The following is a 68,463-nucleotide window of genomic DNA, read 5'->3' as shown; positions in this document are numbered from 1 at the left end:
TCTATATCTTCTAGAATAAAAGCTATAGCTTGGCACTCCATGAAGTGGAAACTAAACTCATTGATTTGGTTGCATTGATCCTTAGTTAATTAATCTATATGTTAATAGTGTTAATTAATAAGATTGGATTATCAATGTTATTGAGCCATCTAGGTTATTAACTAGACTGATACATGGGCCTAATGGGTCACACGCATAATATCTATGGACATTGGTGTATACACATGAATTATAAGGGTTTCATGAAAAATCACACAGTAAGTGTAAATAAAGGGGGAACCCGTCTTAAGTTACACACAAAGCGAGAGTGGAATAAGTTGCGCACGAGGTGATATGATCTTCTACAGTTTCATCATTTAGTCCAACTTCGTTTTAAGTATTTCAATTTTTTATCCTGATTTTAGATTATCAATCAATCCTAGAAAATCCAGCATCATATTGGAGAAAAGACTTTCTTATAGCTTGCCTCTCTTTATTTTGTCATTTTATCATCTTGTTTAGTACCTTTGTTGACTAATATAAGCTAAAGCTTCTCAATTTATTACATTGAGAATTTTAAACAATAAAAGGTATTGTCATGACTGGTTTGATTCATTCTATGAATACTCACTTAAGCAAAGTGATTTAAAAAAATTTCGCCGATGATAAAATATACTAAGAACTCATAAAATCGTGGATCGTAAAAAAATCCAGCACATTTAGATCAATGAAATTATCTAATTTTGATATCAAGTTACAAATTTATGTATAATGATCAGCTTTTACCGACTGGCCAACATTTTAAGCTAATGAATTATTTTAAAATTTTATCATATTAAGTGAATGAAAGTCTATTAATGCAACATTAATTTTTTTGAGAGAAATTATGAATATGATTAGCATCTTAACAGAGAGATGATTACATATGGTTCGTATTTAAATTATATAAAGTGACAAGATCATTATTTGTTAACACTTATTTGTTTATCTTTATTTGCATTTGGGATTTATCCCAAAATTTGAAGGCTTAAATTTGAGGAGAAATTAATTTGGATAATTTATTTAATTGAAATAAACCCATAGATTAACATTTCTATCTTATCTAGTCATTAAAGGGAAACTGCATATTTCAAAAAAGGAATGAAAGAAAGGACAGTTTTGCACGTTCAATTCTTTTCTTTGCCACATATCTCGAAGCCATACTAGAAAACATATATATTATGAAGCACACTCAGTGTTTTTTTTAAATATATTTCGGTCATTTTTACTTCTTATTGTAGTTTGTAAAATATCTTGGTAATTTTTTATCTATTAATCAATCTATCTTTCAGAGCTTGCTCTGTGAATGTGTGTTTTATTATAATATAGATAAAATGTACACAAACACTCACAATCATTTCAAATAAAGAGGAATTTCATGAAGACATATGGAATATATGCATATCATTCCATTGGATTTTTAAAATAAATTTTGGATGTTTTTTTACCGTAAGATTCTAATACATGAGTTTTTGAATTTCTATTTTTTTTAGTTTAAAGTGATATCAAAGGGGAAAGAGGAGGAGATGAGAAAATATAAGGAGGGGAGAAGAAAACTGGCTATCAACTCCAAAAGTGAATACCCAAAAAAATGGCATTTGAGGCTTATTTGTATAATATGTTTATACAAGTAAATAAATGTATTAGTCGAATTGAAAAAAAAATCATGGAGAAAATTCAAGTCAACAAGGACAATTCGATTAGAGAAATTCTAACTCAGATTATTACAGCTGTTTTAAAACTATTAATTCCATAATTATTGTGGAATTTAAGGTAATATTTTCATACAATTAGTATGATTTTATTATTACAATAATTACTTTATTTCCATAAAATTTAAATAATACAAATGAATATAGAAGAAAAAAATGAGAAAAATGGAGGACATCAAAATTCTGGTAGAAATTTAATCATGTATCTGAATTTATGTTTATATAGTATTTATTGATAGAATATGAGTAAAAGGGAAAATATAAAATAATATATGTGGTGTAAAGTAAAGGGAAGAAACATGAAGGGATGCACTTGCATCAAACCTGTAGAGTGTTGTAATCTTCACCTCAAGGGCTCTTTGGAATTCAAGTGACCTGGATGAGTTTTACCTTACTGGTCAACATTCGAACTGGTGGCCTGAGCTCAAAGGCCTAAAGGCTTGATCATTTAGTAGGTAATACTATGAGAAACTATGTTAGGAAGAGAGTGCCCTAAAACAAAAAAAAAGTGTGAACTGTAAAAGATTAATCATGCATTCCTTCACTTATGCCCTCTTCATTTAGGTTTATTCTTTGTAGCTTAGTACTTACATACTCTGCTACTTGAGACTTAGCAAAAATATTTCACACTATTAATATCTATGAATCTGTGAATGTTATTATACCAAACTGTTAATCACGGTTGATTCACATCACCATTGTATAAGTGGTCCTTAGACTTGAGACATCAATATCACCCTTGGTATATGAGGAGACATCTCAAGGACGATGATGCGATGAATTCCTTACCAAAGGTAGTGGAATATCATAGAATATTTATATGATGATTTATAATGCATTTGTTATAACTTGCATGGCCGATTAGGGTTTTTTACTTGACCATACTTAAAGTCATCCTAGGAGCATTAAGCGGATGAGGGACCATATGTACACTGTGATCTATGATAGTCAATACACTCATTTGTATATTTTAGAGCACAAGGTATAACTTCACAACTAATGGGCTGGAGGCTCCACATGTCGATTGAGTTAAATCAATCTGTCATTAATTAATCTATCTGATGATATGGATAATTAATTTGGAAGGACAATAAAGGTTACTGCTGATGGAAATATATGTGGTTGGCAACCCAACCTAACGTTCCAATTCTCGTTCATATTCATTACTATAATGTAATCATTATAGTGCCCATGTGATACTTATAGTAAAGTCCATGAATACTCGAGAACATAGTGAATTATGATGACATCGCAGTATGGATACTCGAGAAGGAGATCAAAGTATTTGGATAGAATAGCACTATCTAGCCTCACTCATATGATGAGTATGGACATTCCTATAACCATTAGTGTGGTGACACTAAGGATAGATAGTGAGTGCAATTTAGTAGAAAGAGTTCACTGAATTCAGATGTATAAATCCTTGAATGGTATTATACCAAAATATTAATCAGGTTGATTCACATCAGGGTTGTGTAAGTGGTTCTTAGACTTGGGACACCAAAGATGTCTTGTGGATGAACAACTTTACTTTGACTATGACCTATAAGCTCCTAATCATGGGATTCTAAAGTCTTAGTTTGAGTGCATCAACAAGTTCATGCAGATGATTGAGAGGTCAAGATGGGATCGTCTGCCCTCGGTATAAGAGGAGATAGCTGAAAGAAGATAACGTGATGAAGTCCTTGGCCAAGGTAGTGAAATATCATAAAAGAGTTCTCTGATGATTTCCAAATGTGTCATTACTAGCATACCCGATTAGGGTTTGACAGTTGACCATACCCTAAGTCATCCTGTGAGCGTCAAGTGGATGAGGACATATGATTATAATTTACATTCAGGAATTGATTAGATGATATATTATACATTTCTCAATACTTTTCTCTACGAATGTATCAAAATTGATAATTGTATTTTTCTGTGGTTAGATACAAGATAGCTCTCAATATTTTTTCAATATCTTTTATCCTACTATCTAACTTTTAAAATAAATTGAAAAGAGGTTAAGCTAAATTCATACAACTCAGCCAATACTTCTCCCAACTAAAATTAAATTCTATCTCATTTTAGTAAAAATAATCTCATCTAAAATTTAAGTAAACTAATGTCAGCTAAGCCCAATTTATTCAAATATAGATCCAATTCAATATAAATAAAACATGCATTAATTAATCTGAATACAAACAAACAAATATTAAATAGTAGCTCAAAAATATTAATTGAGCTCAAGACAATCAAATAAGGCTCCCATTCTATCTCAAACTCCCAAATTAAATTACTCACCCGTCCCATGATTTTTATCTCTCTCTGTTCAGAGTTGAATAAGCTTCAAATTCATTAAATATTATAGATATTTTTAACTTTATAAATCTACCAAATAAATAACAAATACTCTCAATCCAATTTGATCTTAATATTTTCAACCCAATTTTTTTCCAATCTTTGATATTGAGACATGTTCTTTTGACTTCACTGATATTTATCTCTAACTTTTCTTTCTCAAGTCAAATAGTTCCAACTCAATAGTCATATTCGATAGAGATTGAGATCAACCTCGACAAAATGATGTCACAAGACCAATTGCATATCATGAATATAGAGATAATGTCAGCTAAGCCCAATTTATTCAAATATAGATCCAATTCAATATAAATAAAACATGCATTAATTAATCTGAATACAAACAAACAAATATTAAATAGTAGCTCAAAAATATTAATTGAGCTCAAGACAATCAAATAAGGCTCCCATTCTATCTCAAACTCCCAAATTAAATTACTCACCCGTCCCATGATTTTTATCTCTCTCTGTTCAGAGTTGAATAAGCTTCAAATTCATTAAATATTATAGATATTTTTAACTTTATAAATCTACCAAATAAATAACAAATACTCTCAATCCAATTTGATCTTAATATTTTCAACCCAATTTTTTTCCAATCTTTGATATTGAGACATGTTCTTTTGACTTCACTGATATTTATCTCTAACTTTTCTTTCTCAAGTCAAATAGTTCCAACTCAATAGTCATATTCGATAGAGATTGAGATCAACCTCGACAAAATGATGTCACAAGACCAATTGCATATCATGAATATAGAGATAATGTCAGCTAAGCCCAATTTATTCAAATATAGATCCAATTCAATATAAATAAAACATGCATTAATTAATCTGAATACAAACAAACAAATATTAAATAGTAGCTCAAAAATATTAATTGAGCTCAAGACAATCAAATAAGGCTCCCATTCTATCTCAAACTCCCAAATTAAATTACTCACCCGTCCCATGATTTTTATCTCTCTCTGTTCAGAGTTGAATAAGCTTCAAATTCATTAAATATTATAGATATTTTTAACTTTATAAATCTACCAAATAAATAACAAATACTCTCAATCCAATTTGATCTTAATATTTTCAACCCAATTTTTTTCCAATCTTTGATATTGAGACATGTTCTTTTGACTTCACTGATATTTATCTCTAACTTTTCTTTCTCAAGTCAAATAGTTCCAACTCAATAGTCATATTCGATAGAGATTGAGATCAACCTCGACAAAATGATGTCACAAGACCAATTGCATATCATGAATATAGAGATAATGTCAGCTAAGCCCAATTTATTCAAATATAGATCCAATTCAATATAAATAAAACATGCATTAATTAATCTGAATACAAACAAACAAATATTAAATAGTAGCTCAAAAATAATTGAGCTCAAGACAATCAAATAAGGCTCCCATTCTATCTCAAACTCCCAAATTAAATTACTCACCCGTCCCATGATTTTTATCTCTCTCTGTTCAGAGTTGAATAAGCTTCAAATTCATTAAATATTATAGATATTTTTAACTTTATAAATCTACCAAATAAATAACAAATACTCTCAATCCAATTTGATCTTAATATTTTCAACCCAATTTTTTTCCAATCTTTGATATTGAGACATGTTCTTTTGACTTCACTGATATTTATCTCTAACTTTTCTTTCTCAAGTCAAATAGTTCCAACTCAATAATCATATTCGATAGAGATTGAGATCAACCTCGATAAAAGGATGTCACAAGACCAATTGCATATCATGAATATAGAGATAATGTCAGCTAAGCCCAATTTATTCAAATATAGATCCAATTCAATATAAATAAAACATGCATTAATTAATCTGAATACAAACAAACAAATATTAAATAGTAGCTCAAAATATTAATTGAGCTCAAGACAATCAAATAAGGCTCCCATTCTATCTCAAACTCCCAAATTAAATTACTCACCCGTCCCATGATTTTTATCTCTCTCTGTTCAGAGTTGAATAAGCTTCAAATTCATTAAATATTATAGATATTTTTAACTTTATAAATCTACCAAATAAATAACAAATACTCTCAATCCAATTTGATCTTAATATTTTCAACCCAATTTTTTTCCAATCTTTGATATTGAGCCATGTTCTTTTGACTTCACTGATATTTATCTCTAACTTTTCTTTCTCAAGTCAAATAGTTCCAACTCAATAATCATATTCGATAGAGATTGAGATCAACCTCGACAAAATGATGTCACAAGACCAATTGCATATCATGAATATAGAGATAATGTCAGCTAAGCCCAATTTATTCAAATATAGATCCAATTCAATATAAATAAAACATGCATTAATTAATCTGAATACAAACAAACAAATATTAAATAGTAGCTCAAAAATATTAATTGAGCTCAAGACAATCAAATAAGGCTCCCATTCTATCTCAAACTCCCAAATTAAATTACTCACCGTCCATGATTTTTATCTCTCTCTGTTCAGAGTTGAATAAGCTTCAAATTCATTAAATATTATAGATATTTTTAACTTTATAAATCTACCAAATAAATAACAAATACTCTCAATCCAATTTGATCTTAATATTTTCAACCCAATTTCTTTCCAATCTTTGATATTGAGACATGTTCTTTTGACTTCACTGATATTTATCTCTAACTTTTCTTTCTCAAGTCAAATAGTTCCAACTCAATAGTCATATTCGATAGAGATTGAGATCAACCTCGACAAAATGATGTCACAAGACCAATTGCATATCATGAATATAGAGATAATGTCAGCTAAGCCCAATTTATTCAAATATAGATCCAATTCAATATAAATAAAACATGCATTAATTAATCTGAATACAAACAAACAAATATTAAATAGTAGCTCAAAAATATTAATTGAGCTCAAGACAATCAAATAAGGCTCCCATTCTATCTCAAACTCCCAAATTAAATTACTCACCCGTCCATGATTTTTATCTCTCTCTGTTCAGAGTTGAATAAGCTTCAAATTCATTAAATATTATAGATATTTTTAACTTTATAAATCTACCAAATAAATAACAAATACTCTCAATCCAATTTGATCTTAATATTTTCAACCCAATTTTTTTCCAATCTTTGATATTGAGACATGTTCTTTTGACTTCACTGATATTTATCTCTAACTTTTCTTTCTCAAGTCAAATAGTTCCAACTCAATAATCATATTCGATAGAGATTGAGATCAACCTCGATAAAAGGATGTCACAAGACCAATTGCATATCATGAATATAGAGATAATGTCAGCTAAGCCCAATTTATTCAAATATAGATCCAATTCAATATAAATAAAACATGCATTAATTAATCTGAATACAAACAAACAAATATTAAATAGTAGCTCAAAAATATTAATTGAGCTCAAGACAATCAAATAAGGCTCCCATTCTATCTCAAACTCCCAAATTAAATTACTCACCCGTCCCATGATTTTTATCTCTCTCTGTTCAGAGTTGAATAAGCTTCAAATTCATTAAATATTATAGATATTTTTAACTTTATAAATCTACCAAATAAATAACAAATACTCTCAATCCAATTTGATCTTAATATTTTCAACCCAATTTCTTTCCAATCTTTGATATTGAGACATGTTCTTTTGACTTCACTGATATTTATCTCTAACTTTTCTTTCTCAAGTCAAATAGTTCCAACTCAATAGTCATATTCGATAGAGATTGAGATCAACCTCGACAAAATGATGTCACAAGACCAATTGCATATCATGAATATAGAGATAATGTCAGCTAAGCCCAATTTATTCAAATATAGATCCAATTCAATATAAATAAAACATGCATTAATTAATCTGAATACAAACAAACAAATATTAAATAGTAGCTCAAAAATATTAATTGAGCTCAAGACAATCAAATAAGGCTCCCATTCTATCTCAAACTCCCAAATTAAATTACTCACCGTCCCATGATTTTTATCTCTCTCTGTTCAGAGTTGAATAAGCTTCAAATTCATTAAATATTATAGATATTTTTAACTTTATAAATCTACCAAATAAATAACAAATACTCTCAATCCAATTTGATCTTAATATTTTCAACCCAATTTTTTTCCAATCTTTGATATTGAGACATGTTCTTTTGACTTCACTGATATTTATCTCTAACTTTTCTTTCTCAAGTCAAATAGTTCCAACTCAATAATCATATTCGATAGAGATTGAGATCAACCTCGATAAAAGGATGTCACAAGACCAATTGCATATCATGAATATAGAGATAATGTCAGCTAAGCCCAATTTATTCAAATATAGATCCAATTCAATATAAATAAAACATGCATTAATTAATCTGAATACAAACAAACAAATATTAAATAGTAGCTCAAAAATATTAATTGAGCTCAAGACAATCAAATAAGGCTCCCATTCTATCTCAAACTCCCAAATTAAATTACTCACCCGTCCCATGATTTTTATCTCTCTCTGTTCAGAGTTGAATAAGCTTCAAATTCATTAAATATTATAGATATTTTTAACTTTATAAATCTACCAAATAAATAACAAATACTCTCAATCCAATTTGATCTTAATATTTTCAACCCAATTTTTTTCCAATCTTTGATATTGAGACATGTTCTTTTGACTTCACTGATATTTATCTCTAACTTTTCTTTCTCAAGTCAAATAGTTCCAACTCAATAGTCATATTCGATAGAGATTGAGATCAACCTCGACAAAATGATGTCACAAGACCAATTGCATATCATGAATATAGAGATAATGTCAGCTAAGCCCAATTTATTCAAATATAGATCTAATTCAATATAAATAAAACATGCATTAATTAATCTGAATACAAACAAACAAATATTAAATAGTAGCTCAAAAATATTAATTGAGCTCAAGACAATCAAATAAGGCTCCCATTCTATCTCAAACTCCCAAATTAAATTACTCACCCGTCCCATGATTTTTATCTCTCTCTGTTCAGAGTTGAATAAGCTTCAAATTCATTAAATATTATAGATATTTTTAACTTTATAAATCTACCAAATAAATAACAAATACTCTCAATCCAATTTGATCTTAATATTTTCAACCCAATTTTTTTCCAATCTTTGATATTGAGACATGTTCTTTTGACTTCACTGATATTTATCTCTAACTTTTCTTTCTCAAGTCAAATAGTTCCAACTCAATAGTCATATTCGATAGAGATTGAGATCAACCTCGATAAAAGGATGTCACAAGACCAATTGCATATCATGAATATAGAGATAATGTCAGCTAAGCCCAATTTATTCAAATATAGATCCAATTCAATATAAATAAAACATGCATTAATTAATCTGAATACAAACAAACAAATATTAAATAGTAGCTCAAAAATATTAATTGAGCTCAAGACAATCAAATAAGGCTCCCATTCTATCTCAAACTCCCAAATTAAATTACTCACCCGTCCCATGATTTTTATCTCTCTCTGTTCAGAGTTGAATAAGCTTCAAATTCATTAAATATTATAGATATTTTTAACTTTATAAATCTACCAAATAAATAACAAATACTCTCAATCCAATTTGATCTTAATATTTTCAACCCAATTTTTTTCCAATCTTTGATATTGAGCCATGTTCTTTTGACTTCACTGATATTTATCTCTAACTTTTCTTTCTCAAGTCAAATAGTTCCAACTCAATAATCATATTCGATAGAGATTGAGATCAACCTCGACAAAATGATGTCACAAGACCAATTGCATATCATGAATATAGAGATAATGTCAGCTAAGCCCAATTTATTCAAATATAGATCCAATTCAATATAAATAAAACATGCATTAATTAATCTGAATACAAACAAACAAATATTAAATAGTAGCTCAAAAATATTAATTGAGCTCAAGACAATCAAATAAGGCTCCCATTCTATCTCAAACTCCCAAATTAAATTACTCACCCGTCCCATGATTTTTATCTCTCTCTGTTCAGAGTTGAATAAGCTTCAAATTCATTAAATATTATAGATATTTTTAACTTTATAAATCTACCAAATAAATAACAAATACTCTCAATCCAATTTGATCTTAATATTTTCAACCCAATTTTTTTCCAATCTTTGATATTGAGACATGTTCTTTTGACTTCACTGATATTTATCTCTAACTTTTCTTTCTCAAGTCAAATAGTTCCAACTCAATAGTCATATTCGATAGAGATTGAGATCAACCTCGACAAAATGATGTCACAAGACCAATTGCATATCATGAATATAGAGATAATGTCAGCTAAGCCCAATTTATTCAAATATAGATCCAATTCAATATAAATAAAACATGCATTAATTAATCTGAATACAAACAAACAAATATTAAATAGTAGCTCAAAAATATTAATTGAGCTCAAGACAATCAAATAAGGCTCCCATTCTATCTCAAACTCCCAAATTAAATTACTCACCCGTCCCATGATTTTTATCTCTCTCTGTTCAGAGTTGAATAAGCTTCAAATTCATTAAATATTATAGATATTTTTAACTTTATAAATCTACCAAATAAATAACAAATACTCTCAATCCAATTTGATCTTAATATTTTCAACCCAATTTTTTTCCAATCTTTGATATTGAGACATGTTCTTTTGACTTCACTGATATTTATCTCTAACTTTTCTTTCTCAAGTCAAATAGTTCCAACTCAATAATCATATTCGATAGAGATTGAGATCAACCTCGATAAAAGGATGTCACAAGACCAATTGCATATCATGAATATAGAGATAATGTCAGCTAAGCCCAATTTATTCAAATATAGATCCAATTCAATATAAATAAAACATGCATTAATTAATCTGAATACAAACAAACAAATATTAAATAGTAGCTCAAAAATATTAATTGAGCTCAAGACAATCAAATAAGGCTCCATTCTATCTCAAACTCCCAAATTAAATTACTCACCCGTCCCATGATTTTTATCTCTCTCTGTTCAGAGTTGAATAAGCTTCAAATTCATTAAATATTATAGATATTTTTAACTTTATAAATCTACCAAATAAATAACAAATACTCTCAATCCAATTTGATCTTAATATTTTCAACCCAATTTTTTTCCAATCTTTGATATTGAGACATGTTCTTTTGACTTCACTGATATTTATCTCTAACTTTTCTTTCTCAAGTCAAATAGTTCCAACTCAATAGTCATATTCGATAGAGATTGAGATCAACCTCGACAAAATGATGTCACAAGACCAATTGCATATCATGAATATAGAGATAATGTCAGCTAAGCCCAATTTATTCAAATATAGATCTAATTCAATATAAATAAAACATGCATTAATTAATCTGAATACAAACAAACAAATATTAAATAGTAGCTCAAAAATATTAATTGAGCTCAAGACAATCAAATAAGGCTCCCATTCTATCTCAAACTCCCAAATTAAATTACTCACCCGTCCCATGATTTTTATCTCTCTCTGTTCAGAGTTGAATAAGCTTCAAATTCATTAAATATTATAGATATTTTTAACTTTATAAATCTACCAAATAAATAACAAATACTCTCAATCCAATTTGATCTTAATATTTTCAACCCAATTTTTTTCCAATCTTTGATATTGAGACATGTTCTTTTGACTTCACTGATATTTATCTCTAACTTTTCTTTCTCAAGTCAAATAGTTCCAACTCAATAATCATATTCGATAGAGATTGAGATCAACCTCGATAAAAGGATGTCACAAGACCAATTGCATATCATGAATATAGAGATAATGTCAGCTAAGCCCAATTTATTCAAATATAGATCCAATTCAATATAAATAAAACATGCATTAATTAATCTGAATACAAACAAACAAATATTAAATAGTAGCTCAAAAATATTAATTGAGCTCAAGACAATCAAATAAGGCTCCCATTCTATCTCAAACTCCCAAATTAAATTACTCACCCGTCCCATGATTTTTATCTCTCTCTGTTCAGAGTTGAATAAGCTTCAAATTCATTAAATATTATAGATATTTTTAACTTTATAAATCTACCAAATAAATAACAAATACTCTCAATCCAATTTGATCTTAATATTTTCAACCCAATTTTTTTCCAATCTTTGATATTGAGACATGTTCTTTTGACTTCACTGATATTTATCTCTAACTTTTCTTTCTCAAGTCAAATAGTTCCAACTCAATAGTCATATTCGATAGAGATTGAGATCAACCTCGACAAAATGATGTCACAAGACCAATTGCATATCATGAATATAGAGATAATGTCAGCTAAGCCCAATTTATTCAAATATAGATCCAATTCAATATAAATAAAACATGCATTAATTAATCTGAATACAAACAAACAAATATTAAATAGTAGCTCAAAAATATTAATTGAGCTCAAGACAATCAAATAAGGCTCCCATTCTATCTCAAACTCCCAAATTAAATTACTCACCCGTCCATGCTTTTTATCTCTCTCTGTTCAGAGTTGAATAAGCTTCAAATTCATTAAATATTATAGATATTTTTAACTTTATAAATCTACCAAATAAATAACAAATACTCTCAATCCAATTTGATCTTAATATTTTCAACCCAATTTTTTTCCAATCTTTGATATTGAGACATGTTCTTTTGACTTCACTGATATTTATCTCTAACTTTTCTTTCTCAAGTCAAATAGTTCCAACTCAATAATCATATTCGATAGAGATTGAGATCAACCTCGATAAAAGGATGTCACAAGACCAATTGCATATCATGAATATAGAGATAATGTCAGCTAAGCCCAATTTATTCAAATATAGATCCAATTCAATATAAATAAAACATGCATTAATTAATCTGAATACAAACAAACAAATATTAAATAGTAGCTCAAAAATATTAATTGAGCTCAAGACAATCAAATAAGGCTCCCATTCTATCTCAAACTCCCAAATTAAATTACTCACCCGTCCATGATTTTTATCTCTCTCTGTTCAGAGTTGAATAAGCTTCAAATTCATTAAATATTATAGATATTTTTAACTTTATAAATCTACCAAATAAATAACAAATACTCTCAATCCAATTTGATCTTAATATTTTCAACCCAATTTTTTTCCAATCTTTGATATTGAGACATGTTCTTTTGACTTCACTGATATTTATCTCTAACTTTTCTTTCTCAAGTCAAATAGTTCCAACTCAATAGTCATATTCGATAGAGATTGAGATCAACCTCGACAAAATGATGTCACAAGACCAATTGCATATCATGAATATAGAGATAATGTCAGCTAAGCCCAATTTATTCAAATATAGATCTAATTCAATATAAATAAAACATGCATTAATTAATCTGAATACAAACAAACAAATATTAAATAGTAGCTCAAAAATATTAATTGAGCTCAAGACAATCAAATAAGGCTCCCATTCTATCTCAAACTCCCAAATTAAATTACTCACCCGTCCCATGATTTTTATCTCTCTCTGTTCAGAGTTGAATAAGCTTCAAATTCATTAAATATTATAGATATTTTTAACTTTATAAATCTACCAAATAAATAACAAATACTCTCAATCCAATTTGATCTTAATATTTTCAACCCAATTTTTTTCCAATCTTTGATATTGAGACATGTTCTTTTGACTTCACTGATATTTATCTCTAACTTTTCTTTCTCAAGTCAAATAGTTCCAACTCAATAGTCATATTCGATAGAGATTGAGATCAACCTCGATAAAAGGATGTCACAAGACCAATTGCATATCATGAATATAGAGATAATGTCAGCTAAGCCCAATTTATTCAAATATAGATCCAATTCAATATAAATAAAACATGCATTAATTAATCTGAATACAAACAAACAAATATTAAATAGTAGCTCAAAAATATTAATTGAGCTCAAGACAATCAAATAAGGCTCCCATTCTATCTCAAACTCCCAAATTAAATTACTCACCCGTCCCATGATTTTTATCTCTCTCTGTTCAGAGTTGAATAAGCTTCAAATTCATTAAATATTATAGATATTTTTAACTTTATAAATCTACCAAATAAATAACAAATACTCTCAATCCAATTTGATCTTAATATTTTCAACCCAATTTTTTTCCAATCTTTGATATTGAGACATGTTCTTTTGACTTCACTGATATTTATCTCTAACTTTTCTTTCTCAAGTCAAATAGTTCCAACTCAATAGTCATATTCGATAGAGATTGAGATCAACCTCGACAAAATGATGTCACAAGACCAATTGCATATCATGAATATAGAGATAATGTCAGCTAAGCCCAATTTATTCAAATATAGATCCAATTCAATATAAATAAAACATGCATTAATTAATCTGAATACAAACAAACAAATATTAAATAGTAGCTCAAAAATATTAATTGAGCTCAAGACAATCAAATAAGGCTCCCATTCTATCTCAAACTCCCAAATTAAATTACTCACCCGTCCCATGATTTTTATCTCTCTCTGTTCAGAGTTGAATAAGCTTCAAATTCATTAAATATTATAGATATTTTTAACTTTATAAATCTACCAAATAAATAACAAATACTCTCAATCCAATTTGATCTTAATATTTTCAACCCAATTTTTTTCCAATCTTTGATATTGAGACATGTTCTTTTGACTTCACTGATATTTATCTCTAACTTTTCTTTCTCAAGTCAAATAGTTCCAACTCAATAATCATATTCGATAGAGATTGAGATCAACCTCGATAAAAGGATGTCACAAGACCAATTGCATATCATGAATATAGAGATAATGTCAGCTAAGCCCAATTTATTCAAATATAGATCCAATTCAATATAAATAAAACATGCATTAATTAATCTGAATACAAACAAACAAATATTAAATAGTAGCTCAAAAATATTAATTGAGCTCAAGACAATCAAATAAGGCTCCCATTCTATCTCAAACTCCCAAATTAAATTACTCACCCGTCCCATGATTTTTATCTCTCTCTGTTCAGAGTTGAATAAGCTTCAAATTCATTAAATATTATAGATATTTTTAACTTTATAAATCTACCAAATAAATAACAAATACTCTCAATCCAATTTGATCTTAATATTTTCAACCCAATTTTTTTCCAATCTTTGATATTGAGACATGTTCTTTTGACTTCACTGATATTTATCTCTAACTTTTCTTTCTCAAGTCAAATAGTTCCAACTCAATAATCATATTCGATAGAGATTGAGATCAACCTCGATAAAATGATGTCACAAGACCAATTGCATATCATGAATATAGAGATATATAGATATAATCATAGATAGTGGATTATTGGGTAATGAATACAAAAATGCCATTTTATTATTATTTATTGACAGGAGGATATGCATTCTAAATAGCTAGTGAGAGGGATAAAGAGACAGAAATAAAGAGAGAGAGAAGATTTAAATAACTAAAAAATTTAGAGATGAACGAGAATGTGATATGAGAGAGATTTTAGAAAAACGTTAATGTGTGTATGGAAGAAAATAAAAACAAGATAGAGATTGTGCGTATATCAAAATGGAAAATAAAATAACTAGTAGAAACTGAGAATAGAAATATAGGAAAAGTATTATCTAAAAATATAAATACTGGCGTATAGATATTGGAAACAAGATATACAGTATAAACATAAAGAGAGATATACCTTAATGAAAATTTAAAACATATAATAATAATAAATCATAATATATATACTGTAATAACCCAGAAGCCCTCTAAAAATCCATCACAATTATGTGCAAAAGAGCACTCGATTCACAAATGAGAGGTAAATTGAAGTGAGCTTCACACTTAAAACGTTTTGAACAAGAGGATGATATTAAATCCACCCAGCGGTAATATAAGGTTAAATATATTCAATAATTAATTTCCAAGATTCCAATTTAAACGTCAATGAATACAATTCAACTCCACATCATCACCACACACGTCTCATCAAGTGAACAAATCAATGCAGTAAATATCTTATAAAGCTGAAATCATGTGAAGTAGAAAATTTAAAAGTAGCATCATCTCAAATCCAATGATTAATAAACATATCAAATTTAATTTATTAAGTTGTATGAAAATTCAAATTTTAATTGGGTATAAGGAAATCTACTAATAATATCATCCCAAGTCTCATTAGGATACCAAGTTAATACATTTTTAACAAATATGAAGTCACGAATGGAGGGAGAGTATGAAAAACACATTTTTCCCAGAACTTTGAAAATAATAATAATGTGATGAAAATCAGATTCATTAATGATTTGATTATTCTGAAGCCTAGATGATGAACCAGATCCCTGTTAGAATTGGATATTTATGTTGTTTATCTTTTTACATATATACCCCTGTAATATCTATTAAATATGACCATTTTAAGAGACATGATTTGGACCTCAACATCCAAACCACATCTGCACTATATACTGCGAATTTTCCATAAGAAATAACAAGGGGGAATTTTTTTCTTCTGTCTTGTGGTTCTCCTTATCCATTTCAATCACCTGCTCTAACCGCTGACATCACATGAGCGTCTCTTGACGAAGCTGCTCAGTCGTAAGAGTTCCAACAATCTGAAGTCACTTTAGAAGCCAACAGGCAGATATATGAATTTAGATGCATCAGTAACCCATATAGCTGAAGTGTTGAACACTCATTTGTTTTGAATTAATGTAAATATAATAAATTAAACGGATAGTTATCTTCATTTTATTATGGATAAGGATAAGTTGTGTCATGAAAATATATCCCGGCTATTACTAATTGAAGTAAGTTAATAAACTTTATCAAAACGTTTCAATGGTTTGGAAAACAAGAAAAATCAATTATCATTAAACTTCCATTAATAACAGCCGGGATATATTTGAATATTTGTTGAATGTTTTTGAAACTTTACTTCATGTCATATCCATATTTCCGATGACCTTGAATTAAACTGGTTTTCTCTTGAAACATTTTTCCCTTATGAGTATTCACATTTTTTTCCAAAACAATAAAATCTTCAAATAGATGGTGGATTTATGTCTACAGTTTCAATTTCCCAGAGATATACGTTGATAATGTTTCTTGACACATACTCCTTTTTTTTTTAGAGAGGTGTAGTAATCAGTATTCATTGATTCTGGAAGTAATATTAGAAATGATATAAATATCAATCAATATTTAATGTTAACATTTCTTTGTACTTCTCAAATCACATTTCAATTACGGGGCTAGTATCTTACACTTGAAAAAGAAATGCCAAAACATCTGATTCACCGTATAAACCATAATACAAACTCATGATAAATAAAATACTCTAAAAATTACTTTTCAATATTCCTATAACAGAGCCTTTCAATAATTATCTAAAGCACTCAAAAACTCACAAATACCAATCAACTCAACCGTCTTAAAACTTCCACTTAGCTCGTTATAAATATAAGATGATCCAAAAATTCACTTAGTCAAATCTTACCAATCCCTTCCCCTCAGTTGCCAAAAATAAAAATATTTAAGATCCCACACTTATGACTGACATCCAGTCACATATACTATATATGATATAATGATATTTAAGATAGGCTGATATTTAGATTCCAGTGATTACAACCTATTTGATAATACAAACTCATAATGCAGGGATTGCTAGATGGAAGACGCTCCTCAAATATAATTTTCTTATATTTTGCCCAATTTCCTATTTTCCTCTCGGGCATCGTACAAGGTCAATGACCAAAAAATTATAGCACAAGCACAAATACAAAGATATCAGATAACATAAATAAATCCCCTAACAATATTTTTTTTGCCGTCCTCGTGTAGATTGGATTACTTTATGATGTTTCGAATTGATGAGAGAGCAATGGAGGCATGACACCAAGCTGTCAGTAGTTATTATAGTCATTTAGATAGTGACAACTATTTGAATGAGAGAAAAGCCATTGAACACATTGATTCTCTGTTCCTAAAGGCAAGTATATATATCCTGTCATCAGGAGAAAAGAATAAGTAAATACCTTGAACATAAAATTTACAAAACTCAATGCTAAGGTGTAACCCCCATTCTTTGTCACGGCAAAGCCCATACAAATGAATAGAACAGCTTGCCAAAAGAGCATTCTGCCCTGTGTGATCAGATATTCGGGATACTAAACAGAAAAACTGCCATTTAGGCAAAAAAACTCACCTTTTCTACGAAGACTGGAAATCAGATGAATTGAAGTTCTTCAGCCATCTAAACTATGGTACATAATCCTGGAAGAAGAAAATTCCCCAATTGAAGATTTAATTGGGTGGAAAAAAAAAAAAGGAGACCAAGTCAATGAAACCAGATTAAAGAGGAAATGAGGGAAATATACCTGAACAGATGGGCCATTGTATCTTCCCTGACGAATATAGAGATCTTCAGGGGATTGAATCCTGGCGATCCATGCATGATCCTCTTCTGCAGGTTCTTGGGCCCCATCCGGCATTGTACTTGAAGCAGCTGTCACGAAGCCTCCGTTTGTTTTAAAGAAACATTAAAAATTTCTAATAAAGAGACCTAATGCCCCAAGAGAAGAGTTAGACAATCCAATTTAAATGTTCCGACTGATATCAGATATCTTCGACTAATATTCTGATCAGGGGCCAAACACTTTTCCTGAGCTTTTGCCATGTCACCTAATTTTTGGTCCTATTCTACAGATTTTTGACAAAAAATTATCAGGCAACTCAATAAATAAGGATCGATAAATCTAAAGATTGTTTGTTCGATTGAATAACAATTGTTTTGATCAGATCAATCTTTTAATCCAATAAAGATTGCGCCGAGCCATGAGACACGAAAGCCCAATTGTATCTTCAGTCTACATGGTTTTCTGTGTGGTACACGACATGATATGAATAGTATGGTTGCCCATCCTGTGAAGTGGGCTAGACCCATTTATACAGAGAGAAATAACATACAACCAATATTAATAGGGCAGTTATTGAGAATAACTGCTGGTGGTTGCTAGTGATCAATTTTACCAAACCCAATTGTCAAGAGTTTTAAACAATGAATTCCACTCTGAGCACCCAAACTCTATGGCTACGAAGATCTAGACCATAAAAATGGAAACAAAATCACCTATAGATTTTGCCAAGAATTTTGGAACAAGAGTCTGTGTTAGTTCATCCGTAAAATTTTTCACTAGCTCGTAAGGTTCGGAGACGATGACCAACTTTTCATCATCATCATCATCATCTGTTTTTGGTATGAGACAATGACCAGAGGATGATTCAGAATTGTAATGATGACGATGATGAATTTTCATCATCTTCGTCTGCTTGTCATTGTCATCCCATATGCCAAACCCTAATAGTTTTACATTAAAATACGCTTTAAAACCATATCTCTAAGTTGAATAGAAGATCAAATCATCAATTAACTTACCAAAATAAGAAAGAGGATAGTCATGGTAATATGTGCAAAATCGCCCAGCAGATGGAGAATACGGCGGCGCCAGGACATCTAGAACAGCACAAGATGTGATTGCGGTGAAGCAGTGTAAGTTACCACCAGTTTTTGGATGGAGAACAGAAGTGGGAGAAGACGCTGTTAGAACTGTGTCCTTCTCCAACCTTGCAAGTCTAACTGCACATTGATGGGTGAAATTGTCGGATGGAAAGTCACACAAGAGAATGTTGAAAGAAAAGACAAATAAGAACGAGCTGCTTGTTTCCAGAAAAGAAAATAAGATGAATTTTCACACGTTAAGAGAGTGTTCGACATCCTCGATGACAGTAATGAGTTGCCATCGTCCTTCTCATTCGTCCATGCCAGGATGATGATGACGCTGATGAAATCATCTTCCCAGAAGCCATCCATCTCGCTTCATTACACTTGTAAGAAACTGAAGTCACATTGATACCACTGGCCAATAAATGAAGGTGGAAACTGAAATTAGGGCTAGTGATTTTTGTCAAAGAAGACTCTCGCTGAGGGATGCTCCCCTTGCGTTCGCGAGGTTGTTGACTGAACTGGGGCCAGTGGGCTATTTGAGAGATTTTTTGGTTCGTTGTCTGCTTCTCACTTGTCATATTCCCTGGTCTTCCTCTGATCTCTTACTGGAGTCTATTATCATCATCGTAATTGTTTCTTTCCATGACTAGGATTATGATGACAAAATCATCGTTTTCATTGCAATCTTATAGGTAGGTAATGTAGATGGTGATTAGGATAATCTTATTAGAACATGATGATTAGGATGATGTCGATGATGATGGATGCATGAATTCCCTCCGCTTTCCCCTAAAAGAAACTCATCCTTGTTCAAGATGATGAGATGATGACGATGAATCATCATCTTCATTAGTCTGAGCCAGGATGATGATGACCAGATCATCATTGTCATTGTTACTCCACAAAAAGGATGACAATGACAGAATCATCATACATATTACCACACTTGGTTGTGACGACGATGATCATGACTTTATCTTCAGAGAGCAAACATTACTAATAGCGTAATATCTTAACATCATCACATGCTCTAAATGGTATTAATACCTTGACCATTGCTATGCAAGCAAGCAGGTTCAGTCCAGTCATAGGCTTTGACATGCAAGGAACCATAAAGGATTTTGCTGTAGACAGTCATCCCAGGATGATCATGGAGAGGGATGACAGAGGACGTTGGTAAGCAAAATATTCCTATCTGTATTAAAAAATGTGAATCATTGGCGGAGATTGGTAAAACTTCAATCGCACCGCATCAAAAAATAAATAAATTAATTAAAAAAAATTCGCACAGCATCAATAAACTAATACCCAAATGATTGCAGAGAAGACCTCTCTTCAGTAATCCGCGAACTATATAAGGTTAGCTAAAGAAGTAAAGAATTATAGCCTTAGACAGTAAACGGTCAAAAACATTATTATTCAAACACTTGTGTAAACAGACGGTAAATGATTGAAATACCCTTAGAGGGTAAAATGGCGCAAATTGCCACCAAAGGGAAAAACATATAAATGCAGGAAATAATATAATGCCCCAAGTGGAAGTGTAGGTTTGTATCACAAGTTAGACGAGTTGGGTGCAACATAATCTAGGGAAAAGAATTGGAAACCTCGGGCAGCATTGTTTTCAATTTTTTTCGAGGATAAACTTTTTAAAAAATATTAAAGCACCACAAAGACCAAAGTTTTTTCTAGGAACACATCATACAATTAGTAAAAACCAACATCGGAATTCGAAGGCGGAGAAATAGAGCTTTATTTAATTTTTTAGACTCCAAAAGAAGAACGAGTGGAAAAGAGGATGTCTCCGAATCAACTTAGCTAAGAACTGAAATGCACGTGGAATTATCCGAGGAATATCTTACAGTAAAGTTTTCGCACTCGTGGATGTGCAAGTATGTGATAGGCGGAGACCATCTGCCAGTCCTGGAGGAAGAAAAGTTCCTGAACAAATCTCTTCCGAAAAACCCAAGCCCTCTCTCATCGTCATCCTCACCATCCAAGTCAGGGTTTCCAAGCCCAACATCCTCTGGACGAATCGAATCTGCACCCGAAAAAATCGCATTCAAACATATGAAAAAACTCTACTCAATCCACTACTGTTCTCTCCATAAGAAATAAAAAACTATGATTTATCCACAAAAAAAACAAGATTAATCAGATAACACTTCACAACAGTCAGGTAAAGGCGAAATGCCGGAACTGAACTTCGAATTAAACGTCAAGATCAAACCGGAAGCACAGTAAAGAGGCTAAATCGTTCATTCTAGTTCGAGATTCCACCGTTCCCATCCGAAACCGAGAGCAAGGCCAAGCAAAGAGAGAAAATGCGCAGAATTTTACCCAAGAATCTTTCTAAAAAGAGCGAAAACAGCAGACGTTTACTCCAAAGGATTAACGGATCAGCTCATCTCCACGATGCGACAGGAAGAGTATGACGCACAGAGAGAGAGAAGTATATATAGAAAGTACCCAAGAGAGAGACAATCTTCCGAGCTTCCAGCGGACTAGCGGCGGCGCACGACGGCGAAAACGTCCGCCGGCAGAGCTCGTACAGCGCCTGAACCGGCGACCCCTTCGCCATCCTCTCTCCTCCTCCCTCGTCTCTCGCCTCATACTGTATAGTGCATTGACGCAGACGGGACGATTTTTTCGTCCCGGGACGAAAAATCGTCCCGTCCAAGAGTTTGGACGAATTTCGGGATGGAAATTCGTCTCGGGGACCAGCTGACGGGACGGTTTTCGTCCTGTGCGACCGGACGATTGATCACATCTGACAGTTGAGTCCTTGTATTTTTACAAACTGACGCCGCTCAGAAGTAATTGCACATATGTCCCTTGCAAACTGACGCCGCTCAGAAGTAATTGTACATATATCCCTTCGTATTCTATCTCGTCCATATTTCTCTAAAAAACTTAGAAAAATATATATTAATATATTAAAAATATAAATGGCTTTTGTTTTCGTCCCATCCCTCCATCATCCACATCCTGGATGATCCGGAACTAAGTCATACTTCAATATATATATATAGACGAAACTGATTTTATGGATTTATTTGAGCGATCAGGAGCGAAAATATAAAGAAAAGAAAGGTCAATGGTCAACGGAGATATTTCGAAAGGGTCTCCCGGACAAGACAGTAGCGGCGAAAAGAATGTCATCTCTCTCTCTCCTCGGGGAGGTATGTATGTCTATGTCTCTCTCTAGGGGCGGGAGTCGAGGCGCTGGAAGAAGTAGAGGTAGCCCATGTCCTTGGGGGGGTCGACGGACGCGCCTACCTTGGTGTCGTTGAAGATGACCCATCTCCCATCCTTGTGCACGTGCGCCACGTAGTGCCCGCAGTGGGTGGAACTGCCGATGTGGCTCACCAGACCCATCAGCTTGTACCCTGTGCCCGCAATCCCGTTATCAGCCGACTTCATCGGACAGCGACATAGATAGGTAGGTAGCTGGGTAGATTCATAGATAGAGAGGGAGTGATAGATAGGTAGGGTGAGAGATAGGTAGAGAGAGAGGGAGAAATATATATATAGAGAGAGATAGAAAGAAAGATCGATGCAGAGATATATATATATAGATAGAGGGAGAGATCGATCGAGGTAGAGAGGGGGGAGTACATATATAGAGAGGAACGGAGAGAGAGGGAGATATATAGATAGATAGATAAGATAGATAGTTAGATAGAGAGTTAGAGAGAGAATATACGTAGAGAGAGTGACAGATAGAGAGAGAAATAGATGTAGAGAGAGTGACAAATAGCGAGAGAGGAGAGAGAAATATACATAGAGAGAGAGGGAGAAATATATATATATATATAGAGAGAGAGAGAGAAAGAAAGATAGGAGCAGAGATATGTAGATTAGAGGGAAAGAGGGAGAGATAGATCGAGAAAGAGAGGGAGAAATATATATCGAGAGGGAGATATATAGATAGATAGAGAGAGAGAGAGATGGATTAGATAGATAGATAGAGAGAGATTAGATAGATAGATAGATAGAAAGTGAGAGAGAATATGCGTAGAGAGGGGGACAAATAGAGAGAGAGAGGAGAGATAGAGAGAGAAATATACGTAGAGAGAGTGACAGAAAGAGAGAGGAGAAAATAGAGAAAGCAATAGATGAAGTGAGAAATAAATAGAGAGAAAGGGAGGGATAGATTAGATAGATAGAGAGAGAGAGAAAGGGAGAGAAAGAAAGAAAGATAGAAAGAGAGGGAGAGACAGACACATAGATGGATAAAAAGAGGGAGAGATGGATAGAGAGAGGAGAGGTTTTTTTTTGAAGATTGAGATCGATAAATAGAGAGCGAGGGAGAGACAGACACAGACAGATAGATAGAAATAGGGAGTGATGGATAGAGAAAAACGGAAAGATAGATAAGTAGAGAGAGAGAGGGATTTATTTTTTTTTGAAGAGAAAAAGAAATAGATATGTAGTAAAAACACTGATAGAGAGATAGACGAAGAGAAAGATAGGAAGACTAACTTCCGCCGCCATCAGGAAGCTCTGCCTCGAGTGGTGGCTCGTTGCCGCCACCACTCGACTCCGCTTCCACATCACCCGGGCTTGAAGCCTGAGGATTGTTGAAGATCCAGTCTGTCGCTTTCTCAATGTCTCCTCCCTGTCAGATCAAAACATCAGTGTTAAGATTTCAGGGTTAAAATGTCACTCCCAACATTATTACGCGGTATGTCTCTATCCATCAATTTAAGGCAGACAGAGTGAAGTAAAGATGAGCTATTCTACTTATTGACATTGAAGCCGTCTCATTACTCAGTTCAAATGTAAACCCCTAAAACTCATAAAAATGGGAATTTTACCGAAGCTCTCAGAGCTTTCCGGGCAATCTCCTCTGGAAATCCAAAGGAGATTAAAGTGTCGAGGCCGGCCGGGTCAACCCCGGGAGTTGCATCAGGGATAGGGTCGTCGATGTCTGCAGAAAAGAAGAGATGACATCATCATAAATTCTTCTGTGAGAGGAGGGTGACAGCAGACCTGGGTCATCCAAGTGCGAGAGCAGCCACGTCATGGCTTCCTCTACTCCGGCGTTTGAAGTGTTGATGGCGGCTTTCTGACAGTGGAAGTAGCTAAATCCCATGTCGGCGAGCTTAGAGACGATAGTTTCGTCTGCATCGGCCCTAGCAGCTACGGGTTCATTCTCTCCACCACCAGATACTGATCCAGATTGAGGAAATTAGAAATTATTTTAAGAAATATAACTCGAGGGAAGAGTGATGATCAGGCACCTGATTCGGGGAGTAATTCTTCTCCCGGTTGAATGCCCTTGCTGCGCATGTGGGTAATGTCGATCGTGTCCGGCACATCTATGTACACGTCTGAGAAAAAAAAGAGTAAAAGAAAAAATAAATTCAAAATGATGGACTTTTTTCTAAATGGGCTCGGGGTAGATCAACGGCCAAAAATGAAGTACCGAGTTTTTTTGGCACCCAGCCTTCCTCCATCACGAATTTTCGCATGTGCAGCACTAGATAATCAGGGAATGTCCGAAAACCTGCAGTTCTGCATACATGTATATCTGGATGATGATCGGAACAATGATAATCCTTCTTCAATCGATCTTTCTAGATTGGTCATTCTTGATCAATGATAAAATACATCCAATCCCTAGATTTGATCGATAAACAATAAAAACTAAAAATAAAATGACGAGGCAAAAAGGAGAAAAGACTTGCCAAAATGCTAAGACGAAAAGGACCTAAAAGTCACAGGCTTAAACAAATTTACAAGATCGCCCTGTCAACATATCGATGACCGATCATGATGCAATCGATCTAAACGATTAGATTGATCAGAAATAATTGATCAATTGAATTGGTCTGAACCCGAATGTTTTGGTAAGATGACTTACTTGATCGCGGTTGTCCTCGCATTCAGTGCAGTGCTGAAGAAATCGAGAATCTCCTCGGGGGCTGAAAAGGTTTCGAGGCAGGCTTCCAAAGGGACCCTCGGACGAACAATTTCTTCAGACTTTCTGTTGAGTTCAATTATAAATGTAGTCACTGTCTGGTGAAAAAGAGGTATAAGAAAACCAAACTGAACTCACATTTCTTTTCCCTCCAACTTCCTTTCTTCCTTCATGATGCGGAATGCTTCAAGTTCCTCTGAATGCAGTAGAGGATTGAGATCAAAGAATAAATGAAGATCAGTTCTAGCAGAAATAAGTGAGAAGGAGTGATAAACATACGTTTGTTGGTCGCCAAATGCACAGGTATGCTGAGGGAGAGAATGTAGTCAGTTCTTTTATTGTATGCAATCTTTCCAGACGGGCATTGAAGACGCTCCTCGATGCAAAACTTGAAACTCCGAGAAGGATCAGATTCAGGTTTCCCCGAATTGGATCGTTCCACTTGATCAAGAAGATGAAGGAAAAATTCCAGCGCGTCCTAAAATGAAAATAAATAGATTAAACTTCAGATAAAGATACGTCAAAAAAGAAAGTAAATCATTTCGTCAAGAAAGCTCAACGCTCACCTGCTGCCGCATAGTGGAGAATTCAGGGTGGTTCGCAGCAATGACTGCTTTGAACATTCGAGGTGGTATTCCATCCTGCCTCTAGAATGTGAATGTAATCAGATTACATAGAAGTAAACCTTTGCCATTTTGACTTGTGATTTATAAATAGAAAAAATAAAGCCCAAAAGGTGAAAACAATGTTAAAATTCAACATCAGCTTCCAACAAAGCAGAAAACTCTACTTACATCATCTGCATCAGTGCCTACTCCGTTTCCACCGTCATCTGTCTGGTTATATAAGATATGTCATGCCAAGGTCATCCGTCTGGTTACATAAGCAAATGTAGATGGAGTACCTGTAATGCAGGACGTGAATATCTTCCCGACAACATGCCATGGGCCAGCTTAGTCCTACAAGGAAACATGTGAAGTTAAAACTAAAAAGCTACCTTTTAAAAGAAATATGGACTTGGCGTTCATGCTCAAGCAGTATGAACCATATCCAATAGTTCAAAAAAAAAAGTATGAACCATATCCAACAATTATTGGCTTATGGTTCGTGTGAATAGTAATGTGGCATCACAACAAAGTAATTGAACTCAAACCGAAACTGTGGTACACAATTCATGACGAGAACTTCTCACTTACGCAAGCAAACCTCTAAATCATCGGTAAAATAAGGGAATAAGGACAGGATGGGTGATTCGTCTCAGGATAAAAAGATAATCCCATTCCAGACCCCAGACAATAGACAGGACAATACGCAAAGTATACCAAAATTATACGCAAATTCAGCAGTTTCAGCTCAACATACCGTCCAACGTATGGATGGTAACTTTGTGATTTATAACGTCTCGTTGGGGATTGGTGTCAGGATGGGATGAAAAAATTCTGGATAAGGCCAAAGCCTGTCCCAAACCATCTTGTCGACCCATCCAGCACAATCACACACATTATCATGGTGCAACAGATATTCCGATGTATTAAAAGATCTGAAAAGTGGACACAACATTGGATATGTTTGAAGAAACCTTAAAAGACTGTCTGCAAGTATCCATGAACAACAAAGAGACGCAATGAGAACAGCAGATTAATTCCACACTCCAAGTTTTGATGAAAGAGTGTCATAACTTACAGTTGTGTATTTAAATCTACGGTGGGATCTGATGGAGCTGTCCTAAAAGCCAACTCCAAGCTCTGATTTTCAAAATATCTGAAATCAACCCAGTGCTAAATAAATAAACAAGTTCAAATCATAATTTAATAGGATCAACTATGTGAATATAACCAGAGAGAAACTAACCGTGCACAGAAGGATCGCGTTGAGAATATTACTTGCATAATTGACGCCAAGTAGCAACTACATGGAGAAAATAATTTTTTTACGAGGAGAAAATAGTAGAACATTATTACACCATAGGGAAGGTCACAGGAATAAACTTTAATCAAGGCAAGAGAGTCTAATCAAGGTACCTATTTCCGAGATTGACCAGGCCAGTATACCCAGGTCCAAATAAGGGTTCGACTTCTTGTCCACTTTCTTGTATCCGGTTCCAATCAAAATTGGTGTTCTGATCTAGCTCTCTCTCAGCGGTAGTCATTTCAGTCTGAAGGAATACGTAAATGCGTTCATTGATAACCAAATTTTCAAGGACAGTATCGTATCCAGCATTAAAAAAACATGAAGGGTCTATGTAACTCGATAAATAAAAATACTTAATATAGTAATGAAAAATGTCGGATAATCCTCCAATGCACAGACTCAGGAAAATTCAAATAAAAACGACAGAAATTATGTTTGTTCTACAAGTTGGAGGCTACATAATGAACCACCATAACTCAATGGCTTCTGGTTTTTTTTCTAACAGAACTCATTGGCTTCTGTTTTCTCTTTTGAACAAAACGCATTGGCTTCTGTTTTCTTTTTGAAAAAAAACTCATTGGCTTCAGTTTTCTTTTTGAAAAAAAACTCATTGGCTTCAGTTTTCTTTTTGAAAAAAAACTCATTGGCTTCAGTTTTCTTTTTGAACAAAAATCATTCGTTTTTGTTTTCTTTGGAACAAAACTCATTGGCTTCTGTTTTTTCTCTCGAACAAAACTCATTGGCTTATGGTTTTTCTTTTGAACAAAAATCATTCGCTTCTGTTTTCTTTGGAACAAAACTCATTGGCCTCTGTTTTTTCTTTCGAACAAAACTCATTGGCTTATGGTTTTTCTTTCGCATTCTTTTTGAATAAAACTCATTGGCTTCTGTTTTCTTTTTGAACAAAACTCATTGGCTTCTGTTAACGCAAAGTGACCTCCAATAAGAAAAAAACTCTAAAGATCATGTTTAAAACGTGTCCTCCCATAAGTCACAAACAAGGAGCACACATGCGTGGACAAATAGAAGTTTCAGATTCCCTTTACTCCTTCCCGCTATGCTACATGAATCGGATGAGATGACCAAAAGCAAATTTTCAAATCGACCATTTTTTTTGCTAAAACACTAATATGATATTCATCAAACAACGTGCTTTGCCAAATGATTGCCTAGAAAATAAGAATAACAGCAGACGAATTGAACTCCAATAAGCTTCAGAAAGAAATGAGTACTAATGGATGCGAATCTCTGATCAGACTAATGATAATACGCAAAAAGCGGAACAGTAGGATTGTCCGGTTGGCTTTGACCAAATATCTAGCGTTGCAACTACAACAACATTCTTTTTATCCTTGGAGAAACGAAAGCATAGAAAATGAACATCAATTAAGCTAATCTTTTTGTATAAGAACAATGTCACAGATTCTTAGAAAAAAATTGATTATAGTTTATTTTTAGTGGTGAAATACCAAGAGGCTTCACTCGATCCTCACCTATCATTTATGATCAACCAGCCATGTCATTTAAATTATGGTTCTACCATGCTATCTCGGTATAAACTGAGACGAGGTTACGAAAGTTCTAGGCCAATTGTAAACAGCACGAATTTCGAAAAAAGCTATTAGGCAAAGCAAACAAGACATTTTTGTGGATAAATAAAAGAGACGAAGAAAGACCTTCTGCAAAGATGAAAAATCAATCCCGAAAAATGCCAAATGCTGAGCGAGCAATGGATCCTCAACAGTATCATCCTCCGGGTACGAGAAAACATCTGAGCTGTCACAAAGAGCCAGCGAAGATTCTTATCCCATGAAGTAATGTGCAATCGTAAATATGCATGAAAAAACAACGAAAAATTCAACGTATTAACTGTTTAAGAATAATTAAAAAGGAAAGATGATATAACAATCTAGAGAGCACTAGGAATATCCGACTCAAGTCCTATTCCTTTCATCAGTCCACCAATTCATTAGCAATAATCTCCCGTCCCCAGGTAACTACTTTGGCAGGGGTAATCTGGTTATCTCTAAGCTGAAGTTCCTAAATTCATTGCAAAATCAGAACCTCAACCCACTTTTAAAGAAGAAAATTGAAAATTCTTAAATACGATCAAATAGACATATCGCATTAACATTTTTCCTTTAAAAAACATTACCATTTTTTTTGAAGAAATATATCACATTGACATTATTTCTACAAAACGGCAAAGTCTTGAATACCTAGGTTCTTATTATTCCAGAAATGGAAATGCAAAACATCATCGCATGGAAATGTATTCCTTTGAATAGAAAAGCTTAATACGAGCGGGAACCCTAAAAGGTTACCTGCACTTTCCAAATCAGCAGTAATCGTTCCAAGTTTCACAGCAAGAGGATACTTCGTCGCGTGGTAGTGTTCAATGGCATGATTATTGCCTCCACTACCATCCCAATTTTTTCTCCCACAGAGAATAGCTCCATCAGTTAAGTTGAGCCATAGATTATCAGTCTTGTCACAGTGCCGGCACTTCCAGCCTGACGGAGGAATAACAACCCCATTGCCGATCTGCTGGAGATTCATAGCAAACGCACTGACTTGCTTCTTATCTGCTGTCCAGGAAGATATCTGCTCTTTGCGCTCAGCACCTTCAGCGATCAAAATTGCGTCAACTGCGAGTCTTACCTGAAAATGAAGCGATGATATTTTGGACGTCCATGACAAAAGATGACTGCACAGGCATAAGTGCCAAGAGATCCAGAGCCTCGTACCTTCTCGGGTAATTCAACTGATGGAAATGGAAGAGAAACGTGCCCCGGCAGTACAATGATTTTGAGAGTTTCCTCATACTCGAATTCTTGATTATCAAAACCTCCATCAACACCTGTGCATAACCAACTATTCATTCAGAAGAAGTCTACCTCCTATCAGACAGAGAGTCACAATTGTGCTCCTGGAAGATGTGGATGAAAAGAAAAAAAAAAATTCAGAATATAAAATGAGAAAAAAGTAGCGAAACACTGATAAAAAAGATAATTTTGAGAAACTGATACGAGCAATTCTTGTATCCATTTCATGATTGGCAAATCTTGGAAATAAATCAGTCCCCCCTACACATGATTCGAAATCAATAGAACAGATCTGAGAAAGAATCCATCATAGTTCACAGATGCACAGTGAAAAGGAAGAGGGAAACATAATGACAGAGGTGACCAGGTAGACTCCTCTTCTCTCCGGCCCTGGTGGCTCTGGCTCCTATGGCCTCCCAGCCTCCTGACCGGCTCTTCTACCTCAAATCTTGAAAAATGACCTCCATGTCATGTCTTCCCATGCAGGGGCTATTTAAAGGGGAGTCCACATATGCGACCCTCCCTGTGCGTGATTCCATACGTGAGCCCTTTTTCTTCAGTCTTCTCCCATGGGTATAATGCCTCACTTCCCCTTATGAGGTACGTTCTACTCCTTATCGCCCAGGTAAGAAATATCACACTTCCACTGGAGGCTATCGACAGGAACCGATCGCTTATCAAAGATACAAGAAGAAAACATCCAAAGGAGATATATAACCTCATTACTAATGTACATTCTGTTCCTTATCACTCAGGTTGACATCAACGTGGAATAGGCTTGATTGTTTTGTTGTATTTTCTCATATGTCACACTTCCACTCAAACAGAAGTAATGCCTCTGTTAGCAGAACACTGAATGAAAATGAAAGGCAAGTCTCAAATGTGAAAAACTCACCGCTGATTTATATAATATGTCAAAAAGAACATATTAAGAGGCATATTAAACAGCATTTGGATATTCTTTTGGCCACTCCCTCTGTAAATTTTATGTATTCTCAAAAGTCGGATGAAAGGAAGTACGTGTTTTTCTCACATGATATGCCTGGATTCTCTGACAAACAAAGTTCCATTCACAAAGATAACCAGACTATCTCGTGAGATCAAGTAAGACTAAAGTCAGCTGCCGATGGTTGATATATTAATCATCTTTCAGAACAGCACAAGTGCGATATAATGAGAGCATGCCCAAATTTCATAAATATGCAATAGCATTGTGTTGTGTCAATTAGGGCAAAGCACATAACAAGTGTATTTTCTACGTTAGTGGGCCCTAGTTAGCCCATTAGTACTAAACCCCGGAAGTTTCCATAAGGCCTTTTATATTGATACTTATATAAGAATATAAAGGAAAATAACGGAAAATAAAAAATATAGTCCGCTACAGGCTGACATTAGCAACATGGAATTATTTTGCTAATGTCAAAAAACCAGGTCAAACACTCATTGTTCAGAGCAGGAAATTCTGCTAAACCTTGTTACTTGATCTCCATTTTTGCATTGGCAATGTAGAGTTACAAGGAAAGGTAGCGACCAGAAGGGGTTGTATGAACCGTTCTTATTTAAGTTATGATGAAAATTCACTACCCCGAGAGCGGAACCATTTTACTTTGCCAGAAGTGAAGATCTATTGGTTGACGGATAAAAGGAGGCCATGAATGTAAGCCAGAGGAGTTATCTCTAGCAAAAATAAAAATTGAAGTATTGTACTGGTGGGTTATTTCACAGACTAAAATATTTCCGATAAGCTATAATAAAATAGAAACAAGTACCGAAATATAGAAGTTAACAAAATGGTACAGGAATTTTACTGTAAACTTCATTTCCAAAATAAGAATAGTGTTGGCAGGGACATTGAAACTTAAGTTTATGATTGACATCGGTCAGAAGTGGTGGAAGGTAATCGGAAAAATATTAGGACTTATCGCCCAAACGAGCTGGTATTGCGGATGAAATACTTGGAAAAACACAATATAGAAGTTAACAAAATGGATGATATATCAACGAAATAACAGGATCAGGGGCCCTCCGGTGCCATTATCAATAGAAGTCGAACTCTATCTTCTAGCTGGAAAAATTTACACAGAATTAAGGCGTCACAGAGCACATGAAGAACATTACCATTCGACACAGGAAACAAAGAGGTCAAAGTCAACAATGCCGACGAAAACGAACCTAAAGCAAGAAGAGTCGGCTTCTTCAGAGGTCGATCTTCGGAGACAACCTTCCGGCGCTGCTGAATGTGCAGATAGACAGGATTACCAGATTTCTCGAAATTCCACTGCACGTATTCCCTCCCAAACGCCAGAAACGAGCACATGTCCACGTACAAGCCGCCTTCCGACCTCTAGAAAGAGAAACCACAGATGCGCTCTATAAAATCTAGTCGAGGAGAATCAAAGGAGACGAAAAGCAGACTCTCAGAAGGAAACATCAAGAAAGTACCGGCGTGTCAAACGAGATGCAGCATTCCTGCTTGTATATCCTGTTCGTTGGCTCAGGGATCCGAACCCTAGCAAGATTCGCCCGCAGAATCTCCATACCTGAGATCGACATCGATGATTAATCGCAACAACGGTGTTGAAGAGGTGTTTCCCTCCCCCTTCAACCCCTCGTCTTCTACTTGTTCTTGGACTTCTCTTCTGTAAGCTGACCTCCAACGCCAACCCGCGGGTATTTATAGATTCCGAAGAGAGAGAGAGAGAGAGAGAGAGAGAGAGAGAGAGAGAGAGAAAGAGAGAGCTCATTCCAAAAATGGTAATTTCCAAATATCCGAAAATAAAAGCTATTTAAGCTTCATAGGCCAAAGATGGAAGTAAATTAATTATTATTTTATTTTACTGGAACACGTTCTGGGAAGAGATTTTAAAAATGCATTGTGAGAATGCATTCTAAGAATGCGTAAAACCTCTCCCTGTTCGTAGCTCGAGGTTTTTCGTTTTCTTTCCGCCTCTTTCAACTCTCCGATTTTAGTTTTTTCTTCTTCTGATCGTAGTGTTGTTTATCTTCGTTCTGTTTTCATCAAGCTCCGACAAGGAGGAAATCGAAGGTAAATCTTCTTCTTCGTTTTGCTCATTTTTTCGTGTTCTAAATGGGAAAAACTGCGACTCTTAGTCATTTGTAGACGCTATTAAGCGGCGATTACTGTTCCAGTTGGATCTTGGCAAGCTAGTCTGACCGGAGCATGGGATCAACCGCAAGGAACTTGCTCAAATCCTTACGCCTCTCTAAAGACGGAGCTTCTTCTTTAGGTGAAGTTCTGACCAGACAAACTATCCAAACCAATGGCACCATTAATCTATCATCAGTTAAGCTTGTGTTTTTTTTTTATTCCTGTTTCATCAGTTCCATGCATTGAACGTCATTCGCGGCCATGGAGTTCAAAGATCTCACTAGATGAGTTTGAGCAGAACAATGAAATCGCGGATGAAGATTTTTTGCCTGCAAAGGCTGAATTAGAGCCGCAGGGTGTGGACCCTAAAAAAGGATGGAATTTCAGGGGAGTGCACAAGGTATTTTCGTATAGTTTGGTCAGTTGTTTCTTGACTTATTAATCTCTCTGATTATTTCAATACTTTCTAGGCTATTATTTGCGGTAGAATTGGACAATCTCCCATCCAGAAGATTTTAAGAAATGGGAAGACTGTAACCATCTTTACGGTAGGAACTGGAGGTATGTTTGATCAGAGAATTATTGGCTCTGAGAATCTCCCAAAGCCTGCTCAGTGGCATCGCATTGCTGTTCATAATGAACAACTTGGGGCGTACGCTGTTCAACAACTAACAAAAGAGTGAGCATATATGCTTGAAATACACCCTTTTTCCAGGAAAGATGTTCAAATCTTTGTAATTCCCTGATTCATCTGCCTCTTGTTTGTTTCTTTAGCTCGCCCGTCTATGTTGAGGGAGATATTGAAACTAGAGTATATAATGACAGCATTAATGGCCAAATCAAGAACATTCCGGAAGTATGTGTGCGTCGGGATGGTATGTGATGTTCTTTTAGTTCACTCTTAAATCTCCTCAGTTGATGAGCATCCATCTATCGTTTTTTGTCCTCGATATCTCATCTAAATGTTTTAAAAAAGTAGAAGTTTGTGCTTTCCAGAATGTTGTTCATGCGTTTGAGTGCTCCTTGTCCGCATATTTTAGGCATCCTTATGAATAATTGGTCAATTTCAAAGTGAATTTTCAGAAAATTTTAATCTTAGATCCCAGTTCACCGTTTCATTATCGTCATTCTATCTCTAGATCGTCTTGCGCTTTATTTTATTCTTCCTTTTTTCTAAAGATTTCATATTTTTTTTTCTAAAGATTCGGGCATTTTTCCAGCTCAGTCCATATTGCAGGGTTTACTTGTTCCTGTTTTCCGGAATTTGTCCTCTGTTTTTCCAAAACTGAAACTCAAGTGTGATTGGATGAGATATTAGCTTCTTATTGTATTGATGAATTGGTGACTTTATTTCTCGGAAAACATTTCATATCACTGGATGCTTTTTTTTCTTTGATGTTTATATATTGTGTTGAATCGTTTATTTTTCTTTGAGATTCCAATGTTCACTTTAACAGATAGACCGATGAGTTATTTTATATCTTGTTAGATAGTAGAAATGATTCTTTCATTTTTCCGTTCGTTCAGGTAAAGTTCAACGGATAAAAACAGTTGAAGGAATTTCCAATATTTCCTTGGATGAACTAAGTATGAACCTCTTTTTTCCTCTCTTTCTCTGACTTTCTTTGATTTTTTCAAACTGAGATATTTTTTTCTTGCAGAGGAGGGATTGTTCTGAATAAATTTTCTTAGCGGAGGTTATGAAAGAAGGCAGAGAGACATTACTGAATTTTGGATCAATTACGCTGATTCGTTACCATTTGTCTCAGACGCTTAAATGCACATCTTTTTGATGAAGGGCCATAAGTTTTATTTCTTTCCGTAGATCAGCGACTTTGCATGAACAATGGCAAGCTTAATAGTATTCTTTGCCCAAATTTTCTCCTTAACGTCCTGACATCAAGGGAGTATATTCTCTGTTGTTCTTGGTAATCTTGCTGCAACTTATTTCCGAGTTCAATAATTTAATAAATTGTATATCTTGGAGTCAACAAAGGCAAGCTTCTTTGGGAGCCAATAATTTATAAATTTTACATCTTCCTGTCTTCAGCATCTCTTAAATTCAGTATTCGCTAGTGATTCATAATAAGTTCACCATTGAATCTGGCTTTTGATCTATCTCTCAATATTAAATTCAAAGCATTCTCTTTGATTACTGATACTCCAGGGAAACGTCCAAAGTTTTAAGAAAGAAGTTTCTTAATGTATTTTTGGTGAAAAAAGAAGTGACATGTGTTTAGCTTATTTTAGACACATAAACAGATTACGTGTAAAAGTTGTACACTAAGAGTCAATAGTTCACTTCGATTGCTTATTGTGGATCTTGAATTATTTGGTTTTCAGTCAATACAAGGAGCACAAGCAAAACATGTTAAATTCTCTGTGGAATTTTGATGACTTAGAACTCCAAAAAAACTAAAATTCTACATATAATCTACAATTTTGGCTGAATGTGCATCCATGAAATACTGAGATTAGGCAATAGGTACTGGGTTACGAGTACAACTTAAAAAATTCTGCCCTGTGCGGGAACAAAATTGCTATAAATGTCTTTAAAAAAACACAGTTGCTAAAAAAATGGGCAAATCTAGTGATGAAGTCCTTGACCAAACATATTAAAATGTGACCTCATTTAGGTATAATCTTATCCGAATAATGTTTGTGGAAACGTCAAAGCATTTCACTATGTTTGCTTTTAGTGAGGATAGATTGTATGCACTCGTCAGGGAAATGGGATAGTTAATTCTTCGTATTTGAAAATCTGATGAAATATAGGTTGTTTTACAAAGATTTTCTACGTTGCAATTTATGAATGTCTTCAGATCTTGACTTTCTCAACTACTGTAGACTCCTATTGAATTTTGAAAAATCCATTGCTTATCGGGTTTCAAATGTGTTTGGCATTTCATTGGATTTTGAAACGTAATGATATGTATGTTGGGATTCCCTTCATTCTCATATTGATGCACTTTGCAGTTTATCTGTGACTTTGGTTTCATAATTTATTCTCACTTAGGTATCCATCATTCTAAAAGATTCAGCAATCCATGTGTTTTGGGAAATATTTTTATCTTATTTCATTACACTCCTAATTCAGTTGAGCAATGTGAGATGTGTTTTTTACACATAGTTGGAGACATTATTCTGGACAGTAAACTTCGGAGATGGGGATAATGATGAGAAATCTTATGAATGTCTCTTGGCTTGAAGGTTTCTTCAGATTTCGTCCTATTTATGAAACTCTACATAAGCCAACAAACCAAAAAAGAACAAGGATAAATCAAAAGATAAACCAAAGATCCCAAATGTCTGATTCCTATTTGATATCTTTAATAATAACAATATCAGGTAGGACATAAAATCAAATTTTGCATAATTGTATCTTTGCAATTTCATCTATATTCTTTACAAAGTCTCCATTATTATTTTCATCACTTTGGTTACATTCGAGAAGACTCATATTTTAGTTATTTTATATTCAAGCACATACTACAGTACCGCCACCTGAAGATATACTAGTTTTATCAAGAAATTCTAGTCATCAGAGCCAAATATTCGTCTCTTTTTCCTCCCACGTATCTCCTATTAATAGTATTTCATTTGGTTTTAACCACGGATAACTAATTAGCACTGGTTCCTGAATCACATCCAGTGTTTTCTGAAAAAGAGCACCGACCAATCTTCAATTCAATTCCTTAGGTTCACTTATACAAGATCTATCAATATGACAAATTTATGAAACTTTTGATAGATTTTGTACCATTTAAAACTTAGAACTTCAAATGGTAACACAATGCTTGTGGAAAATTGTATGTTATATTTTCATTTCAAATATAAGGAATAGAAGTGTACAATCTGTAAGCTTAAAATTATATGATGAGTTTATATTTTATATTTTAAATATAAAATATAGAACTTTATATTAAAATTTTTAATGTGCTCTAATTTTTAAACTGCAGTATCCTCTAAAATTCAAGGCATTATTATCCTTCCCGGTTTACTATTGCTTAGTGTCATGCGGTCAAATTGCCCCGTCGTGGACTCTGGAGCGTGCCGGCCTCAGTGCTTGGAGCAAAACACTGAGCTGTCTTGATCTTTTGCAGCAGAAGTCTCTTGCAATAGCTTAAGATTGCATAGAAGGGGTTAGAGGAAAGGGAGGGGATGCAGTTCTGTCAAGGAATAGTGTCATTGCATTGATATCATAAGAGGTTACATCGTAGTCATGAACATAACATGGGAGAAGACTATGGTTGATACCAAAGTAACGAGACGAGGCACCGTGTGCCTTAGTAGGGGCGCCACTACGCCTTGAGGCCCGCAGCCCCGTGCGCGTGCCCGTCGGCACTGCCGCTACACGCGTGGTCCCGGGCCAGGCGTTGCACGCCTGTGGGCCTAGCTATCACACATGCCACAGCACTTGCGAAAACACCTTTCACTCGGTCTGCTCGGATGCCGCCGTGGTCGGCTCCACAAGCTGGGCGCCCATGCCTAGCACTACCCATGGGGACACCACATGCACCCAAGCCATCTCGGCGTTCACTGTGCGCTAATAGCCTTAGTCTCCTAATGAGATGTTTCCCGCCCCGCACACGTGATGCGTAGGAGGCCCGCACAGATGCTGCATGGTGGCTTTCTGTGCTGCCCCGCGGCACTGTCGCCTGGCCTGCGCATCCCGCACCCGCGCACGACGCTTGGCGCCCGCGCGAGGTGCTTGGCACTAGCGTGCGGTGCTTGGCACCCGCGCACGTGTCAGCCCACGCGCCCAACATGCACGGACCTAGCTTGATCCATCCCGCCTAAGCGCGAATGGGCATGCGCACCATCTGTAGTGTATCACCACTACGATGGCGATGGCCTGACAGATCATGTAGGGCGTCACCACCCTTAGTGCGTTGTAACACTAAATAAAACTCAGTCATTACAGATCGTGAGTCCAACGCGAACACACCCTCCCAATAAGCACGCAGACCTATGGGCAAGGAATGCCGCCTAGTTAGGGACCTAACACTTAGCTAATAAGAAGAATATGTATTCATTTGATTAAAACTAATAAGTAAATAATCACATGCACAGCTTTTATTAAATACATTCAGATAAATTTATAAAATTGTAACCATATAGTTTGAACCAATTAGTGCCTAATTAAGTTAAGGAAATCATCGACTAATTAAAATAGAAACTTTACATCAGTGTATACAAAGCAAGTTGCTGATGTATATCTATCAGAATCTTAAACTTTTCCCTTGTAAAAAAATTTCAAATGATGCAAGAATATCAATAGATCTATAATGATGATTTGGGAATTATTATGCGCTACGACTGTCAGAACACAATAATTTCATAATGATGGTAAAATCTTACCCATTTTTTCTTGGGGTAATTCAAGCTATTCCTTCTAAAAAAAGAGGTAAGTTATGGTTAAAATGTAAAGAAATATGAACCAAAAGTACTATTGAGGAAATAGAGAGTAAATACTAGCAAAGAAATAGGAGAGAGCCGTGTGGGAAGAATGAGACGTACTTAGTAATCAAATGATTTTAAGGATGATATCACAAAGATATATTCACCAATGTCCATATGTTTTGTGAGTGTTACGCTCTAGACCCATGTATTAGTCTCTTTAATGGCTAAATAATACTTATGTACCAAACTTGTTGATTAAAAATATTGATATATAAATTAATTAATCAAGGATTGATTAAACCCAATCAATAGGTTAAGTTTCCAGTCAGTGGGATGCGAAGCTACACCTCGAGATCTAGAATGTATAGGATTCTAAATAAGATCACTCATTGAACCATTACCATCATCAATAACATCAAATTTATAATCCTTTATCTGTGGGATACTATTAAATGAGTTATGTATGGTTAACTAATTAGAAATGGCATTCAAGTTAGTATTGATGGATAACGATGATCATTTGAGAACATCTTCTCCAAGATCTCAACTACCCTTTCAGATATGTAATACACCTTCTTCATCTATTCAATCTCATTTTATATCAAGGGAATATGATCCCATAGATCATTGAATCACTTTTTTTATTTCTTAATATGTTTGAGCTAAGGCCTTCAAATAATGTGATCAAGGACTTGTAAATCATAGTCAAAACATAGGGATCCATCAATAAGATGTCTTTAGTGTCTCAAGTCTAAAGACCACTTAACTGTTCATGAGATGAATAATGGTATCCAAGGATTCATACAAATCAATTCAGTGAACTATTTATTTAGAGACTACACATCTTATGTCCATAGGGTTTCTACACTAATGGCCATAGGATTACCCATATTAATCATATAAGTTGGATTAGATGCAGTTGTTCTTTCCAGATAGTTTGATCTGTGTCTTGAGTATCATTTCAATAGTATTGTTTAGGAGTCATTCTTAAAGACTAGTGATCCATGTATAATGATCACATTACAATTCACTATGTCATTGCATATATTCAAGGACTTCAATACAAAAATCGCATGAGAATGATTACCAACAAAATGACATTTTAATGAACTTAATATCCATCAATAACCACATGAGTCTAGACCATGTCTCATACCATCAAGAGATTTGATCCACTACAAGATCTGTAATACAACACTTTTGCTTCTAGGACTCAAGGTAAATGGGTTTCGCTAGGTTGTTATGATTAAATTCATGAATATGATTTTAGCTTAGGAAATTTTTTTGAAATTTTTAGATAATTTTAGTTTTTTAACTTCCCCTACCTTAAAAATAATTTTTACTAAATTCAACAAAAAATAGAAGAACAGAAATAACAAACCACGGTTCCGTATGTCCATTTAAGTTAAATGCTAATACTTCATCTTGAATCACTGTTATAATTCAGCTTATCCCCCTCTCTTTTATAATATTTCTTAAAGTATGAAACCCCACAAAGAAATGTGAGTACATCCTATTGGCTATATAGCAGCCATTTATTCAAAATAACACAACAGAATTTTCTTTCCAAAGAAACTAACTCATAAAACTTCTAGAAGACATTCTAATAATTAGGGAAGATTAAATAATAAAATACTACTTTTAAGGAGTATTGTGGTCTGCTGAAGTCTCCATATATTGAGATTCTAGATCCAGGTAAAAATTCAATATCTATTGATTTGCCTTAGGAAGCTGACTCATCATTAGATCTAAAATCAAAACAGTTCTGTAATAAAAAACTAATAATGATAAATATAAAATTTCATCAACTGTTGAGCTTATGTGGAAACAGTTTTAAGTGCAAAATATAAAGCCAAGTTCTCTAAGTTTCATAATTTCTTTTCTACTTTATTTTCTAACATGAAAGAGTTTCATTTTAGCCTTATAAAATCATAGAATTTTTTATGCTTCATGTCTCCATCTTGATGATCTAGCAGCTGCAGCGTACACTTTTTCCCACAGCTTCCAACCAAAGATTCGAGTTCGTTATGGCCCTCACAAATTTTCAGTCTAGATTAGAATAAGTCATTTTTATGAGTATCTGTTCTATAAAGGGACATTTTAATGGAGATTTTTCTATAGGTCCATTAATCATCATGTAATCCGTTACTCCAATCCTATCATCCAAACTTTTTTAAGGATCATCTTGATTTCCCAACTGCTAACTCAATGTAGCCATTGCTTAAGAATGGTATGCCACTGGGACACATGAAGCAAGTATCTTCTTGATTTTCCAATTGAGTTGTTAAAATGAGATCTACCATCATTAACTATGGCACTGGAATCAAATCTAGATAATATATAAGGATAGAAAATTTTCAACTCCACTTTATGATCATTTGTCCATGTGGATATGGCAACCATACATTTAGATTCATAAACATACATCAGTTTATATTCATGTCCATGTGATGATGGAAAATGTTTCATAAAATCTATGCACTGCAAATAAACATTTTTAATTTTAGATTTGGTTTTCAGGGTACAATATCATTCTTTTCATGATTCAACATATACTTAGTTTTTAAACAATGTTAACATAAATTAATTGGATCTTTAAATAAACTAGGTTTGAAAAAATGGGAATGAATAACTCTGGAATCAGTAAGTTTTTAGTCAAAATTTCCACATCGAAAAGATGAATGACAAAGATCTAATATACTTTATGTTTTTCTTTAGGAATACATCCCCAGTAAATCTGATCAAATATCAGTAAAAAAGCTCAGAAATTGGAGTTTTATCATACTATTTCCTTTCTTTTTCACTCCAATCATATAAAATTCTTTCTCAAACCAAGTAATTTAGTATGTGTAAACCAATGTGTTCTTCTAATGCTAACTCTAGGAATATTTTCTTTTGGAAAAGTTTCAAAATAGGTATAAGAAAATCGACATGTAATGTGGGTAAATGATAGGAAATTTTTTTATATCTCCACATTTATATTTAATTTATAAATGAAATTATTTTATCAATAAAATCCATCTAATGAACCTAGGATTTTTTTATTCAACAAATACTAAATTTCTCCATGATCAGAAAAAACTAACTATTTTATTACCAAAAAAATAAAACCAAAATTTATCTAAAGCAAAAGAATCTAGAAATTCCTCCTTAATGGTTGTGTAATGCACTTGATAATCTCCTTAGGTTTTGCTATCATAATAGATTACAATTGGATTATTTTTTATCTGTTTACTAAGCCTTCCTGAAAAACAAGAATCATCTCACATGAGTTCAAAAGTGAGACTCTAGCCTAGATCTTGTAAAACTGGCGCTTTCACCAATGCTTCATTAATCTTCATAAAAGCATGCTTACAACATCATTAACCCAAATTTTAAATGTTTAGCCAATACATTAATCAAGGGTTAAGATAATTTAATAAAAGCCATTATAAATTTTCTATGGAAGCATGTCTGATCAAGGAACCTGCAAAGTTACCTGGTGTTAGTGGGAAGTGAATTATTATGCATTGCCTCTTGATGATGAACGATGGCGTCGTCATCATCCGTGTTGGTATTGAGACGATGCTCAGATACCAATTTGATGACGGACGATGGCTGTGTCGTCATCCGTGTGGGTATCGAGACGATGCTCTGATACCAGTTTGATGCCGGATGTTGTCGAGGACGTCATCGAGGGCGTCGTCTAGACGAGTATCAAGACGATGCTCTGATACCAATTTGATGTAGGACATTGTCTGAGATGTCGTTCGGTCGGCACTGAGTATGATGGCTTGGTACCTAGATAGATAGTGGTATCAAACGTCGACGTTGTCATCGTTTGACGGACAAACCCTAAATGGGTAAATGTAACTACGATGCAAAGAATGAACGTCCTACGTGACGTACGTGCAGGCTCTGACTTGAGGGAGGCACCGAGCTCTAGGGTTGGACAAGGTCGCCGAGTGACAGTGACCGTGGCCTCTCAAACCTCGTCGGAGTGACGAGGATGTCTACGGCTGAACATAATCAATCCGTAGGGCTCGCACGTAACGGACGGACTCGTCTGTATCAGTAAGATGCTCACTTGCTTTGTAGTTTTCTCTCAATTGCCTCTCTCACCTACCTAGCCCAAGCGCGGTGGAGTCAAGACAAAATTATACTGCATAGGATAATTAAACGAGCGGCAGGAGAGGACGGCGTACCTCATCGTCGGGCGGCTCATCGTGTAGAGTCATCGACATGACTAGAACTTGGTAAAGGTTGACGGAGTCGTAGGAGAGGCGAGAGAGCCGTGGAAACGTCGGAGAGGTGTCCTGGCCGTTGGTCTGCCTCCGGGCGTGCATCGAGTCCCTGGAGCAGTCAGCTCATGGGAGAGGATTGGCGTCTCGCCGGTCGATCAAATAAAAAGAAAACGATGCCCCCCAGAACATGTATGTGCGGAACTAATTGGGTTGTCGGTGAGCACCGTCTGGCGCAGGTGTTTGGGCCCGGTCGAATCCTCCGAGCGCGGTTGATCGTTTGTTGTCTGAGAGAAGCGTCCATTCCGATAGGAGTGGCATTAAATGTCGATCAATCAAATAACAACTCCCCGAGCACATTTTGGCGGAGCTAATTTGGTCCCCGACGAGCTTCGTGTGGGCGCAGGTTCTTGCAAAAACCGGGTAAGCCAGCAGATGGCGTTGTGATTGGCAGGACATTCTCCAATTTCCCCAATTCTCCAGCGATGTGAAGGGAGATTTTCCCAATTCAAGAGAGCGGGAGCTCGAATGTCTCCGTGTTGCTCCCTATCACCGGTGTACCTCCGTGATTCCCGTTCTTCCTGTCTTTCTCTGCTCACTCTCCTCCCACAACTCCCCCTTCCTCTTTCTTCTTCTCTGAACGAGGGAGTGAAACCAAGATAGAGAAATAACAACGAACTTATTTTCTTCTTCCTGGTCTAGCTGTCTTAGGGCGCCCATACTACATTTATATAGGGAGGTCAAATGGGTCCCTAATGGTCAACCAAAAAGGGGGGAAATTGGGTCCATTAGGGGGCCCTTGTATAAGGAGCCACCCATTAAAAAATAAAAGGGGAAAATTAAAACTTAAAAGAAAAGGGGGAAAGAGACAAGGGAGGCGGGTCCAAATGACTAAGGACCCCTTCGCATGGCGACAAAAACATGGACACGGGACACGTTGCAATGCGATGAAAACAAAACGACGAGTGCAAAAAAATACAAAATATGACTAAAGAAGATGAAAATCCAAACGTGATAAATGGGCATCTTCACCTGGCTGTTGACAACGGTGGCAGGCGGCGCGGATAACATCATCGATGGTTCAGGATGGTGTGTGCCATCACCTCCACTTTGGCTTTATCCAGTTTTAACCAATGACTTCAAACTAGGTGTCCCACAGATCACCTCCTCTTGGACAATAATGTGATTTCTCCCTAATGAGCACTAGTCTTTTCTCCGTGCATATCGGCTTCAGTCTATTCATTTTTCATCCTCTTCGAAAGATGAAAATGACATCTATTCATATCTTGATCATGATAGCTAATATTTTAAAAATTATCATTACTATTGGTAATGATGCATGAATTATTACAATGAAAGAGCATCTTCTTTAATATTTTTTATTCTCGACTTGGGAGGCATCAAAATATGATCTATTTGTCTCCAAGATAACAGAAGATGGTTCAACCTAAATTAAAATATTATTTTAATATTCTTCAAAAGAAGTCTTCTTAGGTAAAAGTAATAATCTTCGTCTATAGAGGCTCATACCATGTTATAAGATTTAATGTCACTTACTTTTTAGGACATAAAATTACATCAAATATTTTTTGGAAAAAGGATCTAATTCATAGTTACTTTTCAAAAACATAGTTTATGAATGAAACTTCTTAGATGGTTTATAAAAGAACCTTGTCCCACGAGAATTGGGAAAAGACCCTATAAATTAATAAATATAATAATTAAGGTTCAGAAAATAGATGGAGAATATATGAAAGAGCCACAAATTGTTGGCAGAGTGAGGCATGAAATGAGTATCAAGAAAAAAAAAGATGGAGCAAAATGGGCTAGCTAGAGGGCACTATGGTCTCTAGATAGTGTAGTCTTTCAGTAAGAGATATTGTCATGGTAAAGACATAAGTCAGAGGTAAATACACCATGACCCAAATCTCTATATATATATATTTAATAGATTGAGGTTATCATTTAGGTGAGGGATGCAAATAGCTTCAGCAAAGGTGATAAAAAAATCAAGGAGATGATACCAATCCAATGAAACCTGTGAATATCATGGCAAGTCAGAGGCTTAATGAAAATTAGGGGATGGTTCATAAGTCACAAACTAACTTTGGCAAGGAGTCCCTTGGGCCATGGGCACTGGACTCAATAATCTAAGATGTTAGGAAAATGGAGGCCATGGAAGAACGTAACATCATACCTTTATGTCTCAAGAAAATGGAGTGAATCACTTGAGCTTGCGGAAGAAATGCCACATCTCCTAAAGCCAGACCAGCCACATGATAACTTGCAAATTAACATCATTAATTGATGAATTTTACATTATATTTATGTGTTTTAATGACTATACTGCATGTTATCATATAAAAATAAAGATAAATGACTTATACTTTGATTTTATTATTATTTCTAATTTTTTATCATTTTTTACATGGAATTTAACCTCATTTCAGTGAAGAAATTTTTTTTTTTCAGGGCCTTAAATACTTGGCTTAAGGTTGGCAAAAGTTTTCCTAATTTTTCTGGATTTTTTCCATATTTTTATATATTTAAATAATACATATTGAATTTATTTGGCATTTTATAATGTATTTATACATATACTAAAGGGCATCCACGTCATTCGCCCGAAATTCGGGCGAATGAGTGGATGTTTATTATTAAATAATAAAGAGAGAGAGAATAATAACCATTATTGGCTAATTATGGCATCGCAAATTGCGATGCCATAAAAAGCCAATCATTAGATCAATATATATATATATATATATATATATATATATATATATATATATATATATATATATATATATATTACCCAGCACGGCGGCGAGGCATATTCCTCGTACGCGGAATCGAGTCGCCGCGTGCATTAAATGCATGCAGTAATCGATTCCGCGTGAGCTTTTTTAAAAAAAAAACTAATGACGGTAAGCTTACCTCCTTCTTTATTATTTTTTAAAAGAATGACGCACTCAAACATTGCGGCTTGAGTTGTCGTTTTCTGTTTTATTTAGATAAAAGAAAAATGGCGACGTGGCATCATCATAACCATTCAAAGAGACTAATCATTCTCCAATCATGGCGGGGGGCAACGCAGACAACGATGTGTCGACACGTGATCCGATAAGGTGGAAAACGAGAAAGAATGCTCAGCCAATCAGAAAAATTGGTTTTTTAAGATAATAAAATGATCCAACGGCCTAGATTTATCCTCACTAAAACCTTGATATCTTGAGATGTCAATGTCCGATTGGGCTGAAATTTTGAGGGTGGGTTCGTCTTTTCTCCCTCTACAATCCAGACGGTTGGATCTTTAAATAGAGGTCTAGAAATGGGCGAAAAGGACTTTTTGAAGCTCTCTCCAAGAAATTGGCCAGGAAGGACACAAGGGAGGCTTTGGAAGTCGAAAGTTTTTAATTCTGCACTCAAAGTTCTAAATTTATGATTTGTATTTCAATCTTCTTCTTGAACGATTCTAAAATCCCAAGGCATGGGCGAAATGTACATGCCCTAAAAGTTGGTTTTGAATGAAATTAGCACTGCATTTTGATTCTGATTCAAGATCTGATTTTTGATCCTTAATTCTACATCAATTTAGAACATTTCTGCTTCATTAGATTTTTAATTTAGGTCGGATTTCATCTTTTTCCCAAATTCTTCACTTTCTCTCTCTAGATCAATTTTTCTAGTTTCTCTCTCTAGATTTCGATTTTTATTGTTTAGGAATTTAATTTAATATACAAAAAACCTAAAAATAAAATTTTATTTGAAAATTCATCCATCTTGAAGTCCAATTTGAAAATCCCTTTCTTGATTATTTAATTCCCAATTTTAATTCATAAAAATTGTCTTAAAATTTTATAATAATTGGGAAATTATTAATCTGAATTAATCTGATCTTAAAATTGAAATATTCCTATCTTGAGCTTTCTGACTGAATATTTAAAATCAAATTAAGTCTTACTTGATTTTGATTAATTTAAAACATTATTAAGCATAATTAAAATTTATTAATTGCAAAATTTATTCATCTTTGAATTAATTCATTGAAATTGGATTAAAATTCTTATTTTTTGCCTCCCTGTGGTTCGACCCCTTGCTTGCTCTATATTCTATATTTAGTGATTAAGGGAAAGTATAAATTTTATTGTTTAAGTCTAAACGCCAAATCAACGACATATTTACATGCATTTTTAGGCTTATCACCACATCAATGCATTAACATAGAGAGAGTGAGTGATGAATCCAAAATGATAGTAATGAATATGTGCATTTCTAGCTAATTTATCTACTTATTTATTTTTATCTGGATATATTATGAGCATTTATGTTAAGCTCTGAAAAATTATGAATAAAATCACCTTTTTCTGATTTTGAGTTAGTTATTGTCATTTGTGGGACTAACCCCACTTAACTCGATGAATGAAGTAGAATGAAACTCACCCTCTTCTTAGTTTATGTGGAAGATGCAGGAATTAGGTGAAACTTTCATGACTAAAGGGGATAATTAAATAGAAGCTAGTTGGCCAAAGGAGCAGGCCCAGTCATGACCCTAGGCCAAGAAAGGAAGCCCAAATCAAGACTGTTGGCTTTAGTCTAAAGGCCCACTAAAGAAGCTCCATTAAGCCCACTATGAGAGGCATCTTGGGCCAAAGAAAGGAGGGCAAGGGGAACATCCAGTCATGACTATTTATGAGCATTTAAGGTGCTTGGATGCTGATTGGAGGACACCCTTGGACGTGGATCCAAGCTAGAGAAGAAGATCCAGCTATTCAATCCATAAATCATCCAAGGGTGGAGACTTAAAGATACCACCTTTAATGCTAATTAAGGAAAGAATTCTTGAATGTCCCTGGGATATATTCAAAGGTCTCAGAAAAGAAGATTTGGCCATCCAATGTATTAAAAATCCAATGGCTCTCATTTGCTCTCTCTCCCTATATAAACCCCTTCACCCTATTGTAATATTTATATTGTGATTCAATCCAAAGTAATGTTTGGTGGCCTAAGTGAAATTTAATCATAGATCCATTCACCTTAGTGAGTGCTAGGCTGAGCAGGAAGCATCCAGGGCTGAAGAAGCTGGTGGAAAAGAGAAGAAGAAGTCCCTTGAGCCTTGGAGGGTGTGACAAAGAGGTTACCTTCTTATTTATTATTTTCACTCTTACCTGTTCATCTCTGTCTTCTGGTTATTTATAAAGAGCTAGCTAACATCCAGACAGTTCCAACGCATCCGACCACACTAAAAAATCCCACACCATTTTATTTTTATAAATATTTTAATTATATTTTAAATTTCTTTGTTTTATATTTTTATTTAATTAGTTATTTATTTTCATAGGTAGAAACCTACTTCTAAAATTCATAAAAAAATTATAAGTAAAGTGAAAATTCATTAGAATAAACCCTTGCTCCTTGTGGATTGACCCTTACTCTCCCTAGGCTCGTAAGGTTATTATAAATTTTGTTATTTTATTTTGGATAAACTAATGACACTAATTGGTGAGGTTAAATCATCACTAGTTACCTCTAATTACCTCTAGGAAGGCTCATGATAGTTTAGTGATTTTGGAATTAAGACTTTGATGAACGAGACTTTGCTTTTGTAAAGGAAAACATGAATGTTCTTGTTTTGTTATTTCTAGGGTTTTTTCCTTCATTCCCCCATTCCTCCTGCTTGAGAAGAAGGTCATGTTTCTGTGCTTGCCTCTAAGTCAACCACGCCCTAGGAGATTCCATAACCCCACTGGTGGTTCAACCTCATGACCGGTACGTCTACGAACAACAAAATTGCACTCAGGACACCGGCAAAGCTGCGGACTCTTGCTGCGTCATTACCGTGCAGTCTCTTCCTCAGGTTGTCTGTGAGCCACGTCTAACTGGAGTCCCCTTCCCCTAAATCCCGCGGTGCACCAAGTTGCCTTACTAGGGCATCATCTTCTAGCTGAGAACCTCCACTACTACGAGAATCTAGGTCACTAGCAACAACCGTTTTACACCCCAAATTACCTGCATCCCGCGGCCCTTGGCAACTTTCATCCAAACCCGACGGATTATGGTTGCGATCTCTACGTCTGGCCCCTGTTTAGCGTAGAACCCTCCTGCCCTTGATGCCCTCGCCCAAGCCCTGCCTGATCACAATATTGAGTGCCGATAGTCAACGTGTGAGACCCAGGTGCGCATCAAGTCTCCTCGGTTATTGCCTCATCCGGTTCAGCTACCTGCTAGTCTGGATTCCTTGTACTGCCCACCCTAGTAGCTACTACACTGTGTGACCCCAACAGAACACCATTCAATACTCGTTGCAGATTGTACTTTTGGCTCTTTGTCGACTTTGTCCACCGTGGCATCATACTTATTGTTGGGTTTAAAATTTTGCATCATTTGGTCCCTTGCATCTCGCATTTTTGTCCCGTCCCCTGTTGTGTAACATGAGCCATTTAATCCCTGCATCTGTCATGTTACATCAAGTACATTACAATAAGGAGTCTTCTCAGTTTTTTTATCTATGGTGCTTGATGGAGGCAAATTACATATGCAATCTTAATACCACTGTAATTTGATTTGCCTAAATCAAATAAATTTTTTAAAATATGTAAACTCACTCAGATGTATAGTTAGAGCAAGGTCTTCATCATGGGGACTGGCCTATAGATGTGAATTTAATAACTGAGTTATAGTGAAAAGGAGGTAATAATAGGAATAAAGATTGTGAAATGTAGAGAATAGTCAGTAAATATAAGTATACTGGGAAGTAAAGAGACTAGGCTTATGTATGATAATAAGTAATACTAAGTAGTGAGAGAAAGTAGTAGTAAAAGAATGAAGTGAGATAGTTATAAGTAGGATGTTAACCAGATCACTTGTTGGGCTTAATAATTTTATATATAGTGGATATAGTAATTAAGTAGTTAGTAAGTATAGGAGATATTAAATTGATCGAGAGAACTAGATAAAAGAAATATAATGTCAGATATTTAATTAATTAGTGGTAAGCTATATGAAAATAAGAGCTGGATATAAGGGTAATGAGATTATGATTTTAGTTAGATAGGGAATATGAGCTTATAGTAATAAGACATAGGTAGTTATTTTATAGAGGTATTTAGTTTAGTAAGAGGTAGGAAGAAGAATAAAGAGAGAGGAGAAGTGCTATGAAGAAAGTACAAATAAGCAATTACGTGTTTATTCAGATGCAGATTAGATGGAGATAAAAATACACACATATATATCCTAAGAGTTTAGTTTTTTAAGAGAATAGGAATTAACTAGTTCATAATATGAATAAGTAACTAAATAGAGAGAGATAGAGAGATTCACAAAGGATAGAGGCACTACTAAGTGTGATTAAGGATGACTATAAATCATTAATAAAGTGATTACAATAGTAGGCTATGACTTATATAGATGTTTTAGTTACAATAAAGTTATGTATTTGTGTACTTATTATATGTATCTTTAATGCACAAAATCAGAAGAAATGGAGGTAATTCTGTCTACACTTTGGAGGTGTTCAATATAATGCTTCAAAGAGGCCAAATAGGGGAATGCGTTAATATGTTATATATATATAGATATATATATTGTCAGGATAAATTGAGAGGAAGTTCTATTAATCGATGCATAACTTTGAATGCGCACGAGGCGCTCGATGAAATGCATAGAAGAAATTATGGTATTTAATTTTGATAAAATCAAACTTGTTGAGTGATAAAAATAACTTGAATCAAATCTATGATGTTGTTATACTCAATTGAAACTTAATCAAGTTAAAAAGATTACCTGATCTGCCCTACATCAAGGAATGGGGGTGGGAATGCCCATCGCTACCCCCCGACCTTTATGTGCGTCTTCCTCCTTTCCTCTCTTTCTTGCTGGTATTGAATCCTTACCCCCTCACCCTTCCCTGAATCCTCCTTGAGCTGTCTGCACACCGCCAAAGCTTTCACGATGTCACTGCGCGCTTCAAACTTCAAATGGGCCCTCCGTCATCATCATTTCTTCCTGTGACAAGCGATGCCCTATAGAACCTTGAAATTTCCCTTTAAGGGGTCGAGAGAGGTTCTGTCTACCCCCTAAAAAGATCAGGCTTGATCCAACGACTCTCCAAGGGCTGCTGGATCAGCTTGTGGTCCCCTTGTAGACAACCTGATGGCGAGGACGCCAATGCATCAGCCCGGGACACGTCACCGCAGGCAGTCGGGGTCAACACAGACGTTACGGATCCAAAGATGAAGTCAACAGATGTCAACCCACCTCGGTCAACAGGAGTCAACGAAGAAGTCAACACGCCACAACCGTCGTCCGCCACGTCACCACCCGCGCACGTCTCCACGCGCGCCATGACACGACGCCAAAGGCAGATCCACAACTGCCCTTTAGCGTGACGTGATGCACGTTTTTCCCTTGCGTGTCTTATTTTCTAGTTATTTTCTCTTTCCTCCAAGGCCTATATAAGGTCATTTGTTTCAAGAACTCATTAGGCAATCATAATTCAAGAATTGAGTTTTCTTTCTAACTCTTCTTGGAGGATTGCCCTACCTCATCTTGCCCTAACCTTCCGCCGCCGCTGCCGCCGTCATCACCGCTGCCGCCGCTGCCGCCATCGCCGCCGCTGCCGCCGCCGTTATCATCACGCGCGCGCAGCCGCGGTCACACGCCGCGACCGCGACGCCACCGCTGCCATCTCGCGCCGCCGTGCGCCTCAGACGCTGTCGCGCGGGCGCTGCGCGCCGCCGGGCGGCGCTGCGCGCGCCAAGGCTGGTGCGCCCGCCGCACGCGCACTCACGCGCGCAGACGCTCGCGCACCCTTTCGCGCTGCTGGAGTTCGCGCGCCCACCCGGCGTCCCGCTTCATAACGCCAACCAGGGCTGGACAACGCCCGAGCGCCTGTTCCAGTATCACGCCGCCTTCGTCGCCACGAGCAGAATTACCTGCAGCCTCGACACGCACTACGGTGCTGAGGTATACCTGAACCCTGTGGTGTCGACGTGTTCTCCGCTCAGTATTTTCTCGGGAAGTTTCCACCGCCGTCAGAATTAGGCTTGGATTTCCTCTTCTTCTCTCCTTTTCTCGAGTGTTTCTTCGCGACGTGAATTCGAGGTATTGATTTCGGTGCTTAGGCATCGTCGCGGTGGGGGAAGACAGTACTCCCGCCCTCGATAAGGGTCGGAGCTGCACCACCAGATTTCATCGGTTTTAAGTCCGAGAATCGACCGTGATTTCTGTGGATTGTTTTATCCCTTACCCATTCCTACCCATAGCCTCGTCATCCGCCCTAAATCGTCCATCCCATAGTCGTCCTACGTCACAACCTCTACCGGTCGGCCAATAAGGACGACAATTAGGGGGTTATGAAGCAAGGGATTACTCCCCCCCCCCCCCCCATTTGATTGCCCATTTTAATGGATTCAACGATTATGATTAAATCACAACCGTGGACCCATTCCCATGGTGTGCCCCTTGTATTTCCCACGTCAATGCCCTTCAACTGCTTTGTCAGCCTACCCGTCATCATCCTCCATGATTCTCCAATAAATGGGTCCGACCTTCCTCGTCATTCACTGCAGCTAATCAGAGAGCCTGAAAAACAAAATAAGAAAATGATTAGATATTACAAACAGGTCTAACCATCCAATCTTCCTTAAGAAGATTGGACGACAGTTAGGGGGTTATGAAGCAAGGGATTACTCCCCATTTGATTGCCCATTTTAATGGATTCAACGATTATGATTAAATCACAACCGTGGACCCATTCCCATGGTGTGCCCCTTGTATTTCCCACGTCAATGCCCTTCAACTGCTTTGTCAGCCTACCCGTCATCATCCTCCATGATTCTCCAATAAATGGGTCCGACCTTCCTCGTCATTCACTGCAGCTAATCAGAGAGCCTGAAAAACAAAATAAGAAAATGATTAGATATTACAAACAGGTCTAACCATCCAATCTTCCTTAAGAAGATTGGACGATTGAGATCATTTATGTCTACTTAAAGTGGCCTGAAATGACACTGGCTTCGGGCCACGTTGGCTCAAAATCGATAACAATTTCTCCCTTTATTTCTTAATCGTGGCCTGTTGGGCATTATTGCTTTTGTTAGTTCTTAGCCTGACCCGACACCGATCTGAAAGTTGCAAAATGTCATTGATTCCATTTCAAAGAAAAAAAAATACAACATACCATATAAATATCATGTTCCTCTTACTTCTGTAATTACTTGACCTCTCTCATGTGCATGCGCAGACCTATGTGTGGGCTCCTTGTGCACTTATTGTGCCAGTGGTTTGGCTCCTTGTGTGGTGGTGCTCGCCGACAACTAGCGAGCTTGAGCCCTATGTGCTCGCTGGCTAGCGGCTGGTTTGAGTGCTGTTGTGTTCCTTCCTTTAGCTGGCCACTAAAACTCTTCTTATTTTATCTTATTTATTTATTGTTCATTTTTTCTTCTTCTTTCCCACTTAAAGCTTGATGCTATAATAATTCCTAGCCATTTCCTAAATGAGAAAAAAATGGTCGTGTTGAAAATTTTCAAGAATTAATGCATAGAGGGAAATTTTATGGTAAAATAAAGATAAAATTAATAATTGGTGCATATAATAATTCTACAATGTGTATATTTTTACGGTTAAAAATCACTTTATCAGTTCTCTCTATAGGCCAAAGCAAAGTCCTTGTGCTTTGTTTGGGAAGTTCGTCAGCCTTCTCACTATTTTTCCCTCCACATCCTACATTACAGATCATATCGTCATGATAAGGACTACATCAAGGACAATGGTAATTCTAATATTTTATCTTGATATTTTGGTTATTATGTGTGATGAGGGAGGTATAATTTTTGCCAAGGGATATCTTCAAAAACTCTTTATCAAGCACAATTTGGGGGCACTACGCTGCTTCCACATGATATAATTTTTCTTATCAACTAGACAAGCTAGCTCCGTCATAATGAAAATATCATCATGATATCCTCAAAAAATCCGATGGGAAGAAAAAAAAAGACGTTAAGAAACCATCCTAGCCCAACCCTAGACACTCTAAGATCCTTTTTGCAAACCTGCTCCTATTTCGAGTCAAGAGATAGATAAAAAGAATTTCACGTTCTTCCCATTGGGAAGGAAGGGAAATCCTATTGATTAAAAAAATACACTTGTTGGGTCAAAAAGAGTCCATCGACTTGTGAGAACGTAAAAACCCGTAAATAAATAATGTATACCCCAATGTCTTTTGGAGGGATACTTAGACGATTTAGAAAAGATCTTATGTAAGAGGGTGAGGTATAGCAGAATTCAGAACAAAGCAGTCCTAGGATGTAAGGCATAGATGATTATTTATAACATCTCTGTACTAGGAGGCTTCACCGATTGAAAACTCCTCAGTTTTTAGAGACATTGCCGATTGAGATCTCCTCAATCATTGGAGGCTTTGCCGATTGAGAAATCCTCAACTCAGTACTTGGAGGTTTCACTGATTGAGAACACCTCTGTAATTGGAGGCTTCATCGATTGAGAAATCCTCAGCTCAGTACTTGGAGGCTTCGCCAATTGAGAACTCAGCTCAGTCCTTGGAGGCTTCACCGATTGAGAACACCTTGGAGGCTTCGTCGATTGAGAACACCTTAGTCCTTAGAGGCTTCGCCGATTGAGAACACCTTAGTGAGGCTTCGCCGTTTGAGAACACCTTGGAGGCTTCGCGATTGAGGACACCTCAAGCTCATTTACTCGGGGTTAAGCAAAACCCTTATTTTTACAAGGGCAAGCTTCTGCATTTAATCAACATCTTCTACTTTCTTTTGTTTTTGTATATCTTGTTGTGTATCTGATCCAAGATCTCTTTGGCATAGCATTTGTTTTTTCTTGTTGGTTCTAATTCTCTAATTCAAGATATTCTTTTTTATAAGCTCGTAGATTAAGATCATTTTCGTTGATGTTTTTATTTGGATTAATTTTGGTATTTCTATGAATGTTTAAAATAAGAAATTGGATTAGTATAATCCATGGTTTAAGCTTATATGCATCATAAAGTAGTCCAAATTCTGGGAAGAACCAAGATTGCAGATTTGATATGGTATGATATAGCCTTTCTTTATTCATTCCCATCCAATCAAAAAGTTTTTTGAATATTTATGAGTTCCAGCTTTAGTATTTTTATTAATGTTGGTACCAATATGTATATTAGTCCAGGTATCGATATCGATATCAATATCGATATAAAACAAAATCGGAGAATTCTACAATCAAAATATTTTCTATCCAATTTTTTTCTCCATATATACTGGATTCTTATCCTAGATAATCACTAATATCTATACCTACTAGTGCATAAAATGATTCGGGTTTCTGTGTTTTCTGTGTATTGAAATTATATGGAATTTTGGGTATCTGTTTACTTGTGATGGAGATGCATAACTATATGAGCCCAGAAGTGAATTAGGAAGAATTGGGTGGAGAAATATCAACCAAAGATTGAATTTTGATATACGTGAGAACAATACATTTTTGTTACCATGAGATGTATTGGCTGCTGCAGATCATTTGATCGAAATGAAATTTGGAATGGGTACACTTGACAACATGAATCACTTGAAAAATATACGTATCTGTTGCAAGATCAATTCGGACTGGCTCTTGGTTATTTAGAAAATGCAGTTCGAGGAACTATATTTGAAGCAATCAGGCATAAATTGATACCAACTCCTCAAAATTTGGTAACTTCAACTTCATTAACAACCACTTATGAATCATTTTTTGGTCTACACTCTTTATCTCAAGTTTTGGATCAAACTAGTCCATTAAACCAAATTGTTCATGGTCAAAAATTGAGTTATTTAGATCCTGGAGGGGTGACAGGTCGAACTGCAAGTTTTCGGATACGAGATATCCACCCTAGTTAGAATGGACGTATTTGCCTAATTGACCCCTCCGAAGGAATTAATGTTGGACTTTTTGGATCCTTAGCTATTCATGTAAGGATTGGTCATTGGGGATCCATAGAAACTTCATTTTATGAAAATAAAAATTGCTTATTTATCTTACATGATGAGATAAAAAAAATTAGGAATCAATTTATGTAATAGAGTTGATCCACTAATGTATTGAGCAGCACTGTAGCATCACATCCCAAAGATAGTAAGTCTTTTCATTGGCTTGTGAGAATGTAAAAACCCGTAAAGAAATAATGTATACCCCTATGTCTTTTGGAGGGATGCTTAGAAGATTTAGAAAAAGACGTTTATGTAAGTGGGTGAGGTATAGCAGAATTCAGAACAAGGAAGTCCTAGGATGTAAGGCATAGACGATTATTTATAACATCTATGTAGTATGAGGCTTCATCAATCGAGAACTCCTCAGTCTTTAGAGGCATGATGAGATAAAAAATTAGAGTTGTCAATTATATCCTTACGGAGATTCTGATTTATGTAGTAATTCGACCTATTGCTCTAGGTTCCCATGCTAAAAACCTAAATAATCCTCAATGGAAGCTTGCCCCAAGTTTTAGAATGATGGATTGGCTGTCTTAGAGGATGCTAATTGCTATTGGCAGTTTTCAGGTAAATTGATAAATCTTACCATTACTCATCCTGATGTTGTGTACACTAGGAGGGAGCACTACAAGTCTTCGCCTATATTAAATAAGTTTCAGGTAAGGGATTTCTCTACAAATGCCACAATGTGTGGAAGCATACTTTGATGCCAGATATGCTTGGGAGAAGGGTGATTATATAAATCAACCACCAGCTATTTTATTTTCATTGTGAGAAATCTCACCACAAGGTGATATCATAAGTAGACATTAGTCTCTTTCTCTAGTGCTAAAGCCAAGTATGTTATGGCTAATGCATCTTATGAGATGGTATGGTTGTAATCCATAATGCTATAACTAATCACTCCTCTGAAAGCTATGCTTGTTTAATGTGATAATCAAGATTCCACATTCATCTCCAGAAATCTGACTTCTCATTATCGTGTCAAGCATATTGAGGGTCTTCAGATGAAGGTCAAATGAAGGTCTTCAGGGTGTCATCTCCACCATACATGTTGTCTCATTGAACCAACTCGTAGACACATTCATCAAGAACCTTTCTGGGGTTTATTATGATGTTGTATGCTTGAAACTGGGCATGTTTAATTTCTATCCTCCAGCTTGAGGGGAGATATTTTGTTAATATCGCTCTCCCTCCCTCTCTCTCTATACATATATTATATGTCTATCTCTCCCTATCTTTTTATTTATCTACCTATGTATATATCAATCCATCTATATATCTATCTGTCTATCTATATATCTCTCCCTTTGTCTCTCTCTCACTCTATCTATCTAAACAGCTCTCTATTTGTATCTCTCTGTCTCTCCCTATCTATCTATCCATCTATATCTCTCTTTGTCGCTCTCTCTATCTATCCATCTATATCTCTCTCTTTGTCTCTTTCTATCTATCTATCTATCTATCTATCTATCCATCTATCTATCTATCTATCTATCTATCTATCTATCTATCTATATATATCTCTCTCTCCCAATCTATGCATATATCTCCCTCTATCTATCTACCTATTAATATATATCTTGGTCTCTATCTCTCCCTATATATCTATCTATATCTCCCTCTTTCTTTCTCTCTATCTATCTATCTATCTATCTATCTATCTATCTATCTATCTATATATCTATCTATCTATCTATCTATCTATCTATCTATCTATCTCTCTATCTCTCTATCTCTCTATCTATCTATCTATCTATCTATCTATCTATCTATCTATCTATCTATCTATCTATCTATCTATCTATCTATCTATCTATCTATCTATCTATCTCTCTATCTCTCTATCTCTCTATCTCTCTATCTATCTATCTATCTATCTCTCTATCTATCTATCTATCTATCTATCTATCTATTTATCTATTTATCTATCTGTCTGTCTATCTGTCTATCTATCTGTCTATCTTTTTTTTATAAAAAATTAATTAATGTGAACGTTCAAGTACATTGTTTTAGGTGCCCTTGGGCAAACACCACTTGTATGAGAATTTAGCTCGGGTGAACATGTGACTTGAAGAGCATTGAGGTGTTGACAAGCATTGATGTGAGGCATAGTTGACAGCTTGGTGGATGCTCCATTGTTGGTAGTTGCTGTCTTGTAGGATAAGATTTACTGCCATTTATCTCTATCTGTGAATTGTTCTAGCATGCATCATGTCTGTCTATTTGCAGTACCCGACGTTTCTTTGCAGCTCTGTGTGATGGTCTCTTGTACATGGATGGATTTGTTTCTCCATCCCTCTCTTCTTTCTATTGTTTTCTTCTCTTGAACCAGTTGTGATGAGAAGATGCTCTTTCATGCTTCATCGTCAACCTTTTTTGTTGAACACATAAGCTGTTGTAAATGGAACACTAAAAAGCACATGTGTATCTCAAGTAAAACTTGGATAGACATAAGAAACAGATATTATATGATGCTTGCATTTACCATACCTCTCATTTCATTAACATTAAGTCCTATCTCATAGATTTAAAGTATTTAATACATGGCATGCCTAATTTGTCCATCCGATAGTTACCTTTGGCTTGGAACGGCAATTCTTCAATCCTGCAAGACAAAAACTTCTCGTTTTTTCCAATAGTATAGTTAGCTAATGCATCAGCTACAGAATTACCTTCACGATAGATCTGGGTCATGTGCTCTATTTTATTTATATGCAGAAGGATTTGGTCCCACCATGGCTTAAGTCTCCATAATAGGCACGTACGACTTTTAACTATGTGACAAAGTGCCGCAGAGTCTGATTCCACTATTATCTTTTGAATACCTCTTTGTTCACATAGTCTTAATCCATCTAGTACTGACCACGCTTCTGCCTCCATATTATTGCTATCTGGGTACCCATTAGAGAAAGCAAATATCATCGAGTGATGTTCATCTCGTACTATTCCTCCTCCCGCTGCTTTACCGGGGTTTCCTTTTGATGCTCCATCCACATTAAGTTTATTAAATAACCCTTGAGGAGGCCTCCAAGTAATGAGTACGATAATATGTTTGTAATACAACGGTCTTGGATTGATTTTCCACTTCCTCAAACCTTGAATGTCTCTATCTTTTGTAACTTTTGTATGTAAGATAAGAGGTTCAATAATTTTGATCCATGCCTGTATCTTTTGGGTGATACTCCAATATCGCATATCTCCATTTTCCCATTTCCATAAATTCATCTTCTTCCATAATTACCATAATAATAATTGTCTGAAAACTTTTTGAAGGATATAGGTTTTGCTTTCTTTGGACCTTTTTGTGAGTAGGTACTCTAGCCATTCCTTTGGTGTCAATTGTGTATTCTGTTTTAAATTCCATTTCTGCATTAGCCAAGTCCAAGTATATCTTGCCCATTCTCCACCAAAAAAGAGATGATCACTGTCCTCTACATGCGGATTGCGTAAGCAACATGTACATTCTGATGCAATATGAACACCAAGGTTTTGTATATTTCTATCCAAAGGCAATCAATTATTAAATAATCTCCACATGAAAAACATAATCTTGGTAGGAAGGATGCTTTTCCATATTGTCGTATTGATGGGATCTGGCGGTTTTTTGATACGAAAATATTCCCATGCTGATTTTGCAGTAAATGTCCCATGTGTAGTTAGAGTCCAAAAGGCTGAATGTGGGTTGTTAGTGAGTTGATAATTCTTTGTTCTCACATGTGTGATTACCTTTTCAGGTATACCATTATGTCTGAGACAGTTTTCCCAGTCTTGAGAAAATAGGTCTTTGACTTGTAGGGTTGAGTTTCTTCTTGCATAGCCTGAATAGTTTTCTAGACAACCCAATCCAGTCCAATTCGTGGACCAAGCATTGATATTGCCTTGTCCCAGATTCCATTGTAGAACATCCTCCATCTCTTGCCATATGGTCTTGAGGGTTTGTATTATTTGAGGTAATCGTTGGTTGGAGTTTATGGTATCCCAGCTTCCAAATTTGGCTTGAATAAGTTTCGCCCATAGAGAAGTATTCTTGTGAAACCACCAAGCTCTTTTCACACGCAATATCTTCATTGTATCTTCTAGTGGGCGTATGCCCAGTCCATTCTCGTCTATTGGAAAACATAGTTTTGACCAAGCTACCCAGTGTCATTTCTTATTTCACACATCACTGGACCATAAAAAATGCCAGAATCTTATTGACTGCTTCAAGGAACTTTTTGGGAACATCATGGACTGATAAAGTGTGAATAGGAATACTGTTTAAGACATGTTTGATCAAGGTAATCCATCCTCCTGGAGATAAAAATTTACTTTTCCACCCTTCTAACTTCCTCCTGATAGTTGTTAGAATACCATTGAAGTATATGGACTTTGCTTGACCTGTAAATATAGGACAACCCAAATATAGAAATGGAAAACAGCCAACAGCAAAGCAAGTGTGTCTTTTTATTTCGTTTTTCCGATGTATAGGTGTGTTTCGAGCCACATAAAAAGCACTTTTTGTTTTATTAATTCTCTGCCCTGAAGAACTCTCATATATACCTAATAGATACATCATATTGTTCAGTGATTGTTTTTCCCATTAAGGAAAATGATTGTATCATTTGGTAATAAACAATGAGATATGAGGGGCGCACCTCTTTTAGTAAAAAAATTCCCGATCTGATTAGTTGCCATACTTTTTTTAATGTTTCTACTAAGAATTTCTCCTGCAAGGATGAACAGACTAGGTGAGATGGGATCACCTTGTCGTAGTCCTCACGTAGCTTGAAAAAAAAAGGAGTAGAGTTCCCATCCACAAGCAATGAGAAACGATTGTGCTCTACACAAGATTTAATCATACCTATCCACGCCTCATTGAATCCAAATTTATGTAAGACTGAAAATAAGAACTTCCATTCTATCCTGTCATACGCCTTTTCCATATCTAACTTAATAATCACATTTTGCCCTGGAGTTTTGTGGTAAATAGATTGGGAGATTTCCTGTATTAAGCCAGTGCTCCCATGGATCGATTTGGATTTAACAAAGCCAAATTGTTCTTCAGAAATAAATTTTGGTATAAAAGACTCAATCTTTGATTCAGAATTTTTGAAATTATTCGATAGGGGATTTTGCATAAGCTAATCGGTCTTAATTCAGAAAAGGAATTTGGAATTTGTGTTTTGGGTGTAAGCACTATAAAAGTTGATTTCCATGCTCTTGGCAATGGATTACCTTTAAAGAAGGAACTTACTGCTGAAAAAACATCATTTTTGAATAATCGACCAGCAGGAAATGAAAAACTGTGGTGTAAAACCATCCGAGCGAGGTGCAATGTCTAGATTCATAGATGCTAGTGTATCAAAAATTTCGTTCATTTCAGGTGGGGTACGTAACATGACATTGTCTTCAGCTGAAATTTCATTTGAAATAACCTCAAGTAAACTTTGATCTATCTGTGTAGGTTGTGTACTTAGCAGATTTTGGTAAAAATTCATAGCTGCAGACTCTATTTCTTTTTTATCATTAAAATAATGATATCTTATTTTTGCATAAAAATCTCTCTTAGATCTAGAATTGACAATCGAATGGAAGTATTTAGTATTATGGTCTCCTTCTGTGAGCCATTTCTTATTTGTTTTCTGTTTTAGGAACATTTCATATTGCTCCTCTCTCAATGCCGGCTCATTGGCCAATTTTTTCCATAAGCATTCTTTTTTATCATCCCAGATATTTCTATTTCAAGTTTATCTATTTGTTCCTTTAATTTTTCTTTCTCTTTATAAATTTTACCAAATGATTCTCTATTCCAATGTTTAAGACTTTGTTTTAGTGATCTAAGCTTCAAGCTTAGATTAACCATAGGATCAATGTCACTCATCATATTTCATTTTGTTTTATGAGTTGAAAAAAAATTGGATGTTTGACCCACATAGCTTGAAAATGTAATGGTGGTCCTCTAATCCTAGTTTGGGCCTGCTGAAACATTAATAACATGGGAGAATGATTTGAAAGGCGTTATGGAAGGTATTGGATAGTATGTGATGGCAATATACTAGTATGCATATTCATCATGATTCTATCTAACCTTTCATAAATACGATGACGGCCTTTCCGTCTATTACACCATGAGTAGTTATTGCCATCATGCTGCGGTTCAAAAAGTGCTAGTTGCATGATCGGATGATTAAACTCCTCCATACCTCTTGGACTAGGATTATTTCCTCCTTTTTTTTCTTGAACATTCTGAATAATGTTGAAATCACCTCCTACAATCCAGGGGAAGGGTGTGGCACTAAACTTTTGCATTACATGGTCCCACAATGTTGTTCGGATTTGACTGTGATAAGATGCATAAACGAAGGTAATTAGTAGCATGTCAGTTCCTTTTTGAGCCGATATCGTAATACTCTGTGTACATTGATCAATAATCTGTATACTAATATCACTGTGCCAAAACAGCCAAATCTTCCCTTGAGCATGGGTCCAACATTCCTGAAGTCCTATTTTTGGTTTGTATTTCTCTAGTTTATTTGCATTAGCTATTGGTTCCATGATACCTATAACTTGAATCTTATACTCCTTCGTTAAGTGTTTAAGTCTTAAACAGGTTTCTGCTCTAATTATACCCCTACAATTCCAAAAGAGTGTATTAATCATTTAATTTTCTTCAAGGATGGCCACATAATCTCTAAGGGCCTAAAATCTGTTCTCCTATTGGGTATGCACGACTCCTCGTCACATAGTGAAGTGATTCTCAGTTTTGCCCAGTTTTTTTTTGTCTTCATAGATAAATTGTCTAAGGATTTTATTCGCCGTACTTGGTTGGTACTTCTAAAGGTTGTTTGTGAGTTTCTTTTTGGTTTACTATTCCATCTGCTATCCAATAGTGTGAGGTTACTAATGCCTTTTAGTACCTTTGTGGGTTGTTGTACTTCTTGTAAGTGACTAATTATCTCAAAACTATTCTGAACTTCCAAAGAGAACCTTTGATTTGGTACTGTTTTGTTGATTTGTGATCTCAGTCCTTCATCTGTTTTGTCATCTGGGTCTACTAGTTTTTGACTGCCTTTTTTCTCCATTACATGTTGCTCTGTTTTTTTGGAATCCATGCAAGATGGCTGGACTTTTGTTGATTTGTCCTATAAGTATCCCCACTTGGAATATTGGGTCTGTTGTGATATGATGGCTAGTTATGTCTTATTCTTATGAATTTCATAGCATCTCTCTTCCTACATATATGATGGTTATGGCCAATCAGTTGAGAATGTGAACAGAACATCGGATATTTCTCAAACACTATCTTTTGTTTAATAATTTCCTTTGATCCATTCTGTATCAAGATGAATTCCAACATGGGTTTTGAAATATCTACTTCCACACAAGCTCGGGCATAACCTGGATTAGTAAAATTCCGAACACCTTCATCTGTTGCAATGTAAGTTCCCAACAAAGAAACCATGTATTTGAAAGGGTCCGGATTAAAAAATTGTGGCCTGAGTCCAGAAATCCCACCCAAATGGGGACCAAACTAGATTCCTTTTTTGAGGAAAATTTGGGTGTCCAACAAAATGTTCTCATAGTCACTTTGTCTAGGTGCCACAAGTTTTGGCTCCAAGCTCTTTGAAAATCACTGTTATTCCTAAACCGCAAAATTACATGCTTTTCATCTAGAGCTGTAACATAGAATTTGTCTTTGAAAATGTTTAGATACTCCATAGCCTCTATTAATAACTTTATAACTGGCCTTCCATATGTAAATTTTCCGACAATTGTATCCTCAAAGGGTTTGGCCATGGATCTAATTTCCTCATCTGAAAAACTAATTATTTCCGTTAAGGATGTCCTTATATGACTTCTTTTGATCCAAATTGTTGTCCTGTGTTTTCTTTTTGTCTAACAGGTTAGTATCATGTTGTAACTGCGATCTACCTATATGGACTTTTAAGGTATTTTGGGACTTAAAATTATTGCATACTCTTTTTTTTCTTGTAACCATTTAATTGTAATATTTTTAAAGTTAAAGGGAAAACATCTAATCCGTTTATTTCTCAATTTTCCATTCCAAATTTTTTTTTATGCTCCTCGGGAATGGTTACTACCTCTCTGTACGTCCAGCTTAGTTCTCATATCGAGTGTTGTCTGTTGATGTATTTTCCATGACTCTATTCCTTTTACATTTCCTATCTTCCACTTCAGTCTCCTGGTTCGGAATTCTACCGATCATGTAGTTCTCATTTGTCTCTATCGTAAAATTTTGTTCCTGATCTATGTTCTTGTTGGTGCAGTGATCTACTTCTATATCTCTTCTATCTCGCAGATCATCTACCTCCACAAATTGTTCCTCATTGATTCTGCAGTCAATAAGATTTTTTGGCATAGAGATCTCTATGAATAATTTGTGCTTTTGGAATTTAACCATATCTATCTGTCTATCTATCTATCTGTCTATCTGTCTATCTATCAATCTATCTATCTATCTATCTATCTATCTATCTATCTATCTATCTATCTATCTATCTATCTATCTATCTATCTATCTATCGATGTATCTATCTATCTACCTATCTATCGATGTATGTATGTATGTATCTATCTATCTATCAATCTAATCCATCTATCTATCTATCTTTCTTTCTTTTTGTTAAGATGAGATTTCATTTATATGAACGTGACTTTACAAAGTTTATTTTTGCCATGTGGCTGCCACCTGTGATATGAGTGTTAATAATCCGGTGGATGAGGTACATTAAATTGAAATTGACAAAGCCTCCTCATATGAATGTCGCTGGCGATGATGAAAACAACGATTCTTTCTTCCTCTTGTGGAGCTAGAGGCTGAATTTCATGATATATTTTGGCATGTAGCAGTCTACACCGTGATTTGCTTTTGGTGTCATCCTCTGTATGCGGAGGCATTTTCAGAAATATGCCATGTGTTTTCCTCCTCGTATTTCCGTTTGCTTCAGATATTGCATTTTCAAATCATGGTGAGTAGTGCTCTTTTCTAGACTAGTGCTCCATTTCTATTGAATACTTGACCTGCACCTGAAAAAACACACCATGGCACGCACAAATGCATCTCAAGTAAAACTTGGATATTGGTTAGGATTTGTATTAGATCCCTTGGTTCAAGTGAATTCAGAAATCATTCAAGTAAAAATTTGACGTCATGCAAAAGTATTTATATATTTACTTTTCTTTTCACAGTACTCTATGAGAATACCTTAGACTATGATGCCTATAGCCTCATTAGGAATTGACATGTGACTCGGGGGCATACACAAGGCTAACCAAGTAATAATAGAATTTGACTCTCAAAAACAGCAACACAGAAATTGTAGCAGTTTACAGCAAGGATATGTTCCTCAGTCCATTGATTTGGTATCCAAGGATGTGCATTGGATGAGGGTTAGCATTGAATTTTAGGGGGGGGGGGGGGGAGGCTTATTTCAGCTTTGGTGTGAGCTTAAGCACCATAATCCGTTGCTTTGCTAGTCCCACTTTTCTGCATAAACTTCATTTTGAGCTTTGGTTTTTCCTTTCTCTTTTTTTGTTGTTGAAGTTTTTGAGTTCTCCCCTGATTGATATGTTTCCCTTTCGATCTTGTGCTTGTTCTTTCTTGTTCAAGAGACTTGCTTTCTATGGCGTTTGCCATGTTGATGGCGTTTATCGCGTTCATGTTGATGGGCGTTTGCCATTTCAGAGGTCTTCATGATTGCGATAACATGTGGAATTTCTGTATAAGCCTCTTTCCCCCTTCTAGTCGTGGTTCCCCCGATCATTTTCACGTACCTCAAATAGCAAGCCCCCAGACTAAGATGCATACTCTAGCTGTCCCTGCTACAGAGTCTGTATTACTGGATTGATGATCTTATATCTATAGCTTCATGATTGACCTTGGATATTCCGCTCCTATCCCACTTTCTCTTCTTTCAGAGGAATATAAGCTGTCTCATATTTAGGAATTCCCATTCCATCATGTTTGACAGTTGTAAAATACATTCATAGTTTTCAGTAAATGTAAAATGAAGTACATCATGTCTCATGACAACATAAAAACATGTTGAACAAGATATGTTAATAGTCCATTTCTTGCATTGGAGTTTTGAATTGTTTAATAATTTAAAATTTGGAAGAAAAAACATACCTCTTGGCTTGCATCTAGCTTCCATATCTTCGCAATGGTTTTAATTTGTGCTCATTGATTTAAAGTATTTAGGATGTGGCATACCTAATTTGTCCATCCGGTATCTGCCTTTTGCTTGAATCGGTAAGTCTTCTACACTACAAAAAAAAAAATCTCATTTTTGTCAATAGCATAGTTAGCTAACGCATCTGTGACACTATTCCCTTCTCGATAAATATGGTTTATTTCCTCTATTTGATTTATGTGTCTCATAATCTGTTCCCACCATTCTCTTAATTTCCATAGAGAGAAGATACGGCTTTGTATTATTTGACAGAGTGTTGTAGAATCAGATTCTACAATTATTCTTTTGATACCTTTACTTTCACATAGTCTTAATCCATCTAGTAGTGCCCAGCCTTCTGCCTCCATATTAGTCCCTTCTGGGTATCCATAGGAGAAGGCAAAAATCATCACATGTTATGCATTTCTTAGTATTCCTCCCCTGCTGCTTTCCCAGGATTTCCTTTTGATGCGCCATCTACATTTAGTTTATATATTGATCCCTGAGGTGGCCTCCAGGCAATGAGTACAATATTATGTTTGTGTTTAAGTGGTCCCGGGTCTATATTCCAGCTTATTAGGCTTTGAACATCTTTTTTTGCTGTGATTTTTGTGGGTGTACTGATGTGTTCAATATTTTTTATCCACGCTTGTATCTTATGAGTGATAGACCAATATCCCGTATCTCCATTTTCCCATTTCCTTAGATTTCTTTTCTTCCATATTTCCCATAGTAGTAGTAGGCATGAACATTTCCTTAAGATAGAGGCTTTACTCACTTTTGATGCAGGCTTCATTATGCTCATTAACAATTCCTTTGGTAACAATTGGGAAGTTTGAGTCACATTCCACTTCTGCATTAGCCACTTCCAGAGTGTCTCGCCCAATCCCCTGCAAAAAATAGATGATCTCGATCCTCTATGTGAGGGTTTCGTGGGCAACAAGAAAATTTTGATACAAGATGGACACCAATTTTTTGTATATTTTTGTCCACTGGAAATACATCATTGAAAAATCTCCACATAAAAACTTGATCTTAGTAGGTATCCTAGTTTTCCATACTATTGTGTTTAGGATATTTTGGGGTTTCTTGCTCCGAAAATGCTGCCATGCTGACTTTATAGTAAATTCTCCATGTGTAGTAAGAGTCCAAATTGCTGAATCCGAAACATTAGATAATTTATACTCCTTGTTTCTCATTCGTGTGATAATCTGTTCAGGAATCCTGTGATGTCAAAGATAGGGTTCCCAATCTTGGGTGAGTAGATCTTTGACTGTTATTGTTGATTCTCGCCTGCTGTAGCCTGGAATATGTTCAAGTCGGCCCATTCCGCTCCAGTTTTTAGTCTACATACCGATATTTCCATGACCCAAATTCCATTGTAAGACATTCTCCATCTCTTGCCATATGACCTTGAGGTTTTGTATTCGTTGGGGCAGTGGTCGGTCAGATTGTATGATGTCCCAACTTCCAAATTTTGCTCTAATAAGTCTTGCCCAAAGAGAGGTATTCTTATGAAATGACCATGACCGTTTCATTCAAAGAATCTTCACTGTGTCCTCTAACGACCGTATGCCAAGTCCATTCTCTTAGGTTGTAAAGAAAAGTTTTGGCCAAGCCACCCAATGTCTCTTCTTGGCTTTCTCATTGCTTGACCATAAGAATTGTTCCAGAATTCTATTTATCCTTGCAGTAAAATTTTTGGGAACATCATATACAGAGAGTGTATGAATAGGAATGCTGTTTAATACATGCTTTATCAAAGTAAGTCGCCCTCCTGGAGATAGCCATTTTCCTTTCCACCCTTCCAATCTTCGTCTGATATTTGTTAGTATGCCATCAAAATATATACTTTTAGCTTGACCAGTAAATATCGGACAACCCAAATAGAAAAAAGGAAAACAACCAGTAGAAAAAGAAATGTGTTCTTTTATTTCATTTTTTGTGTAAAGATGTTTTATCAGCCACATAAAATGCACTTTTAGTTCTATTAATCCTCTGCCCTGAAGTCCGTTCATATCTGCCTAATAGATACATCAAATTTCTCAATGAGTTATTTTTTCCATTTGAGGAATATGATGGTATCATCTGCAAATAAGCAATGCAATATGAGTGGCGCTCCGTGTTTTATAAAATAATGACCAATCTGGTTAGTAGCCATACTCTTTTTAATATTGCGACTAAGAATTTATTCTGCAAGTATGAACAAACTGGGTGAGATTGGATCACTTTGGCGAAGCCCTCGTGATGCTTGAAAAAATGGGGTGGAATTCCCATCCACAAGCACTGAGAAATTATTATGCTCTACACAAGATTTAATCATATTCATCCATGCCTCATTGAATCCAAACTTATACAAAACTGAAAACAGGAAGTTCCATTCAAGTCTATCATATGC

General features: G+C 35.5%; 3 protein-coding genes across 5 annotated transcripts; 1 reads left to right on the top strand and 2 right to left on the bottom strand.

Moving 5' to 3' along the window:
* Positions 1 to 18,013: 18,013 nt before the first annotated feature.
* LOC144713271 (2-aminoethanethiol dioxygenase, putative (DUF1637)) lies at positions 18,014 to 22,148 on the bottom strand. The gene is made up of 6 exons (XM_078587834.1): positions 21,989 to 22,148; positions 21,382 to 21,560; positions 20,567 to 20,714; positions 19,451 to 19,651; positions 18,393 to 18,520; positions 18,014 to 18,288 (listed from the first exon to the last, which is right to left on the bottom strand). The coding sequence occupies exons 1-6, from the start codon at positions 22,098 to 22,100 to the stop codon at positions 18,274 to 18,276; spliced, it is 783 nt and encodes a 260-aa protein (XP_078443960.1). The 5' UTR covers positions 22,101 to 22,148; the 3' UTR covers positions 18,014 to 18,273.
* A 450-nt stretch (positions 22,149 to 22,598) lies between these two features.
* Positions 22,599 to 32,836, bottom strand: UBP14 (ubiquitin-specific protease 14). Of its 2 annotated transcripts, none has more exons than XM_078587434.1 (20): positions 32,624 to 32,836; positions 32,354 to 32,525; positions 30,104 to 30,216; positions 29,681 to 30,017; positions 29,033 to 29,127; positions 27,467 to 27,600; positions 27,297 to 27,353; positions 27,129 to 27,206; positions 26,350 to 26,404; positions 26,240 to 26,281; positions 26,012 to 26,092; positions 25,725 to 25,923; positions 25,584 to 25,641; positions 25,389 to 25,511; positions 24,951 to 25,039; positions 24,766 to 24,855; positions 24,515 to 24,694; positions 24,340 to 24,452; positions 24,005 to 24,140; positions 22,599 to 22,908 (listed from the first exon to the last, which is right to left on the bottom strand). In XM_078587434.1, exons 1-20 carry the CDS (start codon positions 32,732 to 32,734, stop codon positions 22,724 to 22,726), a joined length of 2,448 nt encoding a protein of 815 aa, XP_078443560.1. In that variant the 5' UTR covers positions 32,735 to 32,836; the 3' UTR covers positions 22,599 to 22,723. The 2 variants fall into 2 exon arrangements, with proteins under 2 accessions (XP_078443560.1, XP_078443561.1); XM_078587435.1 differs by having other exon boundaries at positions 26,012 to 26,086.
* A 240-nt stretch (positions 32,837 to 33,076) lies between these two features.
* On the top strand, positions 33,077 to 35,222 carry MTSSB (mitochondrially targeted single-stranded DNA binding protein). 2 transcript variants are annotated; one of them, XM_078587383.1, is made up of 7 exons: positions 33,077 to 33,227; positions 33,332 to 33,429; positions 33,524 to 33,690; positions 33,761 to 33,969; positions 34,065 to 34,165; positions 34,818 to 34,877; positions 34,952 to 35,222. In XM_078587383.1, exons 2-7 carry the CDS (start codon positions 33,363 to 33,365, stop codon positions 34,966 to 34,968), a joined length of 621 nt encoding a protein of 206 aa, XP_078443509.1. In that variant the 5' UTR covers positions 33,077 to 33,227; positions 33,332 to 33,362; the 3' UTR covers positions 34,969 to 35,222. The 2 variants fall into 2 exon arrangements, with proteins under 2 accessions (XP_078443509.1, XP_078443508.1); XM_078587382.1 differs by having other exon boundaries at positions 33,086 to 33,227; positions 33,293 to 33,429.
* The last annotated feature ends 33,241 nt before the right edge of the window (positions 35,223 to 68,463 follow it).

This window comes from Wolffia australiana, chromosome 15, assembly GCF_029677425.1.
Source record: "Wolffia australiana isolate 7733 chromosome 15, ASM2967742v1".
Taxonomy (NCBI): Eukaryota; Viridiplantae; Streptophyta; class Magnoliopsida; order Alismatales; family Araceae; genus Wolffia; species Wolffia australiana.
Note: the sequence above shows the minus strand (reverse complement) of the source record. Positions and strands in the feature narration are given on the sequence as shown.

Bases quoted from the DNA above. Each gene is read 5' to 3' on its own strand.
- LOC144713271 (XM_078587834.1), bottom strand. From the start codon at position 22,100: ATGGCGAAGGGGTCGCCGGTTCAGGCGCTGTACGAGCTCTGCCGGCGG. The intron at 21,561-21,988 runs GTACTTTCTATA...TTTCGGGTGCAG, and splicing joins GAAGATTGTCTCTCTCTTGG to ATTCGATTCGTCCAGAGGAT. The intron at 18,521-19,450 runs GTAAGTTAATTG...GCTTCGTGACAG, and splicing joins CTATCCTCTTTCTTATTTTG to CTGCTTCAAGTACAATGCCG.
- UBP14 (XM_078587434.1), bottom strand. From the start codon at position 32,734: ATGTCGATCTCAGGTATGGAGATTCTGCGGGCGAATCTTGCTAGGGTT. The intron at 29,128-29,680 runs GTAACCTTTTAG...GTGACAGCTCAG, and splicing joins TGCTGATTTGGAAAGTGCAG to ATGTTTTCTCGTACCCGGAG. The intron at 25,924-26,011 runs GTGAGCGTTGAG...TTTTCATTTTAG, and splicing joins TCTCCACTATGCGGCAGCAG to GACGCGCTGGAATTTTTCCT.
- MTSSB (XM_078587383.1), top strand. From the start codon at position 33,363: ATGGGATCAACCGCAAGGAACTTGCTCAAATCCTTACGCCTCTCTAAA. The intron at 33,430-33,523 runs GTGAAGTTCTGA...CTGTTTCATCAG, and splicing joins AGACGGAGCTTCTTCTTTAG to TTCCATGCATTGAACGTCAT. The intron at 34,166-34,817 runs GTATGTGATGTT...CCGTTCGTTCAG, and splicing joins AGTATGTGTGCGTCGGGATG to GTAAAGTTCAACGGATAAAA.